Raw genomic sequence first — 72,089 nt, forward strand, 5'->3', positions numbered from 1 at the left:
ACCCTGACTGTGGAGGAACGGTCGAATCTGCCGTATTTTGCGAGTCAGGCTGGGTCGAGCCACCTCGAGCGCACGCGGTGGATCCTGTTGCACTAGAGGATTACACGGAGATGCGAGCTACTGTGCAACCTGTACACGCTATCTTCTGCTAACTTCATTAAACTCCTCTCTAATCCCCTTCTTCCTTCTTCCTCCGATCTACACGACGATGCACGATTCGAGATAAGCTCTACACAAAAAAGATTCACATCGATGTTATGATTCCATTCAAGCGATCGATTCGTAGTTTTGTCAACCGTACAGGAGGGATTTGAGATGAGATCATAGAGGAGCAGAGGAATGAGAAGTAGGGGGAGAGAAATGAGAACGGAAGGAGGGGGACGAGCCGAGGAACAGCGACGCATCAGAGGGGCTCGTCGGCCCGCCTCCCACTCCCTGCGTGCGGCCGGGACAAGACCGGCTCTGTCCCATGGACGAGACCGAGCAGATCGAGCTTGATCTGTCGGCCTATTGCTCCTCTTCCCCGTCCTAGTCTGCTCGTGAAGGCAACCCTCATGCAAAGTTTTGGTTGTGCTTGCTCGTGAGGCCACCACCACCAGAGTCTGACCGTGAGGCGAGAAGCTTTTGGTTGTTGTGTGTGTGGCCGGCAATGGGAGTGGAGGCGGAGTACGACAGGATGAAGGGGCTGTGGAGCCCCGAAGAGGACGAGGTGTTGCGACGACTGGTGGAGCGGCACGGGGCGCGGCCGCAGGTGGAGTGCCCGCCTTTCACGCGCCTGCTGCCACTCCGCGGCGACCTGGACAGCAGCCTGCAGGAACGGCAGCTTCGCCTCGTCGTCAAAGGTGAGGCCTCCATCGTCACGGTGGTACGGCCCGATGGGCCTGGCTGTGCTTGCTCGTGGCGGTGCACAGACGGTTGTGCTTGCTCGTCGCACAGAGCCGCGGGGTAGCGGTGTGGTCGTTGACGTCGCCGGTGTCAGCGTCAGCGGCAACATCCACCACAGTCACCGCGGGCAGTGCCGGCGAGGTGGACGGCGGCGCATCGCCAAGTCCGACAGTGGCCACGACGACGAGTCCAACGGCGACATGGCGAACTAGTTGACAGTGGCCGCGACACCGAGTCCGACGGCGAACCTAGTTGCTTGCGGCTTTAAGAACTCTCCTAACTCAGTGTGTCATGTGTAGGTGCTATCTCTTAATCACATTGCATAAACACCGGGCACTTGCTTCTGCCAAGCCAATGCACCCAATCAAACAGCAGGTAAAAAAATTTCTCCTTATGCAGATAGCCTATATGCAAGCAACCAAACTAAGTGTAGATAATGATTTTTTGTCTGCATTTGCTCGGCCTGACCCAACTAAGACAAGTATGCAAAATGCTAAAAACCGATGCAGATAACCAAATGCGCCATAGTATTTTTTTTTGCAACCGCGAGAAGAAAAGACTTTCAATGTTCAGTTTTTCTAGAACTCATCTAGATGAGATTTAATTTGGTCTCATTCACCTTTTATAACCATTGAATGTGATGCTACAAGATGCGTATGTGCTGACGTGGGTTTATCTATTTTTATTTTTAAAATAAATGAGACCAAATTATATCTCATCTAGATGAGTTCTAGGTACTCCCAGAGAACGATTTGGATATTGCATAAATCACGGTACATACCAGCAGCCGCGACGGGGTCTCGGCGCGAATTACTCACGCGCAGCTCGACCCGCGTGGTGTAGCTCGGGTGCTTGAGGTAGAAGTCGTCAAGGGCTATGGAAATGCAGGTGAGGCTCCTCCTGTCCATGGCGCTCGCCAGGTTCAGCACCACGCCCACCGGCACCGGCACCGCCGCCAGTGCTGGTGCTACCGGTGATGATCCATCTGTGCTCCAAACCAGGAGCAGAGAGAGGAGGCCTGCAGGCCCAGCGAAGGCGGAGCGCCTCGTTGACCACACCATATGAGATACGACTGGATCTTCACTTTGGATGTACTGTACTGCTTGCTGCCTCGTATGTGTACGAATTTACAGTTATTTATAGTGATCGAGCGACGCGGAATGGGAAATTTCGTGGTGTCCCCGCAAGCGGTCCGGCTGGCCGGTGGTAGTAAATTTCTTTGGCCAAGTCCCGTTGAGTCCAGCGTTATTGCATCATTTCTCTGCTTGCATCAGTCGTAATCAAGGAAACAGCCACGCACTTCGGACACTCACATGCGCCGGCTGAGTATCGGAGTATGACGTATTTGAAGTTGTTTTCTCTTTCTTTCTATATACATCTCTACTAATAAATAAAGAGGTACTAAAGAGGAGTTTGTTGATTTCAGTTCCATGGCTTCCACCCCTCCCAACAATATATATATTTATGTTGGTATTAGGCAAATTCATGATTAATTTCAGTATATTCAAGACTAGAACAGAAAATAGCATGCAACAAGCATACTAAATTAACAGGAAAACATGCACAATATCATCACACATGTAAGGACTATTACAAATAGAGACTTGAACAGATCATGATGGGCATAATGTTCGTTAGCTGCTGAGGGAGAGAAGTTAAAGATGACAATGTTGGCAACATGAGTGGTGCCGCTCGACTTGGAAGGAAGATGACCCGTGGTGACGGACTTGAGGAGTCGCGCATAGCACTTCCCAAAAACCTAATTTGTTCTCTCTATGTGCAAGATCGCAAGGACTAACAGTTAAAGACCTGCTCGCCCGCACGCCGATGCACGTCGGCATTTGAGATGGAGTAGACTACGGTGACGCAAGTCACGAGATAAGGCAAAACCCAAGGTGTTTTCGATATATCTTTGGCCGCTACCGGTAATAGTTTATATAATAGGACCAGAGGTGGTATCGTGTCGCGATCACAACCTCAACCGACGTGGTTTCTAAGTTATATACTTTTCGGACAAGAAACAATTATCTTGTCTACCAAGACATCAGAAAATAAATGGCAAAAAGAAGTTGCGCCCCCGCCCTGACCTCAACCTAGGCCAGATGAGGCGAGGCGAGCGAGCGAGTGCGTGTGATCTTCTATTTCTCTCCTTCACACATCACTAAGTGTGATGTAGAAACCCACTATATAAAGAAGTCCCACACCTCCTCAACTTCCGGGGTTGTACTAAAATTTAGAACCATTACTTGCATACGTGGGCTAGGCCCATTATTTCTAACAAACCCCCACCAGATCTTAAATACCCCTTTATAGATTTACCTTTTCTCACTATTTTTTTTTAATATACTAGTGTTTATGTAGAGACGGTTAAGTTGAACTTTTGTCTGGAGCTTTAAATTACATCCACCCACAACTTGACAATGGGCTATGCTTTGAATTGCTAGTTCGTGTGAACAAGTTTCATTCGAAGTCTTAACCATTACCTGGCTGCCAGTAGGCTACCTCGCAGTTTAGAGAATATACATCATACTTCCTGGTCTCTTCGTGAGTTTATTAGAGATTAGCCAAGTCTCATAGACTGTGACGTTTACAGTGGAGCTCATATAGGCGCCTTCTTTCAAGACTGCTCTGTAGAACAACATTTTTTCTAATCATAGCCAACAGAAACACATTAAGGCATGTTACCAACCTGCCTTACAGCTCTGAGAGTTTTGCATCTTTACATAGAGACAATCACATATTACTCTCCTCGGTTAATCAATAGCTTGTTCTTCTGAGGTCCTAATTCAAAGGTTGGGTTACTACTGTGGTGTAACATCTATGGGTCTCATATCTGTCTCACTCGATGTATTATCTATCACATTTCTTGATAGTCCCTTTGAAAAGGGATCTGCCAGATTTTTGTCTGTTTGAATATACGTAACAGTTATTACTCAGGAGCTTCTCAACTTCCTGACATATTTCAAATGTCTCTTCACGTGTCTTGATGACTTCACATTATCCTTAGAATTGTTTACTTTTAGTGATAACCGTTTGATTGTCATAATTCATAAGAATAGCCGGTACAAGTTTTTCAATAAGGTACCACACTCACACCACTACAAAGAGAGTCTCGTCAGGACAACACACATGTGACATCGTCATCATTCCTCCTCTAGAGGTGTCATCGCCATCCCTAAAGCCTGAGAAAATGATACATAATGGAGGGAGTGTACACGTTTTGGGCGCACAAACAGATTTACCATAATATAAACATCCAGTTTGGTCTTAACAAATTTGTCCAGGCCATTTGCACCTATACATTTGCGATGACGACCCTGGTCTATATCATTGGTCCCGATACTCCCCTAGACTCGACCAGGAAGTCGTTCGAAGATTGCTTGACATCCTTAGGAACAACCTTTACTTTCGAAGGTTCGGGAGTCTTGACCAAGTGGACCATATTGCGGAGTATCGTCTCTCTAAACACCGACCTAGGGGTATACAACTTGCAGCTATGTACTTTTGTGTGGTTTGGTAGAGTAACACAGGCATGTCATGAGTTGATTATGTGCAACCAATAGTGTTGGATCACCGCGCCATTGAGTTCATGTTGGCAATCTCAATTCACTAGCTGGAAAGGTGCTAATCCGACCTAAGGAGGTACAAGGAACTTGTAAAGATTGACTGCCTGAGATGCTACTGTGTCTACTGATCATGGCCTCCCTTATTCCCCGTGTCTCCCACTCCTACTGATTTTGGAAGCACATTCTTCATTGGTTTATATCTCGAGTCTCCGAACTAGTATTACCCTTTTTTTTCCATCGAGGAGCAACCTATTTGATTGTGGCAAAGAAATGTGGCTAGTATGTACCATCTCCATGTTACTACTTGCACAAGGATGGGACAGTATATATATGCAGTCACGGCAAACAACATGGTGTGCGCTTGGAGGTTGTTGGGTCAGTACTATCTTGCATTGATTTCATGTCATAACCTTCTGTAAAGAAGGGCCGGACCAAACGCTTCTATTGTTTTATATAAGCAGTACAGTAAGCTTATATCTTTAAAACAACGATAAAGCAACCATCGGTGTTAAGGTGGATTATGCTAATCCCAATTAATAGATTTTCTGTTTACCATTTGATTAATTATTTCAACTTCTTAAGATAAAATAAAATATAGAACAGTTTGGCAAGCACCAATTGATCCGAGTGAAGTGCATTGCATAGGTCCTCAAACTATTCCAAAGGCATCACATAGGTCATCAAATTATGAAATGTGCTATCCAGGTCCACGAAGATCCTCCAAGTGGGACCGAGCGGATCTTTCTTCGATGGGTCTCTAACTCTTTCTTCAAATTTCTTGCGTCGTTGCAGCACTGGCACCCGCTAGCTAGGCAGCGGGACCGCGGCAGGCTAGGGCAGATGTTGGATGCGCTACATGACACGGCGTCCCTCCTCGCCCCACCGACGATCCAATGATGTTGTGGCCACTCGGTGGTCCTTCTTTCAGTTCCTTTTTCATTTTCTTTGGGCGTGCTTGTGTTGTGACGCAGCAGACCTTTTATTTCGGTACTTTGCTACTCCATGTATGAACTGGTTGGTTGCTTTATTTATAAACCGGGGGGAAGGCCTATTTCAAGGAAGGTCCTGCAAGTGCAATAAGTGTGTACGTATATGTCACCTCTGAAATAGTCCAAGAACTTAGGTGACACCACTGAAGTAGTTCGAGGATATAGATGACACATATTGCATTACGAGAACTTGGATGATGTTTTTCATAGTTCGAGGACCTACGTGATACCTCTAAAATAGTTCAAGGATCTAGGATGCACTTCACTCAATTGATCCTAATACCCAAAAAGGCTTTCGCCCCGTTTTATATATAAAGCACCGATCATCAAGCATCCAGTACAAACGCACGCCACCGCAACACACGCACACACTCAGGACAGTATACATAGGCGCTGGGTGCAGCAACACCACCCCTAGCACTACCACCACGAAGAGATGCAGCTACATATGACGAACCATGTGCTCCAAGCGGCGCCTTCAGGAAGGGTACGACACCGGAGCGCTGCCACCGCCCGATCCAGGGTCAGAGTTTCCCCTGGAGCATCATGACGGGCAATGAGAGCCGCGACGACGTCTTCAAGAAGGGAACAATCTTCGTCGCCGCCAGTCCATCTGAAAATAGAACAGGTTTTCACCTCGGCCAACACTCACCGCCACCGAACGCCACACCCCAGCAACCACGCCGCCCACACGACCATGGTGACCGGGCAGCACCAAGCCACGGGCTCTGCCCAAGAGCACCGCGCTACCACCACCAAGGCCGCCGCCCCGGCATCCAAGACCTTGACACCACCTCGCCTGAGACCCGCCGCAACCCCAACCAAAGAGACGAACGGAAAGGTCCCACCTTTCGCACCCCTAGGCAACCCCCAGCGTCGAGGCCCAATAGGCCGGCCAGAGTTGGCATCCACCGATCCGTCCTGCAGCCCCGCGCGCGAGACGAGCTCGGTCCCGCAGCACCGCGAGGGGAACGAGGTCAGTCCTGCTGCACCGTGCGCGAGACGAGCTCGGTCCGGCTGCATCGTGCGCGAGACGAGCTCAGTGTTGCAGCACCGGGCGCGAGACGAGCGGTGGACTGTAGCTGGGGGAGGGCCAACCCTTTGATGGGAATAGCGCCCGAGCGACGAGGAGATGGGGCAAAGGTCAAGACGGTCCGAACGCAGACGAGCCGACGCCGGAAAAGCCAGCCGCTGCCGCGGGCAGATCCGTCGAGCCACCATGAAGCCGCCACGACACCAGGAGGCCACCACCACGCGTCGGACCTCCTCACGCCGCCGCCCACGGCCAGAGCAGCGGCCACGGCCGGCCGCTGCCCAATCCACGTCGCCCGGCGAGCTCCAAGTGTCTTAGCCGCCGGGTCCGCACCGCCACCACGACCACCATGCCGCTGTTACCTCCGCCGAGACGCCAAGAGGACACAACCGACCGTAGCCCAAGCCAACTGGAGCCCTCGGCACCCAGGCACAACACAGACCACCGCGCAGCCAGCTACCACCCCCAGTCCGTACCACCACTCACCGCCACCACGACCCCCAACCCCAGCCAGCGGCAAGGATGGGACGGCCGTGGGCCTTGCTGCCCACAGCCCCGGCCAGCCGACAGGTCGCCGGCGCCAGACCCGGTCATATCTGGACACAAATGACCCCGCGCCACCACCCAAAGAGAAGCCGACCGCAGCCGCTGCGCATCGTCGGAGCCCCAGAGCGCCGCACCCCCACCGCAAGGCAGAGAACCGGCCGCCCCGCAAGCCCGCCACCGCGGCGCCAGGCCCCGCGGCAGCCCGACACCCCCGCACGCCACGCATACCCACGCCTAGCGCCGCACGCGCCGAGAGGGAGAAGCGCCCCGCCGCCACCTACGCCGGCCGGGCTTTGCCCGGCGGCGCCTCGTGGCGGCGGCGGGGGGAGGAAAGCCTGGAGGAGGAAGCTAGGACGCGGCGGCTAGGGTTTGCCCCCGAGGTCGCTCGCGGGAGCGGCTCGGGGGAGGAGTCGCCTTTCGATGTTCAGAAATAACTCATGATAACCATCCAGAGGCATCATATTCAACTTTTCATTTGTCATCTCAAAATATACTAGCATAGCCCACGCGGCGACACGTCGCGCCCATCGATACAGTGTGTTCATATGGATTGTGTTTACTATTTACAACTAAAGTTATCAATTTGAGATAACAGATCATTGTACATACAATTGTGGACGTAGGAAAATAAGTAAGAAATAAGCAAATTTATTGGCATCACGCATGTTGAATGTTGCTAAAGAGGGAAACACATGTTCATACATCTCTGATAGGGATCACCTTTCCTTGCGGAACTTGGCACGACTCTACTGTGGTAAGATAAAAGAAACATAGATAATTATTGTTAGATTAGAACATCCTGGTGTAGCTTCCTGCAGGATTAGTGCCCGTGATGAATAGTTTAAAGTACAAGAAACAGAAAATGGCTTGATTGGTCCAAAATGCCAGAAGTTTTTGGCTATTACATAGTTCTGGAAATGATTGTGGCCAAAACATGCCTACAGTTCTTGGCTATCTTGGTTGGGCTTCGGTCTCTGGAAAGGATTGTTTTTTACTTCATAGAGAGAGTCTCGGGAAAGGATTATTTTTTTACTTCTAAGAGAGAGAGAGAGAGAGAGAGAGAGAGAGAGAGAGAGAGAGCAGAACATCAATTCCAATTATTTCCTAGCAAATATTCCAATGTTTGCCACGTGGTTTGATAACACCAAAATTGCAATTCAATTGGAGTAATTATTTTCCCCATGCATCTTAATTAGGTTCAAATAAATATACTAAAAATGCAAGAACAATGCTACAAAAAATTGCAATATTTAAGAACTCAATAGAAGTGATACCTGAGGTTGTTTTGTTATAATCAGTGATAAAATGTATGTTGGGGAACATGACAGGATTGAAGTTCCTCATTTTAACAGCATTGACGAAGAAAGAAAGAAGCCTGATACCGACCACAATTATTGTGAACATTCATGCATGTGAAATGTAAGAAACTTGTACCTCAACAACACTACATATATAGTTCTTATAGTACTTATCTTCTTTTTTATGGAAGTGATTATTTGATTTGATCATTAATTTTTCCATCTATGTTGTAGTAATTCCAAAGAGGCAGGAAATCTTTTATTCCGTATTTTAGAGTGTATTTTGTTGTAAACTTTCCACCCTTTAGACCTATTTTAATGTCTTGGAAAAAAGGTTTAGAGTGATTGTAACGTCTCATCAGATAAAAGCATAAATCAAGGTAACCGTACTGCCATGGTTAATCAGCACCTCAAAAGCTAGCATACAACATGACAATGATAATCGATAAATCATTAGATAGCTGGTATCTTCAGAGGCAACTAATATGCAATGGTTTATTAGATCGTCTGTTAAAAATAAAACCAAACAGTAACACAGAATTAATCAAGGATGAAATTCAGAGGCGTGACAAGAAAGAAAAGATCTCATCATACTCGTACATTCACATGGCTGCCAGCAGTAGCAGTGTGTTTGAATAGCAATTGGTATGGCGCTGTCGTAGTAGTAATACTGTGGCTGCGTCGTCCGCTATAGCGATGGATCAGCATAGATGACGCCGTCGTTGTTGTATAATCGTGATGACGCTGATGCGCAGTCGTGCTCGTCGTTGAAGTAGTACATGGCGAATTGCCTATGGGATCCAAGAGGCGGCTGGCTTGCCGTGGTACAGAGATAAGAGAAAAACAGAGTTGTTTGCAGGAGAAAGTAAAGGACTGGAAAGAAAAATATAGGAGACTGATAAATTTGGTTTTCTTGATGGCTTGCCTTCCAGCCACCCTCTACGCTGTCATTCATATTAGAGAAGTAGCGCCCATGTTTGGTTTACAGTGATTCAAACATTGTTTACATAATTTAAGCACTCTTCTAGGTGCGAAAAATTAGAACTAATCTAAACACTGAGTACGCCGAAATGTAGACCATCAGATCGATGGGTAGCACTAAGCTTGCATCCTAGTCGTTCCATATTTCCCTTATCTGTTTAGCTTGGTTCTGAACATTCTGAACTTTTGTACACTTGCAAGTAAACTTCAGATTTCAGGCATAATGTTGACCTTGGGACTGACAGGTCATAGGAGGAAATCTGCCGTGAGCGATGCGCTGGCATGGAGTGGGGAGAGAAAAACTGAGACAGCAGTGGTAGTGGCGGAGCTGGCGTGAAGGCAGCGGAGGATGCCGTGCTCGTGGCGGAGCTGGCAATGGAGCACGGCAATGACGGGAAGGCAGCCGCCTGACGGGTAGGTGTCCCAGGTAGCGACCTCGTAGGCGCCCTGCCGCACCGCGCTCTGCGCGACCTCGCGAGGCGCCACGACCCCCTCATGACGCTTCGCCTAGGCGAACTCGATGCTACGGTTGCGTCGTCCCCTGAAGAAGGAGGGAAGGAGAGACCTGAGGCGCGCGAGGGCATCTTCCCGCCGCTGCTCGCTTCTTCTTGCGGCCCCCTTATTTATAGACGAAGGATGCATCTGGAAAGAAGGTAACAACTGAGAATCCAAAATGAACGAACAAAGCGGCGAGACAATGGGTCGACACAAGCTCACACACCCATGCATCAGCGGCAGCCCACCGAAAAGGTGGTGCAAATGCATATAAAACACCGGACCATCGCCGCATGCAAAGTCCATCCAAAGGAACGTAGTCAAATCAAATACGATGACATGCAACCCAATCAAATATGATACATGCAAAGTCCATCCAAAGGAACGTAGTCAAATCAAATATGATGCCATGCAAAGTCCACATCAGAAGCTAAATCGCTACGTCCACCAAAAGCGTACATAGAAACAGAAAGATTAGTTAACAAAATTTACACCAAAAGTCTACAGTCAAACGTTATTTCTACAACCCAGCCTCCCAAACTAATGCACGTGTCCATATTCCATAGGCCCCCAGTCCCTTTCACCCAAGTGGCGAGACGTGGAAGCAAAAACGCTCCAAGAAATAGTGGCTTGGGTATATATTGAACTTAAATGACCTATAGTCCTTTGGGGCCCTTCTTTCCATTAGAAAGTACTTGTTTTGAAAAGGAGGTGAAACCTTTGAGCCCTGCATCTTAAAAAAGAAATACAACTAGTTAGATTTTGTTTTCGCATCTACTACCACTATAAAAGAAAGAGAGGGCGGAGAATCAGATCATCCTATCCATCAAAACCTGCAATTTGATGGTCTACATCCCTTCAGCATACTAAACGCGTTTTACGCTTTAATTACCCACCATGCCATTGCTTTAATTAATCTACGCATTAAGCCGATCGCTAACCTGCCCCGCTGTTAAAAAAGAAATCTACCAACAATGCACACACGCACGACTCTCGCCCCTCCTCCTCCTCCTGCCGCCTGGGCAGTTCTCCCGCGCGGAGTTCGCCACCTCGCCATTCTTCCCGCGGCCGTCAGCGGCCGCCGGAGCCGCCCTTCGCCGCCCCGCCATTCCTCCCTTTGCTGTCAGCCACCGCTGGAGCCTCCCTTCGCCCCGCCCCCGCGGGAGCCGCCCCCTTCGCCGCGGGAGCCGCCCTTCACCCCCACCGCTCAGCTTGCCGGAGCCGCCCGCTGCGCCCCCCTTCGCCACGGGAGTCGCGGGCCGCCGGAGCCGTTCCTCCACAACCACCACAACCATGGCAGGGAGCGCTGCTCCGACCTCCTCTCCTATGACTTCAAGTCTGACGATGCCCGCGACCAGGCGTGCTCCCCTCCATGGTATGAGGAACATTGTATGCATATTGGTTCAACAGTTTGTTGTGATGGAATTGTAGAAGTTAGTAGTATATCTGTATTTGCAAATTCTGTATTTTGTGGATATATCAATGTAGTGAATCAGTTTGCCAAAAAAGTAGTGAATTTGATGTGCCAGACTATTGTCGGTACCACTCAAACTGACTACGTTTTGATTCCTTTTCGTTTTTCCCTTTGGCTCTGGCGACTTGGCCATGCATAGATATTTCAGAAAGAAACAGGAACACAAGGCCATCACTGAACTACTTTTACAACAGTATAAGATTTACATATCCCTTAGCTATTCAACTATTTAGCAGTGAAAAAGTGTTGAACTACTTAGCTCCCGGACAATCAGTTTGACTTCATGTCCATATGTGACCAAAATAGTTTTAGGCTGGCAAGTATAACTAGAACCAGCGTGAGATTCGACCTCTCGGAACATGAAAAGCAGAGGCTTAGCAGAGGCTTACTTCAGCAACATGTGGTCAGTTCCCCTCACCGGCTACCATCTGTCTCGGATTTTGATTTTGATTTTTTTTGGAGATTTCAGGATAGAAAGGCAGCTTTGGAGAGAGGTCACAAAGATCAAGGCTACTGTATCAAGTATTGTGCTCAAAACGTCCATCGGGTGCATCCATATCGCCCAAGTTCATTACCGACCACCACGCAATTTACATCCACTGCAATCATGGATGACCACGTGAGACATCGTCGCCGTCCTTCTCCCAGATACAATGGTCAGCTAATACGGTATTTTGATATGCTAATCATGCTTCCGTTTCAGTAAACTCACAGAACAATACTACTTACTTTCTATTAATAGTGTTCTTTGAACTGCAAAGTTCAGAATTATCGCAACTTTTTCATGATCTATATTCCAGCTTTTAGTATATGGTTTGTTTGAGAAGCGGATAAGTTGTCAAGGGTCGTATATAAGAATATTGCAGGTCTATCTACACTCTTCTCAGCCTGGAAATCATTATATGCTTGCTGACTTGCTTTGCTCACATTGCCGCCGAAACTGTGAGCGGTCCTTGCATGTCTTATGAATTCATTGAAAGCGTCTAAAATATGGGGTTGCAGTATGGCTGCTAGTTACTACTTTCATGTTATCATAAGAAGGCCAAAGCTCTCATTTTCTAGAAATTTCGAGTTTAAATATGAAAGATATTTGAAGAAAGGAATTTTCAGTATCATATATCTCAGCAATTATGTTTTGAAACAGAATTGTTGGCTCATACTAATGGTTTGCTAAATTCTTCCAAGTCCCAGTTAGATTCTTCAAACTGTATGACCTTAGATGTATTGTGACCTGATGATCATCGTATTTTTCTTGATATACTAGAAGCTGCAATCACTGCTGATGTACTTCTATATTTTCTTATTTCCCATTTATCTGCTATTTGACTTGTGATGGTTTAATAATTTTTAACCTTCAGGATTCCCAGCCTCCCAGGTGACCTAACTGGGAAATTTGACAAATTTAAGCAATTCATGAATCTGTCAAAATTTGAGCCGTGAATGGGTAGGCCTCTCGGTGATGGCTTCTCAGGTGAGAGATTATATGCACTGTAACTCCCAAGCTTGAAACCAAACAATGGTGTCACTATATTCACTAAAAGAAAACCTATAATTGTACTTCAATATGCTTGAAATTAGACATTGTTCTACTGTGTAAAATTCGATCGTGTGTAATAGTTCTACGAAGGTAATCTTGTAGAGAATAATAGGCTTAACTGCCCTGCTTTTATACAAAGTTTAATTTTATGCTCAATAGACCAGCAACATGACTCTGCTTCTGTATGTTATGTAATTAATCCAGAGTAAGATTCTTGGAAAGTTGGAAGGCCTATCTGCATGAAAAAGAACTACAATTGAATGCCCACCATTTTGAAAGCTTTTTCTCCCGGGTGCTCTAACAGCTCAAAAGAAGTTATGACATATTAAATTCCAGAATAATGTTCTTTTATCTTGAGGAAATTACATAATCAATGTTAGTGCCCGCCTAAAGCCGCTCTGAGATGGACAGAGTAAGAGAGACCCTTGAGGTACGTAGGTCTGGTTCATAGATGAACAGAGCAATGATCTCGCCGCCGTCCGGGTCCATCCAGAGTGCTTAATTACTTGCAATTTGATGCAAGAGATGCTTCATAATCTGTTTTGAGTTTTTTCATCCTTCTAATTGTGTATATGCGTGGCAGAGAATTATGAAATTTTGATGTAAATGGTCATTAATCATAACTGACAACGCTGGATGCATGGTCATTTTAGTGAACTAGATAGATAGTCTATATTGTTTGCCAACTGCAGTTAAATGTTGATAGCTTGGTCTTGACTACTAAGCTAGCAAATTCTTCGGATGTTTGGTACAATTGAGTTTTTAAGGGTTGGCATCTTTGATTTGTAGGACTTCTGTTCTTAGCCCATTGAGCTTATTTGATTTGTTTGATAAGATTTGTTTTTGTAGGACGTCGAGAACTTCACATTTTAGAATTGAAGCTTCACTAAGGTGAAGTGGTTCCTTTAGGCATTGATATATACGGCGTAATATATGTACATGAAGGAAAATTGAATTAATATTTCAATCGGAGTAGAAGCCATAATCTGTGGACCCTATATATTGTAGTCTGCTTCACTTTCACTTTCTATTGGGAGAATTTGCAAAACTGGACCATGTCTCAACACTGACCGGAAGAAAGGTTTGTCCATGAAATTTACTACCTTTTTTTGTCTTCCCATTTTAATGCTCATCACATATTTATATATGTCCGCCATGGTTAAGGTTTTCTAATATTATTGCACAGAAACAGTCTGTTCCTTGCACCTGTTTTGCAAGCTAGATTGTATGAAAAAATATATACAAAGATGGGAAAAGGCAACCATGTCACATTAATGTGGGGAGGGTAATATTAGATAGAGATTCTTGCATCTGCACATTAAACTTTAGGTGTAATACTGTGAAATATTTACTTTTAGCTAACATCTCTTGGATCAACGATATAGCATTTGTTCCTCAACTTTAATGTCAATGCAAATGTAATTGTGATCATGCATCAACAGGAGCAATCCTCATTTTATTTGAACATTCAGGTGTCTTTCTCTTGCATGGTGGCATTGCTCTGTTATTTGCATTGCTAAAAGCTTGGTCATGGAAGATGTTATACCCGAGAGAAAAGATACAATGAGTCAACTATACAAATGATTTTGTGAATATTCTGTACATGTTTCTCTGAATTTTGGTAAAGGTTGGTGGTACTGCTTATCTGAATTAACTTATATCTAACGGTCATGAAAACATCAATACAGACATTTATGAACACTGTCAAGGTAATCGTTGAGAATTGTACCAACTGATGCACATTGTGATTCCAGCTTCTGGAAAGAAAGGAACTACTCCCTCTGTCCCATAATATAAGAGCGTTTTTGACACTAATGTAGTAAAGCGCTCTTATATTATGAGATATAGGGAGTATATGCTACTTGCATAAACAGTTGTTTGACTTGCAGGTTATTTTCGAGGAGAATACCACTGATAAAGTTGGAGCCTCTATCAAAATATTAACATGTGGCAGGTCGCTACTATATATATCCATATAAAAGAGGATTCGTGTTACATTATGTAAGTAGCAGATTTTGTTCTTGCTCTATATTCTTTCTTTGTGAACCTTGCTAAGTAACCATTCCTGTGTAGAGTCGGTGAACGAGGCCACACGTGTGCTCCTTGCTGCCAGCTCCGCCCCCCTCCACCCTATCTCCTCGGAACGGGCAGCTCCATCCATCGGTACCTAGAAGATATTGACCTGACATCTCGCTCCCTCTCCATCCCTTCTTTATCTGCTAGAATCCTTGATTCTAACCTGACATTATAATGCATTTTAGCACAGAGGTTCGCCTCTACCACGATGGCCACATCACTGCAACCGAAACTCCACCATTGTCCAGCCACCGACCCAGTGCAGCTCGATTCAATCTGGACCATAACCTCTCTGGGTGTTAGCAACAATGTATCTTCAGAAATAAGCTTTATTCATGTATATTATCTCTTTCAATTTGAAAGATAAGACAAGAATAGTTTCATTATGGTTGTTCTGAAGGAATGACAAGGCCATTGATGTTGTCAAGGTTAGTACAAGTACATGCTTGATCCTATTGATACTTTTCAACACATACAACTTAGTCTTTGTGCTGGAAAAAGTTGAGCATGAGTATACAGTTTCAGAATGTGATGGTCCTCTGTCTAAAAAAAATTCTGATAGGACAAATAATGTGTCATTTCAATATCAGATTTGGAGTTAATAGGAAGCATGTTTGGGGGAGAATTAAATCATAATGCATCCTATAGCTACCTAGATGAATTATCTCCATTAGTTCGGCTCTGTTGACTGCCTCTATTAAATCATAATGCATGATACAAGCCTACTGTAGTTTGTCTTTGTTGATCACACATTCGACAATGTTGTAATGAAAATTTGCAAAAATATAGTTATCTCTCATGGATTGATATGTAAGCATAAGATTTTATTCATTAAAAACTTCCATTGTCTTTTTTAATTGTTCTCTCATGTCTCTATCTGATTAGGGTCGCCAGATTCGGTATAGTCTTTCTCTTCGCTTTTACTTTGCGATTTTGCAGATGTATATTAGAATGAACTGAGCAATATCAGATCTTCACAATCAAGACAGCTCGATTGTGGATTGCCTAGGGCAGTGGTAATTCACAGAATGTATGATGTTCAATGGGAAGCATATGAGACTACCAATGTTCAGTAGAGATTTCCATTGATCTTTAATATTATTTACACCTTCTTCATTTGTCCATGTGATTTGATTTTTTTTCCATCCAAACAAACATTATTTTTAGTGAAAAATTTGCAGATGAAAATCTATATAAAACCATACAACTGTTTTAATAATTATGTGATGGAGTTCAAACGTGCATTGCATGTGCAAGCTTACTAGTTAACATAAGGTGTACTTGTGTATACGCCTCTAGCGACATTTCTCTCCAGAATTACTTATGCCTACCACATATACACATTGATGCAACCGACCCTGTTGTTTGGAAACGCTATGCGGATCATTGAAGAACTGTTCATTCTCCGTTAAAAAAAAACTTGTCATTGATTGTTGCAATTTGATGAAATTTGTGTTACGGAAGAAGGAGGCGGACGGACAAGTAGAAGAAAATTAGGGAACATCGTTGGGCACCCGATGGCAGACATGCACGAACAACGAACAAGTAAGCAAACACGATGAGGAATGCTGTTGGTGTAGCCCTTATTTAGGAGCTCGTCCGGATCGCATTAGACATGCAAATGAACTTTATAAGATTTGACTAGTTTGCCTCCTTGCCGATAGACTGGACACTAGAAACAGGTGTTTTAAAATTCTTATACCAAACCTAAGATATAATCGCAATCTACATGTCGTCAATCCCTTTTGCCAACATTTGATACCTACGATCCACACGATCTAATATGCTGCTGCACTTACATGGGCGCCAAAGCTGGCTGAGCAGATTCGTGGGGGGACTGCCCTGTCGAGCTGCCCCCGACGGGCCCTGAGCTTTCCTCCGAAACAGGGGCAGAAGCTGCATTTCTGCCGGAATCAGTGTCTCCCACCGGAGTAGAGTCAGAGTCCCCTGCAGCTCCTGCTTGCCGATCTGCAGCTTCGGCGGCCACACCCTGCAGGCGATTCACCTCCACCGTTCCCTGGCCGTTGCTCAGGGGCTCATCTCGCGGGCCTTCGAAGGCGTCGAAGCGCCGGAGCCACGCCCGCAGCCAAGGCAGCGCTCCCGCCGTGGGCCGTGTCGGCTCTTTGCTCGCCGCGCCTTCCCTCCCGGGAGACGAACCTGGCGAGGTGGACCAGGAGCATTAGGCACGAGACAACGGCGTTGATGAGGAACAGCCCGCGGAATCTTCACAGGCCAAGCCTAGCGTCAGCGCCGTCGTTGCGCCTGCCCATGCAGGCCCCGGGGTGACTGAACCACTTGTTCTCGATGCGCGAGAGATTGTCCTCCTCCGCCAGCTCCAATATGGCGCGCGACACGTCCACCGCCAGAGGGGATCCCATCGGGAACACCTGAACATATCAGGACAAACTCATCCTTGTTAATTCACACGTGTTCTACCGGTAGCATGCCATCTGCATGAATGCAAACGAATGCTAAATTGCTGATACATAAACGCATGCACGTACAAATCCAAACCCGCCGCTCTTGTAGGTCGGACCGACCATGGAGTAGCCTTCGCAGTAGCGCGACAGGAAGAGCCGTAGGTAGGGCACCCAGTGGCGGAGCTAGCAATTGAGAACAGGGTGGTCCGCCCCCCAACCCCCCAAAAAAATTTGATAAGAAATATGACATGTGTACCATTTCAATTAAAGCTATTTTGTCTTAGAAATAGATCAATATGGTCTTAGAAACACACTAAAAATTCTAAGACGTGCAAAATTTTATTGTGTTCTAAGACCATATGGATCTTAGAATTTTTTTTGTTCTAAGTAATTTCCAATATCACATAGAAATAGATCAATATTGTCTTGGAAACACACTAAAATTTTCAATTAAAGCTATTTGGGGCAAAAATGATGAGCAAAATTATGCATGTGTTTGGTTCATCTACTGGTAGCATAGCACATAAAAACCTAAATCAGAAATTGGGTAGTTCATACCTTAAATCAGAAATTGGGAAGTTCAAAAAAGACTACGTTGCTGCCGCCGGACTTGGGCATCGGGGCACTAGGCGGCCGCCCCCGGCTTTGCAGGGGCGTCAAGCGGGCGGAGATAGGGGAGCAGCGCCGCAATCGTGCAGGGCAGGGCGCCCGCGCACACAACTCGCGGGTGGGGAGGGAAAGGAAGCAGGGATCATCCTCAATGGTTGGGCTCCGGCCAGCGACCAGTGAGGGCGGCGAGCTGGCGATGGCGAGGGCGTCCGGCGTCGGGACGAGGGCAGGAGGCGGCTGGTTGCCTGGTTCTGCTTGATGTAGTCCTTGGCTCGATCTGGATGAGGGCCAACAGGTAAGTGTTATTGGGCCATTTTTTCTCTGGCCCAGTAAAAGATCCATAGGTCTATAAGCTGATAAAAAATCCCAGGGTGGGCCGCGGCCCACCCTGGCCACCCTGTAGCTCCGCCCCTGAGGGCACCTCGTCGAAGATCGCCCTGACGCCTCCATTGTCAGATCCCTTCTTGAGGGCATCGGTGTATTGATCCATGGTGGTGTACCTCCTAAACCTTGCATCGTCGGAGCCCATCTCTTGAGGAAGTCCTCGATGAAGGATCCCTCTTGAAACCCAACGTAGTCGCTCTCCCTCAAGTCGTTTATGGCTGGTTGGAGTTGCCGGACCGTGAGAATCGTCGTGAGGTTCGCCATGTAGCTTGTAGTGAGGATGAGCACCGCAAACACCCACATGATCACCACGAGCTTCGACAGGTTGCTCTTCAGCCTCTCCTCTACAATCAAACAAGTGTGTCAACTGGTAAGTTCAGAACTGCAGGTTGGATAAGATGCATGTGTACATTTGCGTGCAGGTACATCATAGGAATATGATGGGGAGAAGAACGCTTACTGTGGGAGAAGACCATGGTTGACAATGCAAAGTACTCCCTCCGTTCGGAATTACTTGTCTCGGAAATGGATGTATCTAGAACTAAAATATGTTGGGCTAAGTCAGATGCAGTAAATCTGGACAGAACCTATGCTTCTTGTCTGCCAAATTTGGTGCTGTTTGGTTCAGCGGTTTAAGAGCAGTTTGCAAAACAATGAAGGGTACAGAAGCTGTGTAAACTCTGCTTTGCTAAAATCTTGCCTCTTGTGGTTGTTGTTGCTGTTGCCGGTTGGCAATGTGGAGAGTGTGTTGTAAATCTCTCTAGAGGTTCTAGAGAAGACTTTGTACTCATCATTTTCATAGTGAAGTTGTGTGGACCGGTTGGTCCACAGCCGTGGTTTTTTTACTCCTCAAGTTGAGGAGGTTTTTCCATGTTAAATCCTGTGTCACTTGTGCATGTTGTTTGTGTTATTCCGCTGCTTACTTGTTGGTTGAAGCTGTCCTCAAAGTTCATCACAAGGAGAGGGGGCTGTGTAGTGTGCATATTTGCCATGTCGGTGAATTTGTGCAGCGCATTGTTATTGTCCAGCCCCAACAAAGTGGTATCAGAGCCTTGGTTTACTTGTGCAAATTGCTGAGTTTCTTGTGGTGAAAGATGAAAGTGAATACCAGCAGGATGATATCTTTGAATGGTACAAATTATCAAGCATGGAAGGGCAAGATGGAGGACTTGTTGTATGTGAAAGAATACTGGAAGCCAGTGTTCTCCACTGAGATGCCGGAGGGCATTGAGGAAGGTCAATGGAAGGTACATCATTGCCAAGCTTGTGGGTTTATTCGGCAATGGGTCGATGACAATGTTTTGAACCATATCATTGATGAGACACATGCACGCACCTTATGGCAGAAATTGGAAGAGTTGTTTGCCCAAAAAGAAGATACAAACAAGATGTTCTTGATCAAACAATTGATGTGCTTGAGGTACAAAAAGGGCACTCTAATTGCAGATCATGTGAATACATTCCAAGGAATTATAAATCAGCTTTCTTCAATGGGAATAACATTTGAAGATGAAGTGAGAGCTTTGCTGCTGCTAGGCTCATTATCGGACAACTGGGAGACCTTTAAGGTCACGGTTTGCAATTCAGCACCTAATGGAGTTGTCACTTGGAATCTTGTGAAAACCAAGGTACTAAATGAAGAGTCCAGAAAGGTGGCTGAAGCCACTTCTTCCTCACATTCAGAGGTGCTAGTCACTCAGTCCAGGGGGAGAAGCAAGAGCAGAGGTCCAGGTAAAGGGGCAGAAAGAGGTAGAAGCAAATCAAAAAGTAAGTATGCTGATTATGAGTGCCATCACTGCCATCAGAAGGGCCACATTAAGTGGCAATGTGACAAGTGGAAGAAAGACAAAAAGAAAAAGAAGAAACAAGATCAGAAGCAAGTTGACAGTGATAGTGACACAGAGGGCAACCGAGTTACTGCAGTAGAAGAGGACATCATGCTTGTTATGCATGAAGAAAATGAGGGCAGATTTGGTTCCACTGTTGAGGAGAGGATCACTGTTGTTTCTGATGAAACCGTCAACCTTGTGGATGGTGACGAGATGATTTGGATACCGGACAGTGGTGCTACCATTCATGCTACATCTCGCAGAGAGCTCTTCACTAATTATATATCAGGTGATTTTGGTGTTGTGAAGACGGGGAACAATGATAGGGCAACCATCATTGGAAAAGGAGATGTGCATTTGGAGACCGCAAATGGTACAAGGTTAGTCCTCAAATCTGTGAGGCATGTTGAGGCACTTCGTCTCAATATTATCTCGGTTGGTTTGCTTGATGGAGATGATTACTTGAGCAGTTTTGGAAAAGGGCAGTACAAGCTCACCAAAGGCAACATGATTGTTGCAAGAGGTAAAATGGTCTCAGTTTTGTATCATGTTCATGCTAAGCTCTTTAGTGCTTCTGTCAATGCACTAGAGAAGGATGATCATTGTGCTTTATGGCACAAGAGACTTGGGCACATGAGTGAGAAGGGAATGACAGTGCTAGTGAAGAAAAAATTGTTGAAGGGTGTGAAAGGAGTTCACATCAAGAAATGTTCAGATTGTCTAGCAGGGAAGCAACACCGAGTTGCCTTCAAGACTCTACCTCCCCACAAGAAGCCCGAGAAGCTGGACTTGATACATTCCGATGTTTGCAAAATGTCGGTAAGATCTCTTGGTGGTGCTAAGTACTTTGTGACTTTTATTGATGACTTTTCCAAGAAAGTTTGGGCCTTCACTTTGAGGACCAAAGATCAAGTACTAGGTGTATTCAAGCAATTCCAAGCCTCGGTTGAGAGAGAAACTGAGAAGAAGATCAAGTGCATTCACACTGATAGTGGAGGAGAGTACATTGGGCCATTTGATGCATATTGCAAGCAGCAAGGTATTAGGCATCAATTTACTCCCTCGAAGACACCACAGCTGAATGGTCTTGCTGAGAGGATGAACATGACAATTGTGGAGAGAGTTAGATGCTTGTTGTCAAGTGCAAAGCTACGTAAACACTTTTGGGGTGAGGCTTTGATGATTGCAGTTTATCTTATTAATCTCTCACCAAGTTATCCTTTGCAGGGAGATGTTCCTAACAGGGTTTGGTGTGACAAGGACGTCTCATATGACCACCTGAAGGTTTTTGGGTGCAAGGCCTTTGTTCATATTCCTCAAGATGAAAGGTCAAAGCTTGATTCGAAGACACGACAATGTATCTTTCTTGGTTATGGTGGTGATGAGTTTGGCTACAAGATGTTTGACCCTATAGCAAGGAAAGTTGTGAGAAGTCGTGATGTTGTGTTTGTTGAAGACCAAATAATTGAAGATATTATGAAGACAAAGGGGCAGGTTCCTCCTCAACAGCAGCAAGACATGATTGATTCTGACCCAGTTCCTGCAACTCCAGCTCCTGTGCAAATTGAAGCAGATGCAGAAGATGTACAAGATGATGTACATGGTGGTGCAGGTGAAGAAGATGCTCCCCAGCAGCAGCAACAAGAGTATGATGCTGAAGTTGATGATCCGGATCAGCAGGAAGCACCAGCACCAGAAAGTCCACCAGCTGCTCCACTCAGAAGATCCAACAGGGGTCGAATTCCTTCCAGCAGGTATCCCTTAGATCAATACGTGGTGTTATTATCTGATGGTTCAGAACCTGAATGCTTTGCAGATGCAATGGAAGATGAGCACAAGAAGGAGTGGAAAAATGCTATGCAAGAAGAGATGGATTCCTTGCATAAAAATCATACTTATGAGTTGGTGAAGTTGCCCAAGGGCAAGAAAATTTTGAAGAACAAGTGGGTCTACAGAATCAAGCAAGAACAACACACATCACATCCAAGGTACAAGGCCAGGCTAGTTGTAAAAGGATTCGGCCAGAGGAAAGGCATTGACTATGATGAAATCTTTTCTCCGGTTGTGAAGATGACATCCATAAGAGTAATCCTTGGCATGGTAGCAAGTCTCAACTTGGAGGTTGAGCAAATGGATGTGAAGATTGCATTCCTTCATGGTGAGTTGGAGGAAGAAATATACATGGAGTAACCTGAGGGGTTTCTTGTGAAAGGCAAAGAAGACTATGTGTGCAAGCTGAAGAAAAGTCTCTATGGCCTGAAACAAGCACCAAGACAATGGTACATGAAGTTTGAAACTGTCATGGGGGAGCAAGGCTACAAGAAATGTAGCTCAGACCATTGTGTGTTTATTCAGAGGTTCTCAGGTGATGATTTCATCATATTATTGCTCTATGTTGATGATATCCTGATTGTTGGCAAGAATGTCTCTAGGATTGCTAAGTTGAAGAAGGAGTTGAGCAAATGTTTTGCTATGAAAGACTTAGGTCCAGCAAAGAACATTCTCGGAATGAGAATTAAGCGAGACAGAAATTGCAACAAGTTGTACTTGTCTCAAGAGAAGTATATTGAGAAGGTACTTCAGAAGTTCAGGATGGAAAATGCTAAAGTTGTAAGTTGTCCACTAGCAGCCCATTTCAAGTTGAGCAGAAAGCAATGTCCTACCACTGACGAGCAGAAAAAGGAAATGCATCATGTTTCTTATGCTTCAGCAGTTGGGAGTTTGATGTATGCTATGGTGTGTACAAGACCTGACATTGCTCATGCGGTTAGTACTGTGAGCAGATTTATGTCCAATCCAGAAAGACCACATTGGGAAGCCGTGAAGTGGATTTTGAGATATCTTCGGGGCAGCACAAATCTGAAACTTTGCTTCGGTGATGGTGAGGCAAAGCTGATTGCTTTTTCAGATTCTGACATGGCTGGAGATGTTGACCGAAGGAAGTCTACCTCAGGTTACTTGGTTCTCTATGCAGGGGGAGCAGTGTCATGGCAAAGCAGGCTGCAGAAGTGTGTGGCATTGAATACAACTGAAGCTGAATTCATTGCTGTAACAGAGGCTAGCAAAGAGCTATTGTGGCTGAAACGGTTGGCTTGTGAGCTTGGTTTTAAGCAAGACAAGTATGTGTTGTTTTGTGACAACCAAAGTGCTATCCACTTGAGTAAGAATGCAAGTTTTCATTCAAGGTCTAAGCATATAGAAGTCCGTTATCATTGGATTCGAGATGTGCTGTATTCCAAGAAAATGCAACTTGAGAAGATTCACACCGATGACAATGGGGCTGATATGTTGACTAAAGTGGTGACGAGGAAGAAGCTCGAAGTATGCCGCCAGCTCGCTGGCATGGCTGCCGGAAGGCAGTAAGACCCTCCATGATGTCGGGAGGGGTAGTTTGTTGGGCTAAGTCCCTCCACATGGAGGTGTGTTGGCAGCCCAACATCAGCCCACACAAGTCCAACACATATGAACCGTTGATCTGTTCTACATCCAACGGTTGTGAGTGTTTCCTGGGGAAGTGAAGCAAGAAGAAAACCCTAGCCACTCCATCGCTTGCTGGTGGTGGCTGCCATTCGTGAGAGTGAGAGAGAGAGCACACAAGAGAAAACACAACCTGAGAGAGAGGAAGAAGAAGAAGCAGAGGTTCTGTCCAGATTTACTGCATCTGACTAGACAGTGTTCAAGCTGGCGATGGAGGATCAAACATGCTTGGATCGACCCCAAACTTGGTGAGCTCGTTCCTTACTTTGAGTACTTCGATTTGGTTAGCTGGTTTGAGGATTGGGTCAGTGGAGCATCAGATTTGAGAGTGGTTTTGTCAGCTCTGACTGCTGCAGTTTCAGAACAGAGTAGTTTTGGGAGACGAACAGTTTGGGTAGGCAAACGATGTCCGATTGAGCTGAAATTTGGAGGGGATCTCAAGAACTCGTGTGTCTACTTGTCTGCCAAATTTGATGCTGTTTGGTTCAGCGTTTAAGAGCAGTTTGCAAAACACTGAAAGGTACAGAATCTGTGTAAACTCTGCTTTGCTGAAATCTTGCCTCTTGTGACTGTTGTTGCTGTTGCCGGTTGGCAATGTGGAGAGTGTGTTGTAAATCTCTCTAGAGGTTCTAGAGAAGACTTTGTACTCATCATTCTCATAGTGAAGTTGTGTGGACCGGTCGGTCCACAGCCGTGGTTTTTTTATTCCTCAAGTTGAGGAGGTTTTTCCACGTTAAATCCTGTCACTTGTGCATGTTGTTTGTGTTATTCCGCTGCTTACTTGTTGGTTGAAGTTGTCCTCAAAATTCATCACAAGGAAAGGGGGCTGTGTAGTGTGCATATTTGCCGTGCCGATGAATTTGTGCAGCGCATTGTTGTTGTTCAGCCCCAACAAAATACGTGATACATCCATTTCTGCGACAAATAATTCTGAATGGAGGAAGTAGAAGACAACGCCCAATTGGTTGGAGCGCGTGCCACGGAATCGGGGGTTGATCCTGTGCTCGATGGCCCACACGACGAAGCCGGTGGAGATGAAGAAAGCGAGGCTAGTGAACCAGAGCTCCGGTGTGAGCGGCTTAACGAAGATCCACATGCTGTTGCTGTTGAGGTTGTCTTGCTCTGCCACGATCATTGACCAGCCTGTGTCGGCGAATGGCATCGTGAAAGAAACCTGCTTCATTCTGCTCGATGTGATCGTCACGTCCCCGACTACCGCGTCGGCCTTCTGCAAACCACAACCTCAAAATTTTAACTTATTATTCTCACCGATGTGAATGAAAAGAAAAGAGAACAGTTATGCCATTTGACCTTGTCGCGCACCAGGTTCACAAGAGCTTCGTATGACTCCGTGCTATCGTTAATTGGCACGTAAGTGTACGCAACTGGATAGTTCAGTTTTGCCATGACCCCGTAGAACACGTCGATGCAGTAGCCTTTCACCCTCTCGGTGGCGGGGCTCGGGTTGCCGGAATCTCCACGAATTGGCTGAATCCGCGCTTCACCGGGACAGCGACGCGGAGCGGTCGTCCGCCCGGCGACTCGCTCCATCCGATCGGAACGGCCGCCGTTTCGCCGGGCCAGAGGACTTGCTTCAGCTTGTTGCCAAACCTGGGGTTCAAGCTGGTGGAGATCCCCAACTCCGGGGTCCAGAAGCCAACCGTCCTTTCTCCATTCCCGATGATATTCACGATCTCGTATGCTGAGACCTGCAGCTGTCCGTCGACTAGCCTGAACCTGCCCGCCAGGCCGTCAAACTTTGCGACGAGCAGAGCGTCGAGGAACGTGATTGGTCGTGCCGTTCGGAAGGAGACCTCAGCTGCTGCGGCGGCCGCCCATGCCGTGTCATACAACCAGAGCAGCCATACCGGCGCACTCTGGTCGCCGTGCACGGTGTCGTCGTCGTCGGAAGCCAGGCTCTGCTGCCGAAACCTCACCTTGAGCCGCCTGTAGAAGCTCCTGACTTGGTCCGTTGCCTGCACGTAAGGCCGCGCGATGACAACCCCCTGCATGCAATCCACGTTGCCGCGGTTGAGGCTGTCCGCCGGGTTGCCAACAGTGGCGGTGGCAATCCAGACGTACCCCTCCGACATCATACCTGCGACCATGGCTCGGCGGAAGAGGCGCCCTGCCAGAGCGGGAGACATGTGCACGACGTACACCCGGGCCGGCATGTTCCTCAGAGCGAGGAGCGCCTCGTCGAGGTGTCTGTATGTCGCGTCAGCCGGCACCGCTACGCAGTCCGTCACGTCGCGAGCGGCGTGCCCACCACGCCCCAGCTGGATCGCGTGGATCAGCGCCGGGAGGATACTGATGCCGTAGAGCGAGTCCTCGTGCAGCGCCACGCGAATGCCTCGATGATGGCGGCGATAGGCGTGGCTTCGGATGTGCTGTTGGCAGCAGTGCGCACGACGGAACGTGCTAGGGATGAACCCGATGCCGGTGCGGTGGTGGACAACGAAAGGATCGGTATGTCCGTTCGTTTCGTCATGCTGGTGAATAGCTCGACTTCAGGTGAGGTCGTATGAGGCGAGATGATGGCTTGCACCTGTGCAGCCTTGTTCATGAGCTCCTCCACTAAGAAACAAGGACACATCACAAATTAGAAACCATCCAATCGATCACATTCAATAAAAAGGCATATCCATGGCTCTACGGCATGATCCATGCAACGTTAGCATCACGCCATCACCTTCATGTAATTGACAATAGTCATTCGGGCTCTGGCCCGTTTTGAGTGCATAAGGTAGATCATGATATACCTTTTCTTAAAAAAAAATCTCCAAACCAGTCCATAGCTAGGCTTTCTATTATCAAATAATTTATTTCTAGGAGCAACAAATTTCATTGTGTAGAGTAATCAGATGATAATTAACCAAGCTAGATACCAGACTCACCAGCGTACACTGCCGTGGCGAGCTCCCCGCGAGAACCCTTCCGGTGGAGCTCCACCCGCGTGGTATAGCTCGGGTTCTTCAGGTAGAAGTCTTCCAGGGCCATGGAAATGCAAGCGAGGCTCTTCCTTGTTAGAACAGGATACGTAGAGGTAGTCAGATATGTTTAAACTTGTTCTGTTTCTATCTTTTCTTCTGTTCTTCTTCTCCAAGTCTATCTCTCGTTGTAATCTGGAAGTCCTAGCGATATTTCAAAACATTGTAAGCCACGGCAACTCTTCTATAAATATACATGCAGCCCGAGCAAAGGGTTTAACGCTTCCCATCAAATCTTATATGGTCATCAGAGCCCTTCCTCTCGTACGTCTAGTTTTCCCTGAGAGATCGATCTAGTTGATCGAGAGAGAAACCTGAAACCTATCCAGAGAGAGACATCGAGAGAAAACATGTCAGGCACCAATGCCAGCACTGCTGCCTCCACCATCGCCGCCACCAATACCGCCTTGATTGGATCCACCATGAGCGCCTTGTCCACCCAATCTGCACCATCCACCTATGCATCTTCTTCCACCTTCAGCAGCGTCTCTTCTCTCGGGTCTCCTCCATCTGAGAAGCTCACGAGGACGAACTTCCTCCTCTGGAAGGCCATCGTGCTACCCCAAATAAAGGGAGCACAGATGGAACACTTCCTTGACGGCGCAAGTCCGGCGCCCCCTCCTACCATCACCGTCACCAAAGAAGGGAAAGAGGAGCAAGTCTTCAACTACGCCCGGTCGATCTGGTACGCCCAGCAGCAACAGGTACAAGGATACCTTATGGGGTCTCTGTCACGTGAGATTCTTGCGCAGGTCGTTACTCTTCAGACGTCGGCCGAGGTGTGGAGTGCCATCCACGCCTCCTTTGCTGCCCAAACGCAAGCACATATCGTCAACACCCGCATCGCCCTCGCCAATCTGCACAAAGGTAACATGGGCATGCCTGAGTATCTGGCGAAGATCAAAGCCTTCGCCGATGAGATTGCCTGCACCGGTGATCCCCTCTCTGAAGGAGAGCTAACCTCCTATGTGCTCAAAGGGCTGGACATCGAGTATAACCCGGTGATCTCAGCCCTGGCTGCACGCATCGAGCCGGTGACCGTCCAAGAGCTCTACAATCAGTTGCTAAGTTTTGAAGCCCGTATGAATCTGCTACAAGGTAACACCATCTGCCAGTCTTCGGTTAATTCTATCTCACGTGGTCGCGGCACTAGAGGCCGAGGCCGTGGTCAACGCGGTCACCAACGGGGGCGTGGACGCGGCAACATCAACAACAGCGGGCGTGGGCGCACCAACAACTCTGGCCCACGCTCCTCCAACGCCTCCTACTCCAACACCAGGCCGCGTTGCCAGCTTTGCAAAAAGTCAGGGCATGAGGTGAAAAATTGCTGGCACCGCTACGACGAAGATTACGTGCCTGAAGAGCGCCATGTAGCTGCAGCCATCAGGGAGCAAGAAGAAGCTGGCGAAACCATCTGGTATGCTGATTCTGGAGCTACTGATCATGTCACTAGCGAATTGGAGAAGCTTGCAAACCGGGAGAGATATTATGGCAATGATCAGATAAACACCGCCGCAACTGGAGGAGGCATGGACATATGTCACATTGGTCAATCTTCTATTAATTTCCCTAATATTAAACGTGATCTTCTTCTAAAAGATGTTCTTCATGTCCCGCAAGCCAACAAAAATCTTGCTTCCATGTCTCGTTTGTCCGCCGATAACAATATCTTTTTTGAAACTCATCCCAAGTATTTTTCATTAAGGATCGGGCAACGAGGGAGCTCCTCCATCACGGTAGATGTGTCGGTGGTCTATACCCTATCACATCAAGAGCTTTTAGCCGCAAGCGTCATCGCCAAGTCTACTCCGTCGTCAAGCCATCTTTAGAAAGGTGGCATCAAAGATTAGGTCATCCTTCATTTAAAATAGTTGATCAAGTAGTGAATAAAGGCAATCTTAAATTGTCTAGTCATGAAAATAAAGAGTCTGTTTGTGATGCTTGCCAATGTGCCAAGAGTCACCAACTCCCCTATCCTAGATCAAATAGTGTGTCTCATGCTCCGTTGGAATTGATATTCAGTGATGTATGGGGTCATGCCAGAGATTCATTTGGAAGAAAGAAATATTACGTTAGCTTCATTGATGATTATAGTAAGTTTACATGGATATACTTGCTTAAGTTCAAATCCGAAGTCTTCTCTGTCTTCCAAGAATTCCAAAAACTTGTTGAACGTCAATTTAACAAGAAAATCATTACATTCCAGAGTGACTGGGGAGGAGAGTATGAGAAACTCAACTCTTTCTTTAGAAGCATAGGCATTGAGCATCATGTTTCGTGTCCACATGCACACCAACAGAACGGTTCTGCTGAACGCAAACACCGTCATATCGTTGAAGTAGGCCTTTCTCTTCTTGCTCATGCATCTATGGCTCTAGGGATGAAGCATTCATTGCTGCCACCTATCTCATCAATCATTTGCCTACTAAAGTTATTGGGAACACAACTCCTTTAGAACGATTGTTTCATCAAAAGCCAGATTATAATTCTCTGAAAGTTTTTGGTTGTGCATGTTATCCTAATCTTCGTCCATACAATCGCCACAAACTCGAGTTTCGCTCTACTCAATGCGTCTTTCTTGGCTATAGCAATCTTCATAAGGGATACAAGTGTCTAGAAATTTCAACTGGACGCATCTACATCTCTAGGGATGTTATTTTTGATGAAACTATTTTCCCTTTTGCCAAACTTCATCCAAATGCGGGAGATCTTCTTCGAGCAGAAATCTCCCTTCTCTCAGATCCTTCGACATGTCCTGATCACGGGGAGAATTAATAGAACATGATCATGTGTCTATTCCAGAAAAAATTCAGATACTAATGAAAACAATGCAGCACCTGGCTATGATTTTATGTGTGCAGAAGAGGACGAAATCTGCGCTAGATCCGAGGCTGATTTGGCGCAGGACTGCAGCTCCAGGGAAGGCGCTCGATCCCAGGTGGATACTCCTGCAGTTCGGCGTACAGGGCGTGCAACGATGCCTTCCGCGTCTCCCGTGACGCCAAGTGGCAGGGCGAGCCCACCAGCCGAGCCAGTGGCCGACCGAGACGCAGGCGTGGACCCAGATGGTGCGAGGTGCAGCCTGCCCGCATGCACCACGCGGGAACCAGCGCGCTGTGTGGCCGACAGCCCGACCGAAGCGGGACCCGCCGACAGCCCTGTGCGGAGATCCCCTGCTGGGGCGCCTGGCGCGAGGTAGATCTCGCCGGATCGCGCACCTTCCTCGGACCTGGAGCCCTGTGGCGCTGCAGCCCATGATGATTTGGCCGGATCTTCTGCGGCCGACTCAAGTAATCTTGAAACTACAACAGCTGCCACATGTGGGTCACCTGAAATTCATCAGCGCCATACCAGGTCAAAATCTGGAGTGTTCAAGCCTAAAGAATACAAGGATGGTACAGTAAGGTATGACTCTTGCAAATATGCTTTTCTCACAAGCTCGGGTGAACCTACTCATTTAGCCGAAGCACTTGCTCACAAAGAATGGAAAGGGGCTATGGATAATGAATATCAAGCGCTCATGAAAAATAAAACTTGGCATCTTGTACCACCAGAAAAGGGAAAGAATTTGATTGACTACAAATGGGTCTATAAGATTAAAAGGAAGTCCGATGGAAGCATAGAAACATTGCAAACCGGTTAGCACACCACTCTCCACTTCTGAGAAACTTACAATTGAAGGAGGTGAGTTACTTGGACCGAATGATGCAACAAACTATAGGAGTGTTGTTGGTGCTCTACAATACTTAACGTTGACCAGACCTGATATTTCATATTCTGTCAACAAAGTATGTCAGTTCTTGCATGCACCTAGTACAGTTCACTGGACTGCAGTAAAAAGAATTTTGAGGTATCTAAAGTTCACAATGGGACTTGGAATTAAGATTGTTAAGTCATCATCTTTGCTAGTTAGTGCATATTCAGATGCTGACTGGGCAGGATGTCCTGATGATAGAAGGTCTAATGGTGGATTTGCTGTGTTTCTGGGATCAAACCTTGTGTCATGGAGTGCAAGGAAATAGGCTACTGTATCAAGATCGAGCACTAAAGCAGAATACAAGGCTCTTGCAAATGCAACAGCTGAAATCATGTGGATTCAGACCCTTCTATATGAATTAGGGATCATAACTCCACAAGTTGCAAGGTTATGGTGTGACAACATTGGGGCTACCTATCTTTCTGCAAATCCTGTGTTCCATGCACGTACAAAACACATAGAGGTTGATTTCCACTTCGTGAGAGAAAGAGTAGCACGAAAGCTACTTGATATCAAGTTTATTCCCACAGGAGATCAACTCGCCGATGGCTTCACTAAACCGCTTACTACAAGGAGATTGAACGAATTCAAATACAATCTAAACTTAGAGAAATTTTCATAGGTTTGGATTGAGGGAGGATGTTAGAACAGGATACGTAGAGGTAGTCAGATATGTTTAAACTTGTTCTGTTTCTATCTTTTCTTCTGTTCTTTTTCTCCAAGTCTATCTCTCGTTGTAATTTGGAAGTCCTAGCGATATTCCAAAACATTGTAAGCCACGGCAACTCTTCTATAAATATACATGCGGCCCGAGCAAAGGATTTAACGCTTCCCATCAAATCTTATATTCCTCCCTGTCTCGCTCGTCAGGTCCAGCACCACACCGACGGGAATCGGCACCAGCGCCGCTGCTACGACCGACGATCCAGCCGTGCTCCAAAGAATGAGGAAGGGTATCAGGCCTGCATGAGAGGCGAGCAAGCGCCAACTTGTTGGCCGCTCCATGCATACGTACGGTGGAATTTCCTAGACCAAGAGTCTGGTGATAATTAACCAAGCAACGGCGGTAGGTTAATTATCATCTGACTGCTCTACATGTGAATTTTTTTGCACCGTGAACTTATTCGGTAGGTTCTTTTACGTGGTAATAAACTAGGAGTACGTAGATACTGCAGGGAACGACGATGACAGGTCTGGTGAAAAATTCATGGGCCCAATCCTCTCCAGCGGCTTGTGGTAGCTAACTAGTTATACATTCTACTAGGAAACTTCCGCGGACTGATGGCGTTGACTTTCTCTTAATTTTTATGTGACGTCTGTTTTCTGTCTGAGAAAGGCACCGGATTTTTTTACTCCCTCTGTAAACTAATATAAGAATTTTTAGATTACTAAAATAGTGATCTAAACGCTCTTATATTTCTTTACGGAGGGAGTATTTTTTTTGCGTGGGAAATACTTGTATTACTCAATAATCAAGTCTTTACAATCATCTTTAGCAATCTCTACCACCTCCGGAGGATCTGACCCAATCCAGTCAGAATTCTACCCCCCACTCTCCCGAAGACAGCTAGCCAATCACTAGCTTTATTTTGTACTCGCGAAACGTGAGTAATACAAGTAGATCGAAGACTAACAAGATATCTAATCTCATTAATAATTGAAGCATAAACGGATCGATCCTTGCCAGCACAAGTTATCATAGCCACCGCCTCCGAAGAGTCCATCTCAATTGCAATAGGAAAATTTGATCTACGAATAGATATAGAAAGCCCCTCCATGCATGCACATAACTTCGCTTCTAGAGCATCTCTGCAAGAATACAAAACTCTGCAGGCTGAGAATATGATGTCCCCATTCGAATCCCGGAGGATCATTCCAGCCCCCGCTGCTCCAGAAGAATCATAGGACCCGTCTGTATTTAGTTTAACCCAGTCCATGCTTGGTCTAGACCATCTGAGCTCCGAGGGTGCAGCTCTGCCCGGTGTAGGCGAAGCATCGAAGACCACAACAGACTTGCCCTTAATTGGATCCATGTTCCAGTTCAGTTTGATCGCCACCAGAGACTCTAGGTAGCTTTGCAAGAAACGAACCGAAACCTCCAAAGGTGGGGCTGGCTTTTGATGTGTCATCTCATTCCTGACAAACCAGCTACGCCAAAAGGTCATAAGCGTCATGCATCCCTCAATTTCACTCAATTGTGATAGGGCATTTAGCATCCACTCCTTCCCCGTATTTGTCAGATTATCAATACCGGGTAACCTCCATACCTTGGCCATCTCTTGATACAAGTCTCGCCCAAACTAGCAGCGCACAAAGGGATGAAAATTATCTTCCTCCTCAACACCGCAAACAAGACAGATGCTAGACACTTCTAGTCCAATTTTATGCTTGTTCCGCCAAGTGGGAAGCCCATCAGTCGCTACTCGCCAAGCAAAGTTCTTGAGCGTAGGAGGCGCCACACTTTTCCATATGTACGACTAGCATGCTCTACTCCATCTGGGAAAGAGCTAGATGAGGTCGCCATATCTCTATGTGCTTCATCAAACGCCAGCATATAAGCACTTTTTACTGTAAACACTCCCAGCTTGTTGGGACCCCATGCAATAACATCTTCGACCTGTGTTGGGTGGTAGGTGCGACATATGCCAACGGATGGCTTATCATTGTGGGAGCCAGTAAGACATCGCCGGTGCCTGAAAATGGGATGAGGCGAAGACATGCACGCCGGCGGATCTTACCCAGGTTGGGGCTCTCCGTGGAGATAATACTCCTACTCCTGCTCTGCAGGGTCTCCGCATGATCACTAGATCAACAAGAAGCCACAAGTGGCTCCTTGAGCTGTTCGGTGGGAGGAGGAAGAAGGGCAAGGCTAGCTCTCTTCTCTCCCTATGGTAGTGTCTAAAACTCTATGAGATCAACCCTTTGCATGGGTGCCCCGAGGGGTTTATATAGGCCTACCCCCGGGGGTACAATGGTAATCCGGCTGGGTGCGGGCCCTAGCCGTCAGTGTCTATGGCCGCCGGCTTCTCCACCGGCCGCTGGGGCCCGCCGAATGGTGGGTCCCGCCGGCTGCCAGCTCATTGGTCGACAGGCTGGCCCCACCGCTTGGGGGTCTTGTCGGGGGCTGGTTACTGTTGCCTCGCCTCTGATGACGAGGGCTTTGTCGAGGTAAGCATGGCTACAGTGCCGCCGCCTTGCAAGCTCTCACTATAGCCTTACCTCGTCTTGTCTCCTTAATGGTGCGCGTGCCCTGAGGAGGGGAACAAGCCGGCCATGGGAAGCCGACCATGCTTCGGGCTGGCTGGGGGAGGCCAGGCCGCCTTCGGGCGTCTCTCTGACCGAAGAGGCCCCCCGCATGTGGGCCGTACTGACAGCCCGTTTTGGAGGATGTCATGATCAACATTGCAACAGTGCCACGCCGGACGGGTGATGGCTGTCCCGTACAGCGTACTGTAGCCATGCGTGCTCCGGGATTTGGGGGTGGCAGGATCCACTGTTGCCACGCCCTGTCCCATCATCGTTATGGGGGTGTAGACTTTTAGGGCACGGCCCCTGGCCGCTTGCCTGGGGCCGGCCTCTTGGAGTCGGCCCTCTTGGGCCGGCTTCTTGGAGTCGGTCTTTCCGTGGCCGGTCCCTTGGAGTCGGCCCTGTCGTGGCGTCCTCCAAGAAAGTTAAGGGCTGGGCCGCCTTTCGGTAGCCGGCTTGTGAGACAGCCGGCCGGAGGAAGGCGACCCCGCGTCTTGGGTGCTCCAAGGCTCGATCGGCCTGTTGTTTTTTCTTAGGGCCAAAGGGAGCCGGCTAGGCTACCCGTGGTCATTTACTCCGACAGTAGTCCCCGAAGCTGGTTGGGCTTCGTGGATGAAAGGGGAATCGAGAAGCTCAGTCAGCTTCCTATCCCGAAGAGCCGGTAGCTAGGAGCCGGCTTCTCTTATTCATGCCTTCTCGGCGAAGCCTCTTCGAAATCTGAAGGCGGGAACCAGCTGGCGTGCTAGCTAGGCTGCGGGCTGGCCGCCCGCCGCCTGCGCGCCACGTGGAACCCCTCGGCTGGAAGGGCCTGCCAGCCCATGCGCGTGACGGGACGCCGCTGCAGACCGGGGCCCGCCGCTTCCACGCCTCGGCCTGTGCGCGGATCTTTTGCGGCCCGAACTGACCGCACGTCTTTTGACGGCGGTTTCTACTCGCCGTAAAGGCACAATAATCACGGGACGTGAGGGAGTGGGCGTAGTTAATCCCACGCCCCCCCCACGCCTCGCCTCCTCGGCTTCGCCGCACGAGGCTATAAGTAGGGGCGGGGAGGGGGAGGGGCAGTCGCTCGCGCGCTCGCCCTCGCTCTGCCATCCCCTTCTTCTTCTTCCTCTCCGTCGCTGCAGCGGCTCTCCACGACGCCACCGTTCCGCCATTCTTCTTAGCACGTCGCAATCTTGCTGCCGTCGAACCGCGCGCTCTCCATCACCGCGCTTTCCATCGCCTTCCCGCCCTCATTGCTCCAACGTCGAGCTCCTGGGACGGCTCTAATGTTCGCGACGACCATATCGACTTCCTCCGCAAGACGCGGCGGCTGCCGGGCGAAGATCTTGTGCGGGTCCGTCTCGCGCTGGCGAGGGAGGTTTCGCCGACGCCGGAGGAAGGTGATCAAGTAATCTTCTACTCGCATTGCCTGCGCGGCGTCGGCCTTCCCGTGAGCGGCTTCTTCCACTCGTTTCTTGAATTTTATCATCTTCAGCCGCACCACCTCACTCCCAACACGGTGGTGCTGCTGTCGGCCTTCGTCACTCTACGCGAAGGTTTCCTCAGCGTCCTCCCCACCATCGAACTTTGGGGGGAGTTCTTCCAGTCCAAGATCGGTACGGTCGTCGCGGGCGTGCCGGCTCCATGCGGCGCCTTCGTCACCATCCGGAGATCGGCAACCGACAACCTTTTTTCCACCCATCGTGCTGATCCAGTCGGTGAAGCTCTGGCAGAAATCCTATTTTTATGTGAAGAACATCGCTCCGCAGGGAGACTACGTCAACCTGCCGGCTTACGTAGCCGGCCCGCCGCCTGGGAGGCAGCCCTCTTGGTCCTACCGGGCCAGGTCGCTGACGTCCGCTGGGGCGGGTGCGTCGCCCGGCTTCGGGTGCTGATCTAGTCGGAGCGCCTGACTGGGTCCGACCTGAGCCGCCTTCGTGGAGCGCCGGGTGCTCCCGCTCCAAGGCCGCCCTCATCTGATCTTCCAGATGAGCGGCCGCTTCGACCCAAGCCGGCTGAGCACCAAAGAGATGTCTCACGACGAGGTATCTTACATGGTGAACTACATTGCCAACTGCAAGCTCACCGAGGAGTGGCAGTACGGCAAGGAGCCGTATTCTCGCGCCAACCCCCTGCCTATGGTAATCCTTCCTTCTTTTCTTCTTTTCTTGTTGCCGAGTTCTCTCTGGCCGGCTTCTGACCAGTTGGCTTGTTTTTAATCACAACCCCTCCTTCATCCTTCGGCCGGGACCGCGGGGGCAGAACGCGAGTTCGCCCCCGATCGCGTGGCAGACAATCATGACGACCCCGACTTGGGGGCGGCCGCCTTAGACGACGACGCCGTGGGGGGAGGCGGCGATGCAGGCGGCTCCGGGTTCACCGCCGGTTTCGATGACTGGCCTGATGATGACGAGGCCGAGCCTATTCCGCGCCACCAGCCGGCATCTAACCATCAAGGCGCCGGCCCTTCCGGCGGGCCGGCTGCACGGGGCGGCGCGCAGAAACGTCGGGCGGCGCCGACTCTCTTTGGCGGTCGGCCGAAGAAGCCCAAGGGTTCCGCGGCGGTGACCAAGCGAGATGAGGCGACCGCGAAGGCGGCCCGCTTCCGCAAGGTGGTGAAGCAGCCGCAGGCGGTTTCGGCGTAAGTATTGACTCTCGCACGCCTTTCTTTCTTTTCTTCAGTCGGCGTTCTTCTAAGTCTTTTCTTGTTTTATCAACCAGGGCCCCGCTCTCTCTTGAGCGGACTACCGCCGCCTCCATAGTCGGCGGGGCGAGAGGATCTGTAAGTTCCCGCCGCGTAGACCCTCGCGCCGAGCTCCAAGCTAAGACGGAGCAGAACACGCGGGAGGCGCGGGAGGAGCGAGAGGCAGAGGATTAGAGGGCAGCCGCGACCGAGGCGGCTCAGGAGACGACGGCGGAGTCGGCCGAGGCGCAGGCCGACGCGGCGGCCAAGGCCCAGGCGGAGGCCGAGGCCACAGAGAGGGCGGCGGAGGCCCTGTGTAGCCAGCCTCCGCAACTCGTCATCCCCCTTCGCACCGTGGCCCCCGAAATCCTGGTGCCCCCGCCAGAGGAAGCCGACCGCGACCAGCCGGTGATGGAGAGGGAGGGGGGCGACGTAGTCGTCCCGGAGGGAGAGGTGGTGCCGCCTCCGTCGGCCGACATAGGCCAAGGCGGCTAGCCCAAGGCGCCGCCTGAGCAGCCGGCTGGAGGTGAGCCGACTGCGAGGGTGGATCTTGTGGTCTTGTCGCCGACTTGTCGGCACGTGGGGAGGGTGGCTTTAGAGACGGATCCGCAGAGGGCCGCGGGCTCCAGTTCGTTGTCCCATGACCTGGAGACGGCCAGCGTCAGCTCGCCTAGGTGGACGCCGGGCGGTGTGTCGGCCGCGCTGAATCTGGCAGCGCAGGATGTCCGGAGCCGGCTTCAGTCTCAGGCCACCGCGCTGAAGCAGTGTACCCAAGAGTTTCTTACAACGCGGTCGGTCATCCGGGTGAGTCTTCTTGCTCTTGATTTCTTCCGTGGGGGCGCGTCAGCGCACCCACTGGGTGTAGTCCCCGAGTTCCAAGTCGGCTGCTGAGCAGGCGGCTTGGAACTTCTCAGAAGACTTTGATTTAATGATTTGCTCTTGTTCGCACCTCCATCCTATTTGCAGGACTATCACAACCTCCACGCCGCTACCTTGAAATCTCAGGCCCGGGAGATGAATTAGAAGACCGCCGATCTGACGAAGAGCCGGAGTGAGTGCTTTTGTTTTTTATCTCATGTGGGGGCGCACCAGCGCACCCACTGGGTGTAGTCCCAGAGATTCTGACCGACTATTGAGCAGTCGAGTCGGATCTTTCCTGACGACTTCTTCCTTAACTTCTTATTCTTCATATCGGCAGGAGCCAATGCCGACTTGAGGCAGCAGCTAGGCGTGGCCCAGACCGCCCTTTGCACCAGGGAGGGCGAGCTTAATGCCATGGTTCAGGAGCATGATCGCCTGGCCAAGAAACTGGCCGACCAGGAGGAGAACCACAAGACGGCCCTGAAGACGGCGCAGAACAGCGAGGCCGCCCTCAAAGCCGAGTATGAGACCGAGGCAGCGAGCTGGGCCGAGGCGAGGCAGGCTCTGAGCGAAGGCTACGGCCGGATTGAAGATTTGATTGATGGTAGGCCGCCTTCTTCTTCGTTCCTTTGCTCGTCCTTGTAATTTGGTTTAACTTCTGATTTGTTCTATTTCTTTCTTCTTTGTGAAGAATACTTCCCCGACTACTTCGTCACTGCCAACCAAGCCATCGAAGCTCATCGTGAGGCCCGGCGGTAGGTGGGGTTGAGATCGCACCGGATGCCAACCGGTCGCTTGAGGAGCAGCTTCTGGCGATCCAAGCCCGCTTCCAGCCAGCCTACCGCATGGTCTGCCGTCTTCAGCATCCTGGAGTGCAAGTGTTGGCCGCCCTCTGGCCCAGCGAGGTGATTCCCCGCACCCCCAGCCAGACTGTCGACTGGCTGGAGGTAGCAGTCGGTCGCCTCGAGGCCTGGAAGGCCTCAGCAGCTTGGTCCGGCGCTCGACGGGCGCTAGAGTTTGTCCGGGCTTGGTATCCTGGGCTGAACTTGGACCAGCTGCGCACCTGGTGGCAGGGGGCTGACGAGGAGCTGGAGGCGGTGCGGCCGGCTATCATCCAGCGCGCCTCGGCGATCGTCGACTTCACCGACACCAGTGCCTTTGCTCCTGAGGTAAACGAAGACGGTGTCGCTCAGCCGGAGGAATGGTTCGGGCTGAACCCGGCCGACGGTGAAGACTCGGCGGAGGAGATCGACTCCAACAACGAGGGCGAAGAGGAGGAGGAGGACGACGGCGAAGACATTGTGCCGGATGGTGAAGCAGCCAGCCAGCTTCAGCCTGATCGTGCCTCCAACAATGAGGTGCGTCCGAACGCACCGCCTGCCGCCGGTGACGATCAAGCCGAGACTCGCCAGCCGGCCACTCCTCCATGCGACACCGCCGTCTCCACCGATCTGCCCGACGCTCCAGTTGCTCCCTTGGCCCGACTCGTCGTCTTTACTTTCCTGCTTGTTACTCCTTGAACAGCTTTTTATTAACTTTGCGCAGTTCCACCCACTGGGGGTGTATTCAAACTTTGTCGAATGCCGGCCTTTCGAAGGCATTTTGTGTAAGTATAATTATGCATGTGCTTGGCTTCCATTCCTACTTGCTTTTTATCTTTTGGCTGTTTTCCTTTGCCACCCTCCCTTGGTCGCCGCCTTCCCAGTCGGACAACTGCTCTGCAGTCTGTGGTCGGGTAAGGAATTGGACGTCCGGGAGGGCAAGTACTCGAGCCTCTTTAGATTATAGCAGAGTAAGAAGGGAAGCCGGCCAGCCGGCTGCTTCGACAACTGGTTGGTGTGGGGGAGGGGGGGGAGGGGGGAAGCCGGCTTGTGTTATGTAAGTTCGTTAGTCCTTGGCCGTTTTTCATGTGGGCCTCCTTTTCCGCCTTTGGCTCTTGCCAGTCGGACAACCGATTCTTCGAGCTGCGACTTTTGACAAGAGAGGGCTTGGGTGCCGGCACATTACTTGTCTGACTGTAGGTAGAACTTAGACATAACTCAAGGCGGCAAGTCCCCGGGCCGACTAGTTGAACCCGGTGCCGGACGAAAACACGAATGTAGTGGCATAACCATGGGTATGATACCCATCATTCATAGATAAAAGAGGGTAGTCCCCGAGAACTCCTCGGGGCCCCGTTGTCTCATACTTAATACAAAAGGTACATACTGCATTTTAACTGTAAAATCTTCAGAGAAGATTGGTGTTCCATGGTCGCTCCGACTCCTTGCCGGAATCATCTCTCTTGCATTCCTTCGGCTTCTGCGCGTCGATCAGGTAGTAGGAGTCGTTGCCTAGAGGCCGGCTGGTGATGAAGGGGCCTTCCCAAGGGGCCGAGAGCTTGTGCTGGCCGGCTATTCGCTAGATCAGCCGGAGCACAAGATCACCCTCTTGGAAGGATCTTGGCTTGACCTTCCGGCTGTGGTAACGGCGTAGACCCTGCTGGTAGATGGCAGACCGGCTGAGGGCTAACAGCCGGCCTTCTTCCAGCAAGTCGACACCGTCTTCTCGTGCTTCCTTGGCCTCCGCCTCCGTGTACATGGTGACCCGAGGTGAGTCGAACTCGATGTCAGTTGGGATGATGGCCTCGGCACCATATACAAGGAAGAAAGGGGTGAAGCCGGTTGACTTGTTCGGGGTAGTGTGCAGACTCCAGAGGAGGCCAGCAGCTCGTCGAGCCAACAGCCGGCTGAACGCTCTAGCGGCACGACCAATCGGGGCTTGATGCCGGAGAGGATGAGGCCGTTTGCTCGCTTGACTTGGTCGTTTGACTGCGGGTGGGCAATGGACACTAGGTCCAGTCGGATGCCCTGTGTCGCACAGAAACGTGCCAGTGCTCCCTTGGCAAAATTTGTACCATTGCCGGTGATGATGCTGTGTGGTACTCCATACCGGGTTGTAATATCTGTGATGAATGTCACGGCAGTCGGCCCATTCAGTTTCTTGATCGGCTTTGCTTCAATCCACTTGGTAAATTTGTCCACGACACCAAGCAGATGTGTCATGCCGCCGCGGGCCGTCTTGAATGGGCCCATCATGTCCAGCCCCCAGACGGCAGAAGGCCAGGTGAGGGGGATGGTCTTGAGTGCAGAAGCCGGCAGGTGCTGCTTGGAGCCGAAGATTTGGCACCCTTTGCTGTGTTTGACTAACTCCTTGGCATCCTCCGAAACAGTCGGCCAGAAGAATCCATGGCGGAAAGCTTTGGCGACGAGTGACCTTGAGGCTGCATGGTGGCCGCATTCGCCTTGGTGGATGTCTTCGAGGATTGCTATGCCTTTCTCTGGCTCGACGCAGCGCTGGAAGACTCTAGTAACGCTGCGCTTGACAAGCTCTCGGTTCATTATTGTGTATGCTCCGGCTCGGTGTTGGACTTGTCTTGCCGAGATCTCGTCAGTCGGCAACTCTCCGTTTATCAGGAAGTGGAGGATGGGCTGGGCCCATGATGGAGCTGTGACTTTTTCAATCGCCAAAACGGCTACTGCAACCAGGGCGGGTGGGCTGGGTTGTGAAGAGTTGGAGTCGGCCACTGCCTGCTGTGTCGGTGCAGTCCCCGAGCCGACTGCAATGGTCTCCGGGCCGGGTTCGACTATGGTAGTCCCCTCCCCGGCTGCCGAAGTCCCCGAGCCGCCTGCTTGATTCCCGAAGTCGGATCTGACTACGTCGGGGTCAGGCGGCACGAAGATGGAACTTGATTCCGGAGATGGCTTGACAGACGGCTTGAGAAGGCGTTGGAGGGCGACGCTGGTTGGAAAGGTTGCCGGGTGGAGCCTATTCGTGCCAGGGCATCTGCTTGCTCGTTGTCGGCCCGTGGCACGTGGAGGAACTCGCACCCCTCAAAGTATCCGCTGATTTGCTGAACAAGGAAGCGGTAGCTTGCCATGTTTACGTCCTTGGCGTCCCAGTCACTGGATGATTGCTGGACCACCAAGTCCGAGTCACCATAGCACAGGATCCAACAGATGCCGAGTTCCTTGGCCAGCCGGAGCCCGTGTATGAGTGCCTCATACTCGGCCACATTGTTGGAGGCGGCAAAATGGATTTGCAATGTGTATCTGAGTTTGTCGCCTTTGGGAGAGGTGAGGACGATGCCGGCTCCCAAGTCGGTGCGCATCTTGGATCCATCAAATTGCATCCGCCATTGAGTGGAGTCGGGGGCCGGTGGCAGGTACTGGGTCTCAGCCCAGTCGACGAGGAAGTCGACCAATGCTTGGGACTTGATGGCGGTGTGGGGCTGGTAGTAGATTGTGTAAGGAGCCAACGCAATGGCCCATTTCGCCACTCGGCCGGATGCATCCCGGCTGCCTATGATCTCGGCGAGCGGGGAAGTGCATACGACTGTGCTGGGATGCTCTTGAAAGTAGGGCTTGAGTTTCTTGGAGGCGAAGTACACACCATAGGACATCTTCCAATAGTGCGGGTAGTTCTGCTTCAAGGTGGACAGTACTTCGCTCAGATAATATACCGGCCTCTGGACTAGCTGAGCTCGGCCTTCTTCTGGACGCTGAACCACGATAACTGTGTTGACCACCCGGCTGGTGGCGGCAATGTAGAGGAACATGGGCTCTTTCTTAGTCGGTGCCGCCAAGACAGGCGGCGTGGACATCATATTCTTTAGCTCGTGGAAAGCTTGGTCCGCCTGGTCATTCCACTCGAAGTGAGTGGACTTCTTCATGAGTCGGTAAAGGGGGAGAGCCTTCTCTCCGAGCTGGCTGATGAAGCGATTCAGGGATGCCAGGCATCCGGTGAACTTTTAGACGTCTCGCAGCTTGGTAGGAATCTTCATTCTCTCTATAGCCTTGATCTTTACTTGGTTGCATTCGATGCCGTGTTCGGAGACCAGGAAGCCTAGAAGCCTGGTACCCCGAACACGCATTTCTCAGGGTTGATCTTGATCTGGAACTGGCGTAAATTTTCAAAGGTCTCCTTGAGGTCTTCTAGCAAGGTGTCGTGTTTCTCCGTCTTCACCACAACATCGTCTACATAGACGTGGGAATTTCTGCCGAGTTGCTTGAGGAGGCATTTCTGCATGCAACACTAAAAAGTGGCACCGGCATTTCTCAAGCCGAATGTCATAGTTAGGTAACAGAAAGCTCCGAATGGGGTGATGAAGGCGGTCTTCAGGCGGTCAACTGGGTCCAATTTTATCTGGTGGTAGGCTGAGTAAGCATCCAAGAAACTCAACAACTCGCATCCAGCTGTGGAGTTTATCACTTGATTAATCCTTGGCAAGGCAAAAGGATCTTTGGGGCAGACTTTGTTGAGGCTGATGTAGTCAATGCACATGCGCCACTGCTTGTTCTTCTTTAACACTAGGACCGGGTTGGCAAGCCATTCTAGAAAGAACACCTCCATAATGAAGCCGGCTGCCAGAAATCGGGCTATCACTTCTCCGACTACTCTTCTCTTCTCTTCTGACAGGCGGCGCAAGGGCTGCTTGACTGGCTTGGCGTCAGATCAGACGTGTAGCTTGTGCTCCGCGAAATCCGTCGGGACACCCGGCATGTCTTTGGGAGACCATGCAAAGATGTCCCGATTCTCACGGAGGAAATCGACGAGCTCGCCTTCCTATTTGTTGTCGAGGCTGGTGCCTACAATAGCGTACCTCTCCGGGTGCTCATGGTCCAAGGGTATCTTCTTTGTCTCTTTGGCCGGCTGGAAAGAACCTTGGGCATCACATTCCTTGGGGTCGGGGGACAGGGCCGACTTCTTGCCAGCCATGGCCACGACTTGATCCAGCATCTTCTTCTCTTCAGCAATCACAAGGGACTCGGCCAGCCGGCTGCTAGCTGCTGCACACTCAGAAGACTTCTTGTAGTCTCCGGCTATGGTGATGATGCCCTTGGAACTCGGCATCTTCATCTTGAGGTAGGCGTAGTGGGGCACAGCCATAAACTTGGCCAAAGCAGGTCGGCCAAGCAATGCGTGGTACGGGATCTCCAGATCCACTACCTCAACCCATATTGCTTCTCAGCGGAAATGATCCTTGCCCCCAAAGAGGACATCCATCTTGATCTTGCCGATTGGTGAGCAGGATAGGCCGGGTACGATGCCATGGAACACAGTCCGACTTGGCATGAGCTGCTTCGGCTTGATGTTGAGCTTCTCCATAGTATCACGGTACAGTATGTTGATGCTGCTCCCGTCGTCTATCAGCACACGGGAGAAACGGACGGCTTGCCTTTCTGTCACGAGGGTAGCATCCAAAACCAATGCGTAGGAGCCAGGAGACGGCATCACCTCTGGGTGATTGGCCTGGCTCCAGCTGATAGGCTTCTCCAACCAGTGCATAAACTCGGGGTTGTTGGAGGCGACCGTGTTGACTTCTTTTTGCTGTCGGCGCTGGCTACGCCGGTCTTCTGTCTGGCTTGTAAAGATGATGTAGGCGGCATGTTCATCGGGGAACTCGTCTTGAATAGCTCCGACTGCTGGCCGAGCGGCCGGATGCTGTGCGGCTGGAGGCGGCAACAGCCCCTCGCCCTTGGAGATTCGTGTGAGCAAATGGCACTTCTGAGTTGTGTGGTTGGACGGTTTCGCGCCGCTGTGGAACTTGCAGGGGGCATCGAGGGTTTGCTCGTAGGAGAAAGCCGGCTGCCAAGCCGGCCTGCCGCCCTTCTACTTCTTGGGTGCCGGCCTCCCTTCAGGTTGTTCGTCTTCGACTGTGGCCACCTGCAGGCTAGTGGAAGACGACATAGGGTCCTTGCACTTGTGGTCGCTCTGGTATGGGCGTCGGCTCGATTCTCCAGACGACGTCTTGGGAGCCGGAGCTAGCACTTTTCCGGAGGCATCTACTTGGAGCTCAGTCTTCATCGAGGAGTCGGCCGTGGCGTACTTGTCTTCTATGATCAGCAGCTCGTCGAGGGTAGTCGGCTCGTCGTAGAGGAGTCGGTGCTTGAGGAGGGTGCCTTCTCTGCACCCGGCGGTGAAGTACTCTATAGCTTGAAACTCGTGCACCCCCTCGCAGGAGTTGCGTAGCTCGGCCCAACGCGTGAGGTAGTCGCGCGTTGATTCGTTGGGATTTTGAACGCACAAGGAAAGCTGGCGAGGCTTGGGAGGCCGCGTGTATGTGCTGGTGAAGTTGCGGATGAAGACTTCCGGGAAGTCTAGCCAGCTGTTGACGCTGTAAGGCTTGAGGCTATTGAGCCAGGTGCGTGTCGTGCCTTGGAGCATGAGGGGGACATTTTTCACGGCAACGCGCCAGTTGCCGCTTGCTATGCGGACTGCGGTGGAGTAGTTGATCAACCAATCTTCCGGCTTCACGGAGCCGTTGTACTTGGGCGTGTCTCTTGGGAGCGAGAACCCTTTGGGGAAGGGCTCGTTGCGGATGCGGGGGCCGAAACAAGGCAGGCCGACATCATCTTCGTCTTCCAGTGCCAGGCGGTCGATCCGGTGGCGGGCATCATTCTCGCCGACTCCTGCTTGGTGGCCAAGTCGGCCACTAAGAGTCGGATGCGTGACATGCAGCGGGGTGGGATATCTCTCCCCACGAGGTAGAGGAGGAGGCGGGTCGCCTCATCGTTCCACACCTCGAGGGCGGCCTTCTGTGTCACGCTCGATGGTGATTCGAGTCCGGTTGCGGCTAGCAGCCGACTCCTTCTCTTGTCTCGCACGGGCGCCGCCTGCCGTCGGCGTACGCGACGTCCCGCCATGCTCTCGGCGAGGGGGGCTTCCAGCACGGACGCCGGCTTCGTGTCGTTCTGCGGCCGCGTCGATTAGCTGCTGGATGCGTCTGGTCATGTAAGGGAACTTGTCAGTCCCTAGTCCATTCAGCTCGTCTACGATCGACTGAGCGGCACGTAGGTTCTCGAGAGGCATGGCGTAGACTGGGCGGTCCGCCCCCAGCATGTTGGCGATGGCCGCGCCGCATTTCTTGACGACGCCGTCTCAGCTTGGCCCTTCAGGAGGCGGCGTACGGAAGGCGGCACGGTCAACCTCGCGCTGGTGAGCTTCGGTGAGTCATCTCATGGAGGCTATCCTCTGGCCCTCCGCAAGGAGAGCAAGGCGGCATGCCTCCAGCGTCTCGGCATCGGCGTCGGCCGGGATGGGGGCGGACAGATCGTGCAGCGTTGCTTGCAGGGCGTCGCGGGTGTTTTGGTCAGAAGTGACGTCGTGGCTGATGACTAGCACCTCGGTTACGGTGCTGCCGCCACTGTTGGCTCGAGGAAGAGGCTCATCGGAGATGATCACGTTGGTGGGGAAGGCGTCGAGTGACGACGTATCGGAGTCGACAAGCATCGGGTCGGTGGAGCCAACCGACTCCAAGTCCGTGGTAGGCTCGCTGGAGACGTGGAGTTGGTCGAGGAGGCTGACGAGGCGGCTCTCGGGGCAGCCTGTGCCCGCGTCAGATGCGGGCTCATCGGAGATGCGAGCCTCGCCAAGAAGATGGGCGAGGCAGCTCGCTGCGTAGGCATCGTCGACGCTTTGCAGCGCGTCGGGGCAAGCGCCATCGGGCGTGCCAGGCTGGCTACGCTCGCTGGGGAGGAAAAGGGTTCCCGTCCAGAGCAGGTCTCCGGACGACGGTGCACCTGGCCCACGGTGGGCAGCAAATGTCGTGTGGTAGGTGCGACATATGCCAACGGATGGCTTATCATTGTGGGAGCCAGTAAGACATCGCCGGTGCCTAGAAACGGGATGAGGCAAAGACATGCACGCCGGAGGATCTTACCCAGGTTGGGGGCTCTCCGTGGAGATAATACTCCTAATCCTGCTCTGCGGGGTCTCCGCATGATCACTAGATCAACAAGAAGCTACAAGTGGCTCCTTGAGCTATTCGGTGGGAGGAGGAAGAAGGGCAAGGCTAGCTCTCTTCTCTCCCTATGGTAGTGTCTAAAACTCTATAAGATCAACCCTTTGCATGGGTGCCCCGGGGGGTTTATATAGGCCTACCCCCCGGGGGTACAATGGTAATCTGGCTGGGCACGGGCCCTAGCTGTCAGTGTCTATGGCCGCCGGTTTCTCCGTCGGCCGCTGGGGCCCGCCGACTGGTGGGTCCCGCCGGCTGCTGGCTCATTGGTCGACAGGCTAGCCCCACCGCTTGGGGGTCTTGTCGGGGGCTGGTTACTGTTGCCTCACCTCTGATGACGAGGGCTTTGTCGAGGTAAGCATGGCTACAGTGCCGCCGCCTTGCGGGCTCTCACTGTAGCCTTACCTCGTCTTGTCTCCTTAATGGTGCACGCGCCCCGAGGAGGGGCGCAAGCCGGCCATGGGAAGCCGGCCATGCCTTGGGCCATCTGGGGGAGGCTAGGCCGCCTTCGGGCGTCTCTGTGACCGAAGGGGCCCGCCGCTTGCGGGCCATACTGGCAGCCTGTCGTGGAGGGCGTCATGATCAATATGGCAACAGTGCCATGCCGGACGGGGATGGCTATCCCGTACAACGTACTGTAGCCATGCGTGCTCCGGGATTCGGGGGTGGCAGGATCCACTGTTGCCACGCCCTGTCCCATCATCGTTATGGGGGTGCAGACTTTTTGGGCACGACCCCTAGCCGCTTTCCTGGGGCCGGCCTCTTGGAGTCGGTTCTCTTGGGCCGGCTTCTTGGAGTCGGTCTTTCCGTGGCTGGTCTCTTGGAGTCGGCCCTGTCGTGGCGTCCTCCAAGAAAGTTAAGGGCTGGGCCGCCTTCCGGTAGCCGGCTTATGAGACAGCCGGCCGAAGGAAGGCGGCCCCGCGTCTTGGGTGCTCCAAGGCTCGATAGGCATGTTGTTTTTTCTTAGGGCCAAAGGGAGCCGGCTAGGCTACCCATGGTCATTTACTCCGACAGCCTGCCTCAGAGATGCTCTAATCTTTAGAATTTTGTCGACGTCCGCGGCAAGAAAGTACTGCGACAGTAACTGCCCTTTCCAGGATCCATTCTCATTCAGGAGATCAGAGACATAACGCACCCGACATCTGCCTTGCAATGAAATGGGCTTATATGAGTAAGGCCTCGGGATCCAGTTGTCGCGCAAAACTCGTATGCTTCTGCCATTGCCCAGACGCCAGACCAAACCCTTTTTTGACAAGTCCAAACCGTGACTTATTGCTTGCCAGGAAGATGATGCATTTACGGTGAAAACTGTATCCTCAAGCTTGCCCTCTGGATAGTATCTTGCTTTCAGAACTTGTGCACATAAGCTGTCCGGCCTAGAGATCAATCTCCTTGCCTGTCGAGCCAAAAGCGCCTGGTTAAACAAACAAAAATCTCGAAAACCTGCACCTCCTCTATCCTTTGGCTGCATGATATGGTCCCACCCTCTCCAATGGACCTTCCTCTTCCCTTTTGCCGAACCCCAATAAAAGTTTCTGACCATTCTTGTAAGATCATCACATACTGAAAATGGCAATTTGAACACCCCCATGATATAAGTTGGCAGCGCCTGTGCAACAGCTTTCACTAATACCTTCCTTCCGGGCTGGGCGAGATGACCATCTCCCCACTGAATAAGACGTTTTGTCAAGCTTGTCTAAAGGTTTTGAAACTTCCCCTTAGACATTCGTCCCTCGGGAGTAGGCAGGCCCAAATACTTCTCCTCAAAAATCAGACTTTGGACTCGCAGCGCCTGCCGAACCTCATCTTGAGTTGTGTTCGGACAAGAGGAACCAAAGAACATGGAGCATTTTTCATAGTTAAGACTTTGCCCAGTGGCCGCACCATACATGTCTAAAGCTTCCTTAACGCTCTCTGCCTGAACTCTAGTTGCCTCGAAAAACAACAAGGTATCATCAGCAAATAACAAGTGAGATATACCTGGTGCTCGCCTGCACACTCTCACCGGGGTAATAAGACCAGTAGCCACTCATTTTTTAGGATAGCAGAAAGCCCATCCGCCACAAACAGGAATAAGAATGGTGAAAGGGGATCACCTTGCCGAAGCCCACACGTCGGTGCAAATGAATCCAAGAGAGTTCCGTTTAATTTGACAGAATATCTCACCGATGTGACACAAGTCATAATCCAGTCTATCCATTGTTGAGAGAACCCCAACTTTTGCATCACTTGCCTCAAGAATCCCCAGTCCACCCTATCATATGCTTTGGAAAGATCAAGCTTATATGCACAAAAGCTCTTTGTGGGGTCTTTTTCCTATTTGATGTAGTGTTAGCATTCAAAGGAAATTAGTGCATTATTAGTAATCATCCTACCCGGTATGAATGCGCTCTGTTCATCTGAGATTAGGTAGTCCAAGAGAGGACGGAGCCTGTTTACCAAACACTTAGATATGACCTTGTAAATCACATTGCACAGGCTAATTGGCCTATACTCAGACAACTTTGTAGGCTTGGCATCTTTCCGTATAAGGACAGTTGTCGTGGAGTTAACTCCCTCTGGCATCACACCCATCCCAAAGAAATCCTTAACAACCGCAATCACACTATCTTTGAGAGTTGCCCAATTCTTCTGAAAGAATCTGGCAGGAAAACCATCAGGCCCCGGCGCCTTATGTGGTTCTATCTGAAAGAGCGCGTCAGAAATTTCCTTGTCACTAAATGGAGCACACAGCTTGATATTGTCCTCCTCCATGACCAGTTCTTCAAAGAGATCAACCACATGTCCTGCGTTAAGGTTAACATCCGCTGTGAAGATATCATGGAAATATTCGTTCGCTAACTTACCCATAGATGCCAAATCTGAGTGGACCACCCCAATACTATCTGTTAACTGCCTGATTTTGTTTTTCCGAGCCCTCCACATTGCCTTACTATGAAAAAACTTTGTATTACGATCGCCCTCCTTAAGCCATGAAATTCTCGATCTTTGGAGCCAAATCATCTCCTCTTGGTACAAAAGCTCATTCATCCTATCTGTCACTTTCCTTATTTCTTGTCTGTCCGCATTCATGTGCATGAGCACCTCTAGCTGTGACCGGGACTTAGCCAATTCCTTTGTTACATTTCCGAACTTTCTACACCAAGACCCTAGCGACACCATCGTCTTGGTTAGCGCCTCTCGCAGCTATTCCAAAGTTTGGATGTTTCAAACAGACTCCCAAGCATTCTTGATGACCTCCGGCAGCGCCGAGTCTTGCTCCCAGAAGATCTCGTAACGACATTGTTTAGGCCCAGCCGGTCTTGAGTCCGCCTCGCCTTTGAGCAGTACAACCACATGGTCCGAACAAGGACTAAGAATATGATGCACAGAGGCAAAAGAGAATAGATTTCTCCACTCATTTGTTGCAACAGCCCTATCAAGCCTCACCCTGACATTGTTCGTGCCGCTTCTTTTGTTGTCACAGGTGAAAGGGACCCCCGAAAAACCCAAGTCTACCAAGCCACAAACTTCAAGCGTATCCCTGAACGAAATCATCTGTGGCTCCTGCCTTTGTGTAGCTGAAAAGTGTTCAAAATCCCACATTGCTTCATTAAAATCCCCGATAACCAACCACGGAAGATCATTTACAAATTTTAAATTCTATAATTTTTTCCACATGAGATGCCGATTCTCTACCCGCGGTTCTCCTTATATGAACGTAATTCTCCATTGCTCTGCCCCTTCCTGCACCCGAACTAGAGCATCAACGTGACGATCGTCTTTTTCTAGCACTTCCACCACACAATTTTCATGCCAATATACTGCCAAGCCACCACTCATGCCAGAACTATCAACGCCACAAAATCCTTTGAGGCCCAGCCGACCTCTCAACCTCTTCATCTTTGCTTCCTTCTCTCACGTTTCACACAAGAACACAAACATGGGGGAATGTGACCTACATAAGATCGCCAGATCGTGAATTGTCCGGGAATTCCCCCTCCCCGGTAGTTCCAGCTTAAGCAATTCATTGGGCCTGGCGGTCCTCCGTTTCGGAGGTCGCCTGCTACGTCTTGAGCTTGCGTTGGTTTTCCTTGAAGAGGAAAGAGTGATGCAGCACAATAGCGTAAGTATTTCCCTCAGTTTTTGAGAACCAAGGTATCAATCCAGTAGGAGGCTCCTCACAAGTCCCACGAACCTACACAAACAAAGAAAGAACTCGCAACCAACGCGATAAAGGGGTTGTCAATCCCTTCATGACCACTTGCGAAAGTGAGATCTGATAGAGATAATATGATAATATAAATATATTTTTGGTATTTTATAATATAGATGCAGAAAATAAAGATGCAAATAAAAGTAGATTGAAAGCTTATATGATAAAAGATAGACCCGGGAGCCATAGGTTTCACTAGTGGCTTCTCTCAAGATAGCATAAGTATTACGGTGGGTGAACAAATTACTGTCGAGCAATTGATAGAAAAGCAAATAATTATGAGATTATCTAGGCTTGATCATGTATATAGGCATCACGTCCGTGACAAGTAGACCGACTCCTGCCTGCATCTACTACTATTACTCCACACATCAACCGCTATCCAGCATGCATCTAGAATATTAAGTTCATAAGAACAGAGTAACACATTAAGAAAGATGACATGATGTAGAGGGATAAACTCAAGCAATATGATATAAACCCCATCTTTTTATCCTCGATGGCAACAATACAATACGTGCCTTGCAACCCTTTCTGCCACTGGGTAAGGACACCGCAAGATTGAACCCAAAGCTAAGCACTTCTCCCATGGCAAGAGAGATCAATCTAGTAAGACAAACCAAATCGATAATTCGAAGAGACTTGCAAAGATAACTCAATCATACATAAAAGAATTCAGAGGAGATTCAAATATTATTCATAGATAAACTTGATCATAAAACCACAATTCATCGGATCTCGACAAACACACCGCAAAAAGAAATAGATCTTCACAAGAGAGGGGGAGAACACTGTATTGAGATCCAAAAAGAGAGAAGAAGCCAACTAGCTAATAACTATGGACCCGAAGGTCTGTGGTAAACTACTCACAACTCATCGGAAGGGCTATGGTGTTGATGTAGAAGCCCTCCATGGTGGAATCCCCCTCCGATAGAACGCCGGCGACGGCTCCAAGATGGGATCTCGCGGATACAGAAGGTTACAATGGTGGAAATATTTATTCGGTGGCTCCCTGGATGTTTTCGGGGTATGTAGACTTATATAGGAGGAAGAAGTACGTCGGTGGCCGCCCGAGGGGCCCACGAGACAGGGGGCGCACCCAGGAGGGGTGGGCGTGCCCTCCTATCTCGTGGCCGCCTCGGCTGCTTCTTGGCTTGCACTCCAAGTCCTCTCGATCACGTTCGTTCCAAAAATCACGCTCCCGAAGGTTTCATTCCGTTTGGACTCCATTTGATATTCCTTTTCTTCAAAATACTGAAATAGGCAAAAAAAAGCAATACGGGCTGGGCCTCTGGTTATTAGGTTAGTCCCAAAAATGATATAAATGTGTAAAATAAAGCCCATAAACATCTAAAACGGGTAATATAATAGCATGGAACAACAAAAATTAATAGATACGTCGGAGACGTATCAAGCATCCCCAAGCTTAATTCCTACTCGTCTTCGAGTAGGTAAATGATAAAAACAGAATTTTTGATGTGGAATGCTACCTAGCATAATTTCTCAATGTAATTTCTCTCTATTGTGGCATGAATGTTCAGATCCAAATGATTAAAAATAAAAGTTCATATTGATAAAAGAAATAGCAATACTTCAAGCATACTAATAAAAGCAACCATGTCTTCTCAAAATAATATGGCTAAAGAAAGTTCATCCCTACAAAATCATATAGTTAGGCTATGCTTCATTTTCGTCACACAAAGATGTTCCCAACTTCTATACCCCTGATGACAAGCCAAGCAATTCTTTCGTACTTAAATAATCTCAAACTTTTTCAACCTTCATGCAATACATGAGTGTGAGCCATGGATATGGCACTATGGGTGGAATAGAATAATGATTGGGGATTGTGTGGAGAAGACAAAAAAGGAGAAAGTCTCACATTGACGAGGATAATTAACGGGCTATGGAAATGCCCATCAATTGATGTCAACATGAGGAGTAGGGATTGCCATGCAACAGATGCACTAGAGCTATACTTGAATGAAAGCTCAACGAAAGAAAACTAGTGGGTGTGCATCCAACTTGCTTGCTCACGAAGACCTAGGGCATTTGAGGAAGCCCATCGTAGGAATATACAAGCCAAGTTATATAATGAAAAATTCCCACTAGTATATGAAAGTGACAACTTATGAGACTCTCTACATGAAAACATGGTGCTACTTTGAAGCACAATATATGAGACAAACTATATGAAGAACATGGTATTACTTTGAAGCACAAGTGTGGAAAAAGAGATAGTAGCATTGCCCCTTTATTAATTTTTATTTTTCTTCTTTTTTTTCTTTTTCTTTTTCTTTTTTCTTTTATTTTTTTATTTTTTTCTTTGGCCTTTCTTTTTTTCGTTTGGCCTTTCTTTTTTTTCTTTTTGGGCAATGCTCTAATAATGATGGTCATCACACTTTTATTGATTACAACACATGAATTACAACTCAAAACTAGAACAAGATATGACTCTATATGAATGCCTTCGGTGGTGTAACGAGATGGTGCAATGAATCAAGAGTGACATGTATAAAAAATTATGCATGGTGGCTTTGCCACAAATACGATGTCAACTACATGATCATGCAATGGCAATATGACAAAAGTAATGTATGTCATGATGATGAACAGAACGGTGGAAAGTTGCATGGAAATATATCTCGGAATGGCTATGGAAATGCCATAAATAGGTAGGTATGGTGGCTATTTTGAGGAAGATATAAGGAGGTTTATGTGTGATAGAGCGTATCATATCATGGGGTTTGGATGCACCAGCGAAGTTTGCACCAAGTCTCAAGGTGAGAAAGGGCAATGCACGGTACCGAAGAGGCTAGCAATGATGGAAAGGTAAAAGTGCATATAATCCATGGACTCAACATTAGTCAAAAGAACTCATATACTTATTGCAAAAATTTAGAAGTCATAAAAAACCAAGCACTACACGCATGCTCCTAGGGGGATAGATTGGTAGGAAAAGACCATCGCTTGTCCCCGACCGCCACTCATAAGGATGCACAAGCCAGGTACACTTCATCCTTCAAATTTGTTACACAACTTTAACCATACGTGCATGCTACGGGACTTGCTAACTTCAACACAAGCATTCTTTAAATTCATAATCACCCAACTAGCATGACTTTAATATCACTACCTCCATATCTCAAAACAATTATCAAGTATCAAGTTGATCATAGCATCCAATTCACTTCATATGATAGTTTTTATTATACCCAACTTAGATGCTCATCATTCTAGGACCAATTTATAACCATAGCAAATAACATGCTGTTCTAAAAGACTCTCAAAATAATATAAGTGAAGCATGATAGATCAACAATTTCTTCAAAATTAAACCACCGCCGTGCTCTAAAAGATATAAGTGAAGTACTAGAGCAAAAACTATCTAGGTCAAAAGATATAAGTGAAGCACATAGAGTATTCTAATAAATTTCAATCAAGTAGGCTTCTCCCAAAAGGCGTGTTACAGCAAGGATGATTGTGGTAAACTAAAAGGAAAAGACTAATATAATACACGACGCTCCAAGCAAAACACATATCATGTAGCGAATAAAAATATAGCTCCAAGTAAAGTTACCAATGAACGAAGACGAAAGAGGGGATGCCTTCCGGGGGCATCCCCAAGCTTAGGCTTTTGGCTATTCTTGAATATATTGGGTTGCCTTGGGCATCCCCAATGTTAGGCTTTTGCCACCCTTTATTAGATAGTCCATCAAATCTTTACCCAAAACTTGAAAACTTCACAACACAAAACTCAACAGGAAATCTCATAAGCTCCGTTAGCGAAAGAAAACAATACCACCACATAAGGTACTTTAATGAACTCATTCTTTATTTACATTTGTGTTAAACCTACTGTGTTCCAAGTTCTCTATGGTTCATACCCTTACATACTAGGCATAGATGCATCAAAATAAGCAAACAACACACGAAAAACAGAATCTGTCAAAAACAGAACAGTCTGTAGCAATCTGTAACTAACGCAAACTTCTGGAACCTTAGAAATACTACCAAAATAGGAAGTCCTCAAAAATTTGTTTGTTGAACATAAGCAAAAAGAATCAATGCAAAATCTGGTTTCTGTGATTTATTTAATTTTTTCTCGTGAGCACAAAGTTTCTGTTTTTTAGCAGAATCAAATCAACTCATATCATAGGTTATCGTATAGGTTTTACTTGGCACAAACACTAAATAAAACATGAAAACACATCTAAACAGAAAGTAGATGCAAAATTTATTACTAAGCAGGAACAAAAACAAAAAACACAAAGAAAATTGGGTTTCCTCCCAACTAGCGTTATCGTTTAACGCCCCTAGCTAGGCATAAAAGCGAAGATAGATCTAAGTAGTGCCATCTTTGGCACTTGATTCATAGGTAGCTCGTATGATAGATTCATAAGGTAATTTGACTTTCTTTCTTAGAAAGTGCTCCATGCCTTTATTTAATGGAAATTGGAATCTAATATTCCCTTCCTTCATATCAATAATCGCACCAATCGTTCTAAGGAAAGGTCTACCAAGAATAATAGGGCAAGAAAGATTGCAATCTATATCAAGAATGATAAAATCAATGGGCACCAAATTTCTATTTGCAACAATTAGAACATCATTGATCCTTCCCATTGGCTTTTTAATGGTGGAATCCGCAAGGTGCAAATTTAAAGAGCAATCATCAAGATCATGGAAACCTAGAATATCACATAAAGTTTTTGGAATCGTGGAAACACTAGCACCCAAATCACACAAAGAAAAGCACTCATAATCTTTAATTTTAATCTTTATAGTAGGTTCCCATTCATCATTAAGTTTTCTAGGTATATAAACTTCCAAATTAAGTTTTTCATCAAAAGAATGCATCAAGGCATCAACAATATGTTTGGTAAAGGCTTTATTCTGACTATAAGCATGAGGAGAATTAACAACAGATTGCAACAAGGAAATACAAAGAAGAACAATTATCATAATCAAAATCCTTGAAATCCTAGATAGTGGGTTCAATACTGTTTAAAGTCATGACCTCTCCAATCCCACTTTTACCAAATTTAGCATCAAGATCTAAAAATTCTGAATTCTTGGGACGCCTTCTAAATAAAGTTGACTCATCTCCAGTCCCATTATTATCAAGATTCATATTGCAAAACAAAGATCTAATAAGGGACACATAAAGAACTTTAATATCTTCATCATTATTTTCATGGAAACTAGAAGAACAGGCTTTTACAAAGCAATCTTTCTTAGCACGCAATCTACCGGTTCTTTCTTTGCACTCGTCAATGGACACCCTCATTGCTTTGAGAGACTCATTCATATCATGCTTAGGAGAAGAAGATCTAAGTTTGAGAGAATCAACATCAAGCGACAGTCTATCAACATTCCTAGCCAAATCATCAACTTTGAGCAATTTTTCTTCAAGCAAAGCATTAAAATTCTTTTGAGAGATCATAAATTCTTTAACACTATTTTCAAAATCAGAGGGCATCTTATTAAAATTACCATAAGAATTATTGTAGGAATTTCCATAATTATTAGAGGAATTGCTAGGGAACAGTCTAGGATTAAAGTTTCCTCTATAAGCATTGTTTCCAAAATTATTCCTCTGTCAAGACCGGTTTTTCAATAAAATAATTATTGAGAAAACCAATCTTTAGATCCCAGTATAGGAAAAGTCATCCTCACTGGTAGACAAATACTTGATAAACAGAGGACCAGTAGCATTAAATATATTACAGGGTTGAGCTGAGGCTGCTCAACAAATTATTACAAACTCGCCAATATCTTACATAAGGGCGGTTATGACACAGGGGTGTGGTGGCATGCTACTAGCTCGAGGTAAACGTGGTGGTGGATAACTTGACTCCTAACTGGCAGCTCATCGAGCGTCGAGGTGAGGCTCGATGAATTTATTCTGGGATGGCGGAAGCGGATATGATACAGTGACCAAAGCAGGATCGCACGGGACTGACTGGGACTCCTGTAGGCGTCGGACTCGCTATCGAACTCTTCATCCATGAGATCGCCTTCATCAACATCTGGCCAAATCAACAAGCCAGGTGAGTACTTTGAAAGTACTCGCAAGACAGTTCGGACAAAGGATATAACAAATGTATGCATGAATGCGTCATCAACAAAAATAATGATGCTCATCCCAATAATATTATTTTGCATGACTTGATAAATAAAACAAATAACTAAAAACCGATCGGGTGTCTGGAGCGACGCCTCGAAAGGTAAACAAATAAAACTCATGCCACAGTCGAGCGTCTAAGCGACACCACATAAAGGGCTTATAAAAGAAATGCCGCAGTCGGGCGTCTTAGCGACGCCACATAAAGGGCTTTAAAAGAAATGCCACAGTCGGGCGTCTTAGCGACACCACATAAAGGGCTTTAAAAGAAATGCCACAGTCGGGCGTCTTAGCGACATCACATAAAGGGCTTTAAAAGAAATGCCGTAGTCGGGCGTCTTAGCGACGCCACATAAAGGGCTTGTAAAAGAAATGCCACAGTATGCCACAGTCGGATGTCTAAGCGACGTCATAGAAAGGGCTTATAAAAAAGTAAATAACAAGTATGCCACAATCGGATGTCTGAGCGACATCACAGAAAGGGCTTATAACAAAAGTAAATAACAAGTATGCCACAGTCGGACATCTGAGCGACGTCACAGAAAGGTCTTATATCAAAAGTAATAACAAGTTAGTCCATCCACAAGAATAAACTTTTAACCGGATTTACACCCATGTAGTCCACCGGGTCTTTGTCACTGAGGCTGATATCTGACAAGATAAGATGAATACAGTACTTGGACAAGTACAACATGATTTAAATAATTTGTGACTCTGCAGAGTTTGTACTAACTGACCACAGCCAACGGATTTCCTTAGTCACGAAGGACTAGTTCCGTTTATGGTATTTCGGTAGAAACGCATTTAACCAGTACACACCCATTTCACCTCACGATGCCAGGAATCACCCTAGACAACATTCAAGAAAAACTCTGAGACGGGGAGGCCATAACCTCGAATAGCATGGGATCAAATTTCTATACGCGTGCTGTAAGGGGTGCCCCCCTCTCGGTCCCAATCGGAAACACCCATGCCCCCTGACCGGATGATGGGCTTTAATCCAGGGCCATGGAACCCTCATCCCGGCCTCTCTATTTGGTGTGTACCAGGAAAACGGTTTGCAACTTGCTAAGCCATATTCCTTGCGGAAAACATGTGGTAGTACAGGAATGGAAATGAATGGGAATGTGATTTGATTCACGATAACACTGAAGTCAAATGGACTGGCGTAAGACTGGCATGCCACAACACTGCCATCTTACCCATCCTCATGCCATCTCATGACCATGCCAATATGTATCCAACAACGTATGGCTTTCCAAAACTTACTTTCCACTTCTGTGCATGAAATATAACATTCAAGAAATGTCCATAAACATGCCATGAAACTCCTAAAATGCAAACATGCATCAAACACTCATCATATCAAGAGTTCAAACATTGCTTGCCTGGTTCGGAGTAGTCGGAGTTTAACTGGGTGAAGTTCGCGGCTCCGTCACCTCCTCCGGTATCTACGGTATAAGAAGAATATGCACGTAACATAAATACCGCGAGGTGCACAAAAAGTAATCCAAATAATTTTCAAATAAATCGGATAAAAAACTAGACAAAATTTTAAAGAGAACAGAAAAAGAATCAAACAAAAATACTATTCTGTTTAAAAGATATAAGGGTTTTGGTTTAAGGACCTTTCTGTAATGAAACAGAAAACTCCCAGGGGGTTTTGCAGAAAAGTCCAGAAAATGGTTCGTTTAAAAGAAAAGACTGAGAGGCTGACCAGCGGGCTCCACTCATCAGGTTCGAATATTCAAACGAGGAAAACAGGGCTCGACGGCGCCCGAGAGTTGCGGTGGTCGCCGACGGTGATCCACGGCGAGGCAAGGTGATCGGGTGGTACCTCCATATTCAGCACGTCCTTCCGCATCTGTGGGTGGTGGTGGTGGTCGCTGGTGGGCACTGTGTCGAAGGCGACCCTTTCTCCAGCGGACGATGGTTCGGGTCGTCGCGGATCTCGCCGGAGAGAGCTGCGGGGGTCAAATTGGAGTGGGGGTTAGCCTCCTAGTGGTGCCATGGGACTACGGGCAAGAGTAGGGCGGTGGAGGAGTTCTCACTGAAGAGAACGTTGCCGGAGCCGGAGGCGGACGGAGGTGGCCGGAGTTGAGGAAGAAGGGCCCCTCGAGGCTCTTCTAGTGGCTAGGCGGGGTCTGGAGAGGTGGTGGAGGTGTGCGGTGGCGAGAGCAAGCTCGGGGGTGCTATTTATAGCCGGCCCGAGGCGGTTGCCGTGAACGGATAAGTCCGGCGAGCAATTACGGCGGTGCTGTGGCTGGACGGTTGGATTAGGGGCTTGAGCATCGACTAGATGAAGCACTAGTGCCAATCCAGTGTCCAACTCAGCAAGGAAGGGGTGGTTACGGCCTGTCCTCCACGGAACGGCCGCACGGCACGTCGGCGGCAGAGAACGCACTCTGCGCGTGCCAGGCCACGGCGACGGTGCTGCCTGCATGCGCTGGCAAGGAGATGGCCACGCGGAGCTGTCAAGAGGTTTGGGCGGTGCCGAACGGTGTTATGCCGCAGGGTGCCCCCTTGTCGACCGTTACGGTAGTTCTGCCGCTGCAAGACACGCCGGCGCAGGCGGGCCAGGGCGCCACCGATGCCAGGAACGAGCCAAGCACGCGTGTGGAGCTCCGGACAAGGAGGAGGGGCTGTGAGCAACGTGCCAAGTGCATAGTTTTCCTGTGACTGAAACTCTGACGGAGAAACGACACTGAATTCTGAATTTTACTGAATATGAATAGTAACAGTGCATGCCAGGTGTTCGACAGAATGATTTTGGTATGTGGGGATTTTTCCTTGAGCTGGTTTTTGGTGGAGTGGTCTCTCATTGCAACTAGAGGTTGCCTGAATTTTGGTGGAATATTTGGAGGAGTGGAGATATGAATTTCACCAAATTTGGCAAATCTGGTCCAAACTTGCAGAGGGTGAAATTTGAAAATTTTGAAAGAAAGAAGAGTGGATCATGTTGGTTCTAGGTTGTGGTTACCAAGGACCATCCAGAGGAGTTGAATTGAGATCAAATCTCAAAGGCATTAAGGTACTTGCTTTGCAAATCACCTAGGCTCAAAATAAAGGACAAAATTGTTTTGGGAAAAGAAATAAATGGAATAAAATCGAAAAATGGATTTTATTAGTTTGGACAGAATGTTTGGATTGTTCCAAAGTGGAAGGAGGGGTTTTGGGGAAGTTTTACCATAAGAGGCATGGTAAAACAAGAATGGATCAAAACCAAATAAAAGCCCAAAACCAAGAAGGTTTTCTTTTTAGAAGAAACTAAATCCAAGAAGAGATTTTTAAGAGGGCAAACTTAGAAGAGGGTTTTTAAGAAGGGTTTAAATGACCTTCTTCAAACCAAGCAAGGCTCTTTCTGAAAACAAAAACCACAAAAAATTTGGAGTGTCACAACACCTACCCCCTTAGGAAAAATCTCATCCCCGAGATTTCAGCTGATCCTTAAACAGGTGTGGGTGCTCTGTCCAAAGAAAATCCTCGTTCTCCCAAGTTGCTTCATTCTCGGTGTGATTGCTCCACTAAACTCTGAAAAACTTGATGGTTTTCTGTCGGGTCCTCCTCTCAGACTCTTCTAATATTTTTATTGGGTGCTCCCAGTAGGTGAGGTCTGGTTGCACGTCAATATTTTCATGTGATACTTGCTTCTCTAGGTTGCTCACGTACTTTCTCAACTGCGAGATGTGAAACACGTTGTGGATACCGGATAAATCTCCGGGTAGGTCTAGCTGGTAGGCTACCGTGCCTCTTCGGGCCACTATACGGAATGGTCCGATGAATCTTGGTGCTAGTTTTCCCTTAATCCTGAATCGTTGCAGACCCCTCATAGGAGAAACTCTTAGGTATACAATTTCTCCGGGTTCGAAACTGATTTCCCGATGCTTTCGATCGTAATAACTCTTTTGCTGACTTTGAGCTGTCTTGAGTCGATCTCTAATCGTCTTAACTTTATCCTCAGCCTCTTTGAGCATATCTGGGCCGAAGATATGGCTGTCTCCGGTCTCTGACCAATTTAGCGGGGTACGACATCTTCTCCCATACAGAGCCTCAAAGGGTGCCATTTGCAAGCTGGCTTGATAACTATTGTTGTATGCGAACTCTGCATATGGCAAACTTTCTTCCCAACTGGTTCTGTAGGTGAGGACACAGGCTCTCAGCATATCTTCTAGGATTTGGTTTAAGCGTTCAGTCTGCCCATCAGTCTGGGGATGGTATGCGGTACTGAATGCTAGTTGGGTTCCCAGTGCCTGTTGTAGGTGATCCCAAAATCTAGAGACGAACTGTGTGCCTCTATCAGATATGATAGTCTTTGGGACTCCATGCAGGCAGACGATACGGGCAAGATAAAGTCTGGCCAGTCTCTGAGTGGTGTGAGTTGTCTTCACCGGAATAAAATGTGCCACTTTGGTTAATTTGTCGGTTATGACCCATATGGCATCGTTTCCGTGCCGTGAACATGGCAGTCCAACAATGAAATCCATTCCTATCTCGTCCCACTTCCACTCGGGTATCTTGTTTGGCTGTAACAGCCCGGCTGGTTTCTAGTGCTCGGCCTTGATACGTTGACAAGAGTCACAGCATGCAATGAACGTGGCTATATCTCTCTTCATACCGTGCCACCAAATTTTTTCCTGAAGGTCTTTGTACATTTTTGTCCCTCCAGGATGGATTGAATACGGAGCGGTGTGGCTTTCAGCCAGAATCTGCTGTTTGAGGTCCTTGATGTTTCGTACGCAAAGTCTCTCTCCGTACCACAATATTCCTTGCTCATCTACGTTGAATTCTGAGGCCTTCCCCAAACTCACTTTCCTTTTTATGCCATCAATGCTGGGGAGTCCGTGCTGAGCCTCCTTAATCTTTTCCATCAGGGTAGGCTGTATTTCCAGATTCGACACACTGCCTTGGGTAACCATTATTAAATTGAGTTTGGCAAATTCATGTTGAAATTTTGGCCTCAAATTTGGTATACTGCCGTTGTCTGGGCTCGGATTCCGACTAAGGGCATCTGCCACAACATTTGCTTTTCCGGGATGGTAGTGAATTCCAACATCATAATCCTTCACCAACTCCAACCAGCGTCGTTGCCATAAATTAAGTTCCGGCTGTGTGAAAATATACTTAAGACTCTTATGGTCTGTGTATATTTCACAACGATTTTCAAGTAGGAAGTGTCTCCATTCCTTGAGTGCATGGATGACCGCTGCCAATTCTAAGTCATGAGTGGGATAATTCTCCTCATGCTTGCGAAGTTGTCTGGAGACATACGCAACTACTTTGCCTTCTTGCATCAATACGCATCCGAGGCCTTTCCGGGATGCGTCACAATACACCTCAAAATTCTTGTGTATGTCTGGCACAATTAATACTGGTGCCGTTGTTAATTTGCTTTTTAGCTCTTGGAAGCTTTTCTCACATGCTTCCGTCCATTCAAACTTCTTGCCTTTCTTGAGCAACTGCGTCATTGGCTTTGCTATGGTGGAGAATCCTTCAATAAATCTTCGATAATAGCCTGCCATTCCCAAGAAACTCCATACATCCGTTACACTAGCTGGTGGTTTCCAGCCAAGTACGGCCTTGACCTTTTCCGGGTCTACTGCAATACCTTCTTGGGTGAGTACGTGGCCCAGAAAACCCACCTGTCTTAGCCAAAATTCACATTTGCTGAATTTGGCGTACAGTTGATGTTTCCTGAGTTCTCCGAGTACAATCCTGAGATGCTCGGCATGCTGTTCTGGTGTTTTGGAGTATATCAAAATATCATCGATGAATACCACAACAAACTTGTCCATATACTTCATAAATACTTTGTTCATGAGGTGAACAAAATATGCAAGGACGTTGGTTAGCCCGAATGGCATTACTGTGAACTCATACAGTCCATATCTGGAAGTGAAGGTTGTCTTGGGCATATCTTCTGTTCGCACTTTTAATTGGTGGTATCCTGATCTCAAGTCAATTTTTGAGAAGACTTTGGCCTGTGCGAGCTGATCGAATAAATCATTTATTCGGGGAATTGGGTATTTGTTCTTGATTGTGACCATGTTAAGAGCTCGATAGTCAATACACAATCTCAGTGTTCCATCCTTTTTCTTGGCAAATAAAATTGGAGAACCCCACGGTGAGGAACTGGCTCGAATGTATCCTTTCTCCAATAATTCTTTTATCTGCTTCTTCAATTCTACCAATTCGGATGGTGCCATTCTGTATGGTTTCTTGTAAATAGGAGCGGTTCCGGATGCTAGCTCAATGCTGAATTCTATTTCTCGGTCCGGTGCCATGCCTGGTAGTTCTTCTGGAAATACGTCTGGAAATTCACATACTACTGGAACCTTGTTCAGCTCAGAGACGTCCACCTTGTTTAATCTCGGTTGCCGAGGTATTTGTCTCTCTTTGGCTGAAACTTTTATTTTCTTCCCGTGATGATGTGTGAGAATCACAGTCCGGTTGAAACAGTCAATAAAACCTTTGTTGGTGGTTAACCAATCCATCCCTAGGATGACATCATGACATCCAGTCCTTTGCTTTCCAATACAATAAGGTTGGCGTAAAACTTCAATCCTTCAAATTCAATAACCACACCTTGACAATAACTCTGGGTCACTTGCTTAATCCTAGGGGATTTGATGATCATTGATTTTTCCAAGGGAAGCATCGAAAAATTATTTTGCAAAGCAAAACTCTTCGAAATGAATGAGTGAGAAGCTCCAGAATCAAACAAAACCATGGCAGGTATTGTGTTGACAGGGTACGTACCAAGTACGATATCTGGGGTGTTCTGTGCTTCCTCTCGGGTCACGTGGTTCAGGTGACCTTTCCGGTGGTTGTTATTGGGGTTGAAATTGTTCCGCTTTGGCGCTGAATTATTTCCACCATTTTTAGGCTTCGAGATTGAGTTCCTTGGCCTGGGGCACTGCTTGGCATAGTGCCCCTCTTCTCCACAAGCGTAACAAGTAACGCATGGGCAATATGTGAATTCCTTGTCTCTTGCATGGAAATTCTTGATTGGGCGTGAATTATCCATCGGGGTTTTGTGTGTACCACCCTTCTGAAATTCTGTCTTGCTTCTTTGGTTGCGAGTAAAAGTAGTCTGGTCCCTTTTTCGTTTGCGGAAATATTACAGGCTACGTCGCTCATTTTCCAGAGTAATGGCCTTATCCACCAGTGTTTTAAAATCTGGGAAGGTGTGCACAACTAGCTGGCATTTAAGAGCGGGTGCCAGGCCTTCCAAGAATTTTTCCATCTTCTTGCTCTCGGTCATGCGCTCTTCATTGGCGTAGCGAGACAGCAGAGTGAACTGGCTGTTGTATTCTGACACTATCATGGTCCTTTGCTTGAGGTCATCAAATTCTCTCTTCTTGATTTTCATAACACTCTTAGGAATGTGTGCCCCACGAAAACCTTCCTTGAAATCCTCCCAGGTTATTTCGTTTTCGTTGGGGTGCATGTGTAGGAAGTTTTCCCACCACGATGCAGCTGCTCCCGTGAGGTAATGTGGTGCATATAATACTTTTTCACGGTCTGAACACTGTGCAATAATTAATTTTCTCTCCATGTCTCGAAGCCAGTCGTCGGCCTCAAGAGGCTTGTCAGTATGAGAAAATGTTGGAGGACGCGTTTTCTGTAACTCAGATAATTTGGATTGCTGCTGATACTGACCACGGTTACTTCCCATATTGATGAATTGGTTCATCATTTCCTGGTGTTGTTGCTGACTCTGTTCATACAGACGACACACTTGGGTAAATACTGTTTCACTGTCCTGTTGACTTGTCTGTCCCTGAGTGAAATTGTGGTTTGGCGGTGTGCCATAATTTTCCTCTGGCTGATTTGGCATGGAGCGCCTCCAAGGACGAGACATCTTTCACTCTGGGGATATATTTTGTGAAACTCGTAAGACAAGAAAGAGAGTCGCAAAAGTCAAATAAAATCACACATAAAGAAAATTTTAAGACTCCAGGATATTTTTGAAAATACACGGTTGCGCGCGGAGAAGGACTATTACATATCTTACACGCAAGCATAATTATACATTACCTCACTCAGGATATGCGTACATAATCCTGACATGTTATTTAGACTAGTGCACTTCTCCAGATCCTACATGATGCGCAAACAGGCTACTTCTCACAACCTATGTACATATAAACATATCATACAAGTCGGTACATCACATGGCGTCTACGCGTACTCAGTCGGAGATGGTGAGGGTCTCCCTTGGCCTGCTGAGGGTGAGACGCAGTGACGCTGGGGAATCAACCTCCTCCTCGCTAATAGGTTCCAGACAAGGAACGCTGTGCTGAGCGGATGGAGCAGGTGCCATAGGCGGAGCAATACGAATATGAGTGGGCGGAATAGGTGGAGTAGCACGTATGGGAGTGGGTGCAATAAGTGGTGCAACGCGAACGGGAGTGGGTGCAATAGCTTGGTTGAATTCCTCAGTGGTAGGAAGACAACGAGCAGTGGCGAGAATGGTAGGCGAATGAGAAGCTAAGGGCGAGATAAAAGTCAGCGGTGGAGCGATGTGCATGAGTTCCCTCCTGTTGGCAGCACAACCATGAACTGAGTCCATGGGGGCAGCTACGAGGTCGTCCACCATGCTGTCGAAGGCTGCCTCCAGGGCTCGGAGATACTCGACAAGCATCTCAAAGGCCTCATCTCGCTCTCCTCTGGGGCAAGAGAATGAGTAGTGACAGGTGTAAGGCACGTGGCATGGAAGGTAGCGGGAGCGACGGGTCTTCATTGCAGGAAGGACATCCCGAAGATGAGCTATCGCCTCGCGTGCAGCCATCTGCATAGCATGCCTTTCTGTAGGCATGGCTCTCCCCAAGAATCGGAAGCGGCATATCTCAGCACGCCCTCCCCTGAATTGCACCGCGGCCTGGTGCATGGTCAGACTGTCGTTGATCTTGTGCGGATAAAGTGTGAAGACTGGGTGCACGGATGGCCCCATCGCGACCTGAACGATGAAGGAGAGGAGTTTGACGAACCCCTCAGGCATGTTGGCGAACATCTGTGACTCACATTCGTCGCCAGCCATCTACAAAAGTAGGCAAAAAATTTGAACGATCAGATCATAAATTTTATGCCGACTGTCAGAAAAATGACTACATTTGTAAAAACATGAATAAACTCTATCATGTTAACAACCAATTAGCGATCGCACCTAGTGGCTTCCTACAGACAGCCTGGCTCTGGTACCAAGTCTGTCACGACCGGGTTTTTCAATAAAATAATTATTGAGAAAATCGATCTTTAGATCCCAGTATAGGAAAAGTCATCCTCACTGGTAGACAAATACTTGATAAACAGAGGACCAGTAGCATTAAATATATTACAGGGTTGAGCTGAGGCTGCTCAACAAATTATTACAAGCTCGCCAATATCTTACATAAGGGCGGTTATGACACAGGGGTGTGGTGGCATGCTACTAGCTCGAGGTAAACGTGGTGGTGGATAACTTGACTCCTAACTGGTAGCTCATCGAGTGTCGAGGTGAGGCTCGATGAATTTATTCTAGGGTGGCGGAAGCGGATATGATACAGTGACCAAAGCAGGATAGCACGGGACTGACTGGGACTCCTCTAGGCGTCGAACTCGCTATCGAACTCTTCATCCATGAGATCGCCTTCATCAACATCTGGCCAAATCAACAAGCCAGGTGAGTACTTTGAAAGTACTCGCAAGACAGTTCGGACAAAGGATATAACAAATGTATGCATGAATGCGTCATCAACAAAAATAATGATGCTCATCCCAATAATATTATTTTGCATGACTTGATAAATAAAACAAATAACTAAAAACCGATCGGGTGTCTGGAGCGACGCCTCGAAAGGTAAACAAATAAAACTCATGCCGCAGTCGAGCGTCTAGGCGACACCACATAAAGGGCTTATAAAAGAAATGCCGCAGTCGGGCGTCTTAGCGACGCCACATAAAGGGCTTTAAAAGAAATGCCACAGTCGGGCGTCTTAGCGACACCACATAAAGGGCTTTAAAAGAAATGCCACAGTCGGGCGTCTTAGCGACACCACATAAAGGACTTTAAAAGAAATGCCACAGTCGGGCGGCTTAGCGACACCACATAAGGGGCTTTAAAAGAAATGCCGCAGTCGGGCGTCTTAGCGACGCCACATAAAGGGCTTGTAAAAGAAATGCCACAGTATGCCATAGTCGGATGTCTGAGCGACGCCACAGAAAGGGCTTATAACAAAAGTAAATAACAAGTATGCCATAGTCGGACGTCTGAGCGACATCACAGAAAGGGCTTATAACAAAAGTAAATAACAAATATGCCACAGTCGGACATCTGAGCGACGTCACAGAAAGGGCTTATATCAAAAGTAATAACAAGTTAGTCCATCCACAAGAATAAACTTTTAACCGGATTTACACCCATGTAGTCTACCGGGTCTTTGTCAGTGAGGCTGATATCTGACAAGATAAGATGAATACAGTACTTGGACAAGTACAAGATGATTTAAAGAATTTGTGACTCTGCAGAGTTTGTACTAACTGACCACAGCCAACGAATTTCCGTAGTCACGAAGGACTAGTTCCGTTTATGGTATTTCGGTAGAAACACATTTAACCAGTACACACACATTTCACCTCACGATGCCAGGAATCACCCTAGACAACATTCATGAAAAACTCCGAGACGGGGAGGCCACAACCTCGAATAGCATGGGATCAAATTTCTATACGCGCGCTCTAAGGGGTGCCCCCCTCTCGGTCCCAACCAGAAACACCCATGCCCCCTGACCGGATGACGGGCTTTAATCCAGGGCCATGGAACCCTCATCCCGACCTCTCTATTTGGTGTGTACCAGGAAAACGGTTTGCAACTTACTAAGCCATATTCCTTGCGGAAAACATGTGGCAGTATAGGAATGGAAATGAATGGGAATGTGATTTGATTCACGATAACACTGAAGTCAAATGGACTGGCGTAAGACTGGCATGCCACAACACTGCCATCTTACCCATCCTCATGCCATCTCATGACCATGCCAATATGTATCCAACAACATATGGCTTTCCGAAACTTACTTTCCACTTCTGTGCATGAAATATAACATTCAAGAAATGTCCATAAACATGCCATGAAATCCTAAAATGCAAACGTGCATCAAACACTCATCATATCAAGAGTTCAAACATTGCTTGCCTGGTTCGGAGTAGTCGGAGTTTAACTGGGTGAAGTTCGCGGCTCTGTCACCTCCTTCGGTATCTACGATATAAGAAAAATATGCACGTAACGTAAATACCGCGAGGTGCACAAAAAGTAATCCAAATAATTTTCAAATAAATCGGATAAAAAACTAGACAAAATTTTAAAGAGAACAGAAAAAGAATCAAACAAAAATACTATTCTGTTTAAAAGATATAAGGGTTTTGGTTTAAGGACCTTGCTGTAATGAAACAGAAAACTCCCAGGGGGTTTTGCAGAAAAGTCCAGAAAACGGTTCGTTTAAAAGAAAAGACTGAGAGGCTGATAGGCAGGCTCCACTTGTCAGGTTTGAATATTCAAATGAGGAAAACAGGGCTCGACAACGCCCGAGAGTTGCGGTGGTCGCCGACGGCGATCCACGGCGAGGCAAGGTGATCGGGTGGTACCTCCGTGTTCAGCACATCCTTCTGCGTCTGTGGGTGGTGGTGGTGGTCGCCGGCGGGCACTCTGTCGATGATGGCCCTTTCTCCGGTGGATGGTGGTTCGGGTCGTCGTGGATCTCGCCGGAGAGAGCTGTGGGGGTCAAATTGGAGTGGGGGTTAGCCTCCTAGTGGTGCCATGGGACTACGGGCAAGAGTAGGGCGGTGGAGGAGTTCTCACCGAAGAGAACGTTGCCGGAGCCCAAGGCGGACGGAGGTGGCCGGAGTTGAGGAAGAAGGGCCCCTCGAGGCTCTTGTAGTGGCTAGGCGGGGTCTGGAGAGGTGGTGGAGGTGTGCGGGGGCGAGAGCAAGCTAGGGGGTGCTATTTATAGCCGGCCCGAGGCGGCTGCCGTGAATGGATAAGTCCGGCGAGCGATTACGGCAGCGCTGTGGCTGGACGGTTGGATTAGGGGCTTGAGCATCGACTAGAAGAAGCACTGGTGCCAATCCAGTGTCCAACTCAGCAAGGAAGAGGTGGTTACGGCCTGTCCTCGACGGAACGGCCGCATGGCACGTCAGCGACAGAGAATGCACTCTACACGTGCCAGGCCACGACGACGGTGCTGCCTGCGTGCGCTGGCAAGGAGATGGCCACGCGGAGCTCTCAGGAGGTTTGGGCGGTGCCAAACGGCATTATGCCGCACGGTGCCCCCTTGTTGGCCATTACGGTGGTTCTGCCGCCGCAAGACACGCCGGCGCAGGCAGGCCAGGGCGCCACCGACGCCAGGAATGAGCCAAGCGCGCGTGTGGAGCTCCGGACAAGGAGGAGGGGCTGTGAGCAACGTGCCAAGTGCATAGTTTTCCTGTGACTGAAACTCTGACGGAGAAACGACACTGAATTCTGAATTTTACTGAATATGAACAGTAACAGTGCATGCCAGGTGTTCGACAGAATGATTTTGGCATGTGGGTATTTTTCCTTGAGCTGGTTTTTGGTGGAGTGGTCTCTCATTGCAACTAGAGGTTGCCTGGATTTTGGTGGAATATTTGGAGGAGTGGAGATATGAATTTCACCAAATTTGGCAAATCTAGTCCAAACTTGCAGAGGGTGAAATTTGAAATTTTTGAAAGAAAGAAGAGTGGATCATGTTGGTTCTAGGTTGTGGTTACCAAGGACCATCCAGAGGAGTTGAATTGAGATCAAATCTCAAAGGCATTAAGGTACTTGCTTTGCAAATCACCTAGGCTCAAAATAAAGGACATAATTGTTTTGGGAAAAGAAATAAATGGAATAAAATCCAAAAATGGATTTTATTAGTTTGGACAGAATGTTTGGATTGTTCCAAAGTGGAAGGAGGGGTTTTGGGGAAGTTTTACCATAAGAGGCATGGTAAAACAAGAATGGATCAAAACCAAATAAAAGCCCAAAACCAAGAAGGTTTTCTTTTTAGAAGAAACTAAATCCAAGAAAAGATTTTGGAGTGTCACATCCTACTGTCAAAATTTACATCCATAGATTCATTATTATTCTCAATCAAGGTACATAAAGGCATATCATTGGGATCAATAGAAGAACTCTTAGTAGCAAAAAATCTCGTAAGGTCATCCATCTTTCCACTCAAATCATTAATTTCTTCTATAGCATGCACTTTTTTACTAGTAGATCGTTCGGTGTGCCATTGAGAATCATTAGCCATAATATTATCAAGAAGTTTTGTAGCATCTCGTAACGTGATTTCCATAAACGTGCCTTCGGGGGACGAATCTAAAAGATTTCTAGAAGCAAAATTCAATTCGGCATAAAAGTTTTGTACGATCATCCATAAATTCAAACCATGAGTAGGGCAAATGCAAATCATCAATTTCATTCTTTCCCAAGATTGGGCAACATGCTCATAATCAAGTTGTTTAAAATTCATAATATCGTTCCTAAGGGAGATGATCTTAGCGGGAGGAAAATACTTAGAGATAAAAGCATCTTTGCACTTATTCCAAGAATCAATACTATTTTTAGGCAAAGACGAAAACCAAACTTTAGCACGATCTCTAAGTGAAAACGGAAATAACTTCAATTTAACAATATCATTATCTGTATCTTTTTTCTTTTGCATCTCACACAAATCAACAAAGTTGTTTAGATGGGTAGCGGCATCTTCACTAGGAAGACCGGTGAATTGATCTTTCATAACAAGATTCAGCAAAGCAGCATTGATTTCACAAGATTCAACATCATTAAGAGGAGCAATAGGAGTACTAAGGAAATCATTATTATTGGTAATGGAGAAATCACACAATTTGGTATTATCTTGCGCCATGGCAACAAGTAATCCAACACACAAGCAAACAGAAAAAGGCAAGCGACAGAGAGAGGAAGAAGAAGGCAAGCGGAAAAGAGAGGATATTGGGAAAGAGAGGGTGAATAAAGCGGCAAGGGTGAAGTGGGGGAGAGGAAAACGAGAGGCAAATGGAAAATAATGTAAATGCGAGGGAGATGAGTTTGTGATGGGTACTTGGTATGTCTTGACTTGAGCGAAGACCTCCCCGGCAACAGCGCTAAAATTCCTTCTTGCTATGTCTTGAGCTTGTGTTGGTTTTCCTTGAAGAGGAAAGGGTGATGCAGCATAGTAGCATAAGTATTTCCCTCAGTTTTTGAGAACCAAGGTATCAATTCAGTAGGAGGCTCCTCACAAGTCCCACGAACCTACACAAACAAACAAAGAACTCGCAACCAACGCGATAAAGGGGTTGTCAATCCCTTCACGACCACTTGCGAATGTGAGATCTGATAGAGATAATATGATAAGATAAATATATTTTAGGTATTTTATAATATAGATGCAGAAAATAAAGATGCAAATAAAAGTAGATTGAAAGCTTATATGATAAAAGATAGACCCGGGGGCCATAGGTTTCACTAGTGTCTTCTCTCAAGATAGCATAAGTATTATGGTGGGTGAACAAATTATTGTCAAGCAATTGATAGAAAAGCGAATAATTATGAGATTATCTAGGCATGATCATGTATATAGGCATCACGTCCATGACAAGTAGACCGAATCCTGCCTGCATCTACTACTATTACTCCACACATCGACCGCTATCCAGCATGCATCTAGAGTATTAAGTTCATAAGAACAGAGTAATGCATTAAGAAAGATGACATGATGTAGAGGGATAAACTCAAGCAATATGATATAAACCCCATCTTTTTATCCTCGATGGCAATAATATAATACGTGCCTTGCAACCCTTTCTGTCACTGGGTAAGGACACCGCAAAATTGAACCCAAAGCTAAGCACTTCTCCCATGGCAAGAAAGATCAATCTAGTAGGCCAAACTAAATTGATAATTCGAAGAGACTTGCAAAGATAACTCAATCATACATAAAAGAATTCAGAGGAGATTCAAATATTATTCATAGATAAACTTGATCATAAACCCACAATTCATCGGATCTCGACAAACACACCGCAAAAAGAGATTACATCGAATAGATCTCCACAAGAGAGGGGGAGAACATTGTATTGAGATCCAAAAAGAGAGAAGAAGCCGACTAGCTAATAACTATGGACCCGAATGTCTGTGGTAAACTACTCACAACTCATCGGAAGGGCTATGGTGTTGATGTAGAAGCACTCCGTGGTGGAATCCCCCTCCGGAAGAACGTCGGCGACGGCTCCAAGATGGGATCTCGTGGATACAGAAGGTTACGGTGGTGGAAATATTTCTTTGGTGGCTCCCTGGATGTTTTCGGGGAATGTAGGCTTATATAGGAGGAAGAAGTACGTCGGTGGCCGCCCGAGGGGCCCACAAGACAGGGGGGCGCGCCTAGGAGGGGTGGGCGCGCCCTCCTATCTCGTGGCCGCCTCGGCTGATTCTTGGCTTGCACTCTAAGTCCTCTGGATCACGTTCGTTCCAAAGAATACGCTCCCAAAGGTTTCATTCCGTTTGGACTCTGTTTGATATTCCTTTTCTTCAAAATACTAAAATAGGCAAAAAACAGCATTACGGGCTGGGCCTCTGGTTAGTAGGTTAGTCCCAAAAATGACATAAATGTGTAAAATAAAGCCCATAAACATCTAAAACAGGTAATATAATAGCATGGAACAATCAAAAATTATAGATAGTTGGAGACGTATCACCGCCTCATAAGATGTACCCATGTCCACTTCGCCAACCATCTCCTCCCCAATCCCACTATGTCGCAGCCTCTTCACTATGGGGTTCTTGCCCGGTGTGGACCCAGCCGTAGACATGCTGGGGCTCCTAATCCC

General features: G+C 48.0%; 2 pseudogenes; one reads left to right on the forward strand and one right to left on the reverse strand.

Moving 5' to 3' along the window:
- Positions 1 to 17,105: 17,105 nt before the first annotated feature.
- LOC123157658 (glutamate receptor 2.8-like) lies at positions 17,106 to 26,599 on the reverse strand (annotated as a pseudogene).
- Positions 26,600 to 27,527: 928 nt separating this feature from the next.
- LOC123163396 (uncharacterized) lies at positions 27,528 to 27,666 on the forward strand (annotated as a pseudogene).
- The last annotated feature ends 44,423 nt before the right edge of the window (positions 27,667 to 72,089 follow it).

Source organism: Triticum aestivum, chromosome 7B (assembly GCF_018294505.1).
Source record: "Triticum aestivum cultivar Chinese Spring chromosome 7B, IWGSC CS RefSeq v2.1, whole genome shotgun sequence".
Taxonomy (NCBI): domain Eukaryota; kingdom Viridiplantae; phylum Streptophyta; class Magnoliopsida; order Poales; family Poaceae; genus Triticum; species Triticum aestivum.